The following is a 63,275-nucleotide window of genomic DNA, read 5'->3' as shown; positions in this document are numbered from 1 at the left end:
CCCCTCACCGCCCCCCTTTCCCGCAGGTGGGGATTTCTCCCGGCGCTGAGGACCCCCCCCCGTCACCATCACCATCACCTCCATCGCCCCCCCCCCGGGGTGGGCGGTCCTGCGTGTGTCGTCGTGTGTGTCCCGTCCCCCCCCCCCCCAACGGCGGCTGCACCCCCGGGGTGCGCTGTGCTGCCCCCCCCCCCCCCCCCCCCGTCTGCAATAAACATGCGGGAGAGGCCCCCCCCCCCCCCTCCGCCTCTGGTATCGGGGGGGTGGGAGGGGATGGGGGGCACTGGGAGGGACTGGGAGGGATCGGGGGGGACACACAGGGAGGGACAGTGAAGGGCTCGGGGGGGGGGCGGGAGGGGATGGGGGGGACACCGGGGGGGACAGCGGGAGATACCGGGAGGTGGGATCGGGAGGGACCGGGGGGGGACACCGGGAGGGACCGTGAAAGGCTCAGGGGGGGCGGGAGGGACCGGGGAGGGACGGGGGGAGGGGGGACTGGGGGGATGGGGGGGACACCGGGAAGGGACGGGGGGAGAACCGAGGGGGACCGGGAGGGAGCGGGGGGACGGAGTGGGGCACTGGGACGGACTGGGACGGGGGTCCCCGCCAAAGCCGGGGGGGGCAGCGCGGGGGGGCAGCGCCGGGACCCCGCACCCGCCCCGGCACCTCCGGGGTGCACCGCTGCCTGCACCGCTGCCTGCGCCTCCCGCTGCCTGCGCCTCCTGCTGCCGGTGCCTCCTGCTTGCACCTCCTGCTGCCCGCCCCTGCCCGCCCCCTGCCCGTCCCTGCCCGCCCCCTGCCCGCCCCCTGCCCGCCCCCTGCCCGCCCCCTTCCTGCCCGTCCCTGCCCGCCCCCTGCCTGCCCCCTGCCCGCTCTCTGCCCGCCCCCTGCCCGCTCTCTGCCCGCCCCTGCCCGCCCCCTGCCCGCCCCCTGCCCGCCCCTGCCCGCCCCCTTCCTGCCCCCCTGCCCGTCCCTGCCCGCCCCCTGCCCGCCCCTGCCCGCCCCCTGCCCGCCCTCTGCCCGTCCCTGCCCGCCCCCTTCCTGCCCCTGCCCGCCCCCTGCCCGCTCTCTGCCCGCCCCCTGCCCGCCCCCTTCCTGCCCCTGCCCGCCCCCTGCCCGTCCCTGCCCGCCCCTGCCCGCCCCCTGCCCGCCCCTGCCCGCCCCCTGCCCGTCCCTGCCCGTCCCTGCCCGCCCCTGCCCGTCCCTGCCCGCCCCTGCCCGCCCCTGCCCGCCCCCTGCCCGTCCCTGCCCGTCCCTGCCCGCCCCTGCCCGTCCCTGCCCGCCCCTGCCCGCCCCCTTCCTGCCCCTCTGCCCGCCCCTGCCCGCCCCCTGCCCCCCCCGCCCGTCCCTGCCCGCCCCTGCCCGCCCCTGCCCGCCCCCTGCCCGCCCCTGCCCGCCCCCTTCCTGCCCCTGCCCGCCCCCTGCCCGCCCCCTGCCCGCCCCCTGCCCGCCCCTGCCCGCCCCCTGCCCGTCCCTGCCCGCCCCCTGCCCGCCCCTGCCCGCCCCTGCCCGTCCCCTGCCCGCCCCTGCCCGCCCCCTGCCCGCTCTCTGCCCGCCCCTGCCCGCCCCTGCCCGCCCCTGCCCGCCCCTGCCCGTCCCTGCCCGCCCCCTGCCCGCCCCTGCCCGTCCCTGCCCGCCCCCTGCCCGCCCCTGCCCGCCCCTGCCCGCCCCCTTCCTGCCCCCCTGCCCGCCCCTGCCCGCCCCCTGCCCCCCCCTGCCCGTCCCTGCCCACCCCCTGCCCGCCCCCTGCCCGCCCCCTGCCCGCCCCCGCCCCTCCCCCCCCGCGGCATTTTCCTCGTCAACACCTTTAAAAGCGAAGCGAGAAAATTTGAGACCGGTCCCGACGGGAGTCTGTGTGAGCGGAGTCCCTCCGGCCCCGCCCGGAAGGCACAAAATGGTGTGAAAATAGCAGCGGAGAGGAGGGATGTCCGGGCGGGTACCGCCGTGGGTGGGGAACCCCGAGGGGTTCTGGTGGGGGTCGGAAGGGCCCTCCCCCAGTGCCACCCCCCGCCAGAGCAGGGGCACCTCCAGCAGTGGCACAGGACACCTCCAGGTGGGTTTGGAGTGGCTCCAGAGGGGGAGACTCCCCCCCCTCTCTGGGCAGCTGTGCCAGTGCTCTGCCGCCCCCACAGGAGAGAAGTCCCTCCTCGGGTTGAGATGGAACTGCCCACGGTCACGTTTGTGCCCATTCCCTCTTGTCCTGTCACGGGGCACCACTGGAAAAAGACTGTTCCCATCCCCCCGGCACCCTCCCTTTGAGGAGTTATGAGCGTTGATAAGATCCCCCCTCAGCCTTCTCTTCTCCAGACTGAACAGCCCCACGTCCCTCAGCCTCTCCTCAGCAGAGAGATGCTCCAGTCCCCTCATCATCTCCGTAGCCCTTTGCTGGACCCTCTCCAGCAGTTCCCTGTCCTTCTTGAACTGGGGAGCCCAGAACTGGACACAGTGCTCCAGATGTGGCCTCCCCAGGGCAGAGCAGAGGGGGAGGATGACCTCCCTCCACCTGCTGGCCACACTCTGCTGGATGCCCCCCAGGATGCCATTGGCCTTCTTGGCCACCAGGGCACATTGCTGGCTCGTGGCCATCCTGTTGGCCATTACCGTGGCTGCCCACCCCCGACGGCGCGGCCGGCATCCGTCGCTGGGCTGAGCCGCTCTCCCCCCACAGGGACGGCTGCGGGTGCGATTCGGACACTCAGGTATTGTCGTCGTTGGGACGGACACGACACTGGACACCAAGTTGCAGCGATCCAATTCCTTTATTTAACAAGGTGGGGGGGTTATATTCTTTTACCCGGTGCTTATCTATGCGTATATTCCACCATTCTACTTCTGCCCGATACGCGCTCCATCACGCGCTCTTCATGCTCTGGTCAGAGCCAGGATGTTTGCCAACCATTATCCTTTTACTCAGCTCTTCCCAGGACTCCCCACTCTCTCCAAGGGTACGCGGATATCTGCTCAAGGTCAACGTCAAACTCGCGTTCTGATCCCTCGCACCAGCCGAGGTTCACACAAGGTATGGCGAGTGCTGCCCCGGGGGGCTTCGACATCCCTCCGGGGTGGTTAATGCCCCAACGCGCCCACAGCCGCCCGTGCGACCCACCCCCATCCTCAGTTATTTGCACGCGCCCGGTCGCCCCCAGCCCCACCAGTGCCTGAGGACAGGCTGAGTGCCGGGGGGGGTATTGTCTTTTGAGAAGCTCAACAGGAGCCCTCACTGTGCGCTGGAGCCCAGCGACCCCCCGGCACCCCGGGCTGCATCCCCCGCAGCGTGGCCAGCAGGGCGAGGGGGGATTGTGCCCCTCTGCTGTGCTCTGGGGAGACCCCCCCGCAGTGCTGCCTCCAGCTCGGGGGCCTCAGCGCAGGAGAGACATGGAGCTGGTGGAGCGGGGCCAGAGGGGGCCCCGGAGATGCTGGGAGGGCTGGAGCCCCTCTGCTGGGAGGACAGGCTGGGAGAGGTGGGGGGGTCAGCCTGGAGAGGAGAAGGCTCCGGGGAGACCTGAGAGCCCCTTCCAGTGCCTAAAGGGGCTGCAGGAGAGCTGGGGGGGGACTCTGGGTCAGGGAGGGGAGCGATGGGACGAGGGGGAACGGTTTGACACTGAGAGAGGGGAGATTGAGTTGAGATATTGGGAAGAAATTGTTGCCTGTGCGGGCGGTGAGCCCCTGGCGCAGGGTGCCCCGAGAAGCTGTGGCTGCCCCATCCCTGGAGGTGTTCAAGGCCAGGTTGGACGGGGCTGGGAGCACCCTGGGCTGGGGGGAGGGGTCCCCATGGCGGGGGGTGGCACTGGGTGGTCTTTAAGGTCCCTTCCAACCCAAAGCGCTCTATGACACTGTGATTCCATGAACACCCAAACGGCGGTTAACGCGCAGCCGCTCACAGAGCGGAACCCGCAGCCCGTCCCGCTGCCGAGCTGCCGTTCCCCCCCGCAGCCCCCAGCCCTGTACCGGCACCGGTGCCCCGTGGTGTGGAACGGCCCCGGGCTGGTGCGGGTCAGCCAACCCGGCTGTGTCCCGTCCCGGACCCTCGGGACAATTACCTCCGTCCCCACCGGCGCCGGCGCAGCGCAGAGCTGAGGCGCCGCTGTGTCGTGTGCGACGGGGCTGGTGGGTGACGCGGCGACGCGTGGGCGGGGGTCCGCGGGCCTCACCGGGGCGCTCGTCGCATTACGAGTATGGTCTTGAGGTTTCTGCGACGGGAGCCCCGCAGAGGGCTTTCACCGCCGCGGCTGAAGGTTCACTCTGTGCCAAAGCCCTTTACCTGCTCCTTCCTGCAATTTTTAGCCAAAAAGAAAGGACCGTCCCGCGGCCACGAGACCCCCTCCCCCGGCTGCTTCCGGAGCCCTCCTTGAGGGTCTCCACCCACGAGGTTCGCCCAAGCGCACCGCCGGGTTCAACCTCTTACCGTTCCCGTGAAAGCCCTCCGGAGGTGTGGCAGTGACCGCGGGGGGAGCGGGGGGATGTGGCCCCTCCGCAGAGGGGAGCGGGAGACCGCCGGGGCCCCGGGGAGGGCTGAGCTGCTCAGGGACCCCTTCGCTCGACCTGGGCTGGCAGGGCTCCGACCGCACCGCCGGGGCCGCCCGAGGCAGGGGGGAGCGGGAGGAAGAGGAGCCCCCGCGGTAGCAGCAGAGCGCCTGCGGGACCGCCTGAGGAACCTGAAGGCGCACGAGTCCGCGGGGGAGCGGACGAGGGTCCCCCACAGCCCCGGGGGGAGCTGGCGCACCGGGCTGCCCAGCCATCTCCGCCGCATCCGCCCAGCCACGGCAGTCGGGTCGTCCCGGTCTGAGGCGAAACGGGACCACCGATTTTCTCCTCGGGAATTCCACGTCGCGGCTCAGCCTCTTCTAACTGACAGCGCTTTCGGGAATCAATCGCGCGTTTTCAGGCGGTTTCTGCTCCGGCACTGACCAGACGGCGGCCGTAGCTGCTGCCCAGGCACGGTGCGCGCGGGCTCCTGCGCACGCTCCCGGCTCCGACACCGGCCCGGCTCACGCTGCTCCGTGCCGCGGCGGAGGGAGAGCGCAGAGGGGTCCCGCCCGTGGAATGATGACTACAAAGGATCAATAGTTCAGCGTTGGTCACACATTCGGGAAAGGTCTAAAATCAGAAGGTTTCTCGGGTGGAACACAGCCGCAGCGGTATGTGAAGAATCCATCTGCGATTCCCCGAACAGCACCGCTTCTGCAGAGCAACGCGGGGGTGGAGTGGGGCAGAGACTCCGCGGCCAAACCCTGCGACGGTCCAACAAACACGGGAACGGGACGGCACCACGGGAGGGAAACCGTGCGGAGGACGGAGCGGAGTGGAGACACCGCGGCCAAACTGTGACAAACTGGGAACGTGGGGACTGTGACAAACTGGGAACGTGGGGACTGTGACAAACTGGGAACGTGGGGACTGAATGGAGCCCTCGAAGGTCTCACGGAACTGATAAACCGCCCACTGGTTACCCTGAGCCAACCATCTGTCATTTTTTTTGCTGAAACGCTGTCCTTTAGTGAACTTTGCTCGTTATAATGGCATTATAATACCAAAGCCCCCCCCCCCCCCCCGTCCCAAAGGCTCCCCCCCTCCGAGGCGCAACCGCTCCTCCTTCAGTCCGCGCCCTCAGTTGTCCGTCAACTACACCTTTAAATGTGCGGCGAGAAAATTTTACACCGATTGTGCTGAAAGTATCTACGGCTGGAGTCACTCAAACTCCCCCTCGGAGATAAAAAATAGTATAGAAATAGCCCAAGAAAGGGGGATGTGAGGGAAGACGCCATCGTGGACTGCTGGGATGTGTCGACGGGCTGAGCCTCTCCTCGCCCCCCACAAGGACGCTCGTGGGGAAGATTCGAACGCTCGGCTATGCCAAGTGCTTCCCCGGGAAACTTAGAAATCTCTATAGAGTTGTTTTAGAACTTAGCGCATTTGTAGCCAGGCTGTATCACTAACATCTTTAGTATTCGCACGGGCTTTGCAGACGGTCACTGTCACCGGCACTCCAAAAGAACTGTGTAGGCGTTGTTTGAGCAAACTGGGCTGTGCGGGCAGCCCCTCGGTTGGGTTTCCCACGGGACGCCACCGCAGCGCGGCCGCGCCAGTCCGTGAGCAGGAGGGGCTGACGGCGCAGAGCGCTGTCACTGTGCCCAGAGCCGTAGCGGTTTAACACACTAAAGGCGCCCGGGCCCAGCGTGGGGAACCGGGCACCGCTCGGCCTTCAGCCCCCGCCGCCCCCCCGGGGGGAGCGAGACAACGCACCGGAGGGGTATTTTCTGCCAAAGCTGCTTTGCCCCTTAACGCGACAGGTCCCACCGGCGGGAGGAGCGCGCAGGACGGGGCACCCAAACCCGACCGGGGGCCGTTCCGTCCCCTCTGCCTCTCGCTCGGTGCAAAGCTGAGGGATCGAAGGGTCAGTGCTCTCCCGTCAGTGGCCGACGGCCGAGGAGGACTCTGTCTGTCCGTCTGCCTCGGGTCCCCATCTGGGCGTTCCCGAGTGCAGGTCCCAATTCCCGTCTGTCGCTGAGTCCAGTCTGCGGCTTCCCGCTGCCACCAGTGAGCGATCAGTGATTGTCATCCTGCGAGCGCCGCACCGGTACCTGTGTATTGTATCGATTCCCTTATCTTCTTCTTTTGATGTTATTACCTTTTCTTTTTATTACTAATGTTTCATTGGTTTCACTTTCCTTCTCCAGCCCGTAGTTCTCTCTCCCTCGTTTGCTCTCCCGTCTGTTCCTGGAAAAGAGAGAGAGAGATGAAAAGAGCGCCTCTGTTGAGCCCAAACCGCCCCACAGATGCGAACGGCCGCTCCCCCCACCCGACCGCTGCCCGTCCCCTCCCGAGCAGCCGCCTCCCCCCGACCTCCCCCCGTTTTATTGCTGAGCGCGACGCCCCGTGCTCTGGGGTACCCCTTGGCCGGAGGGCGCCTCTCCCGGCCGCGTCCCCCCCAACTCCTCGTGCGCCCCCGGGAGGGCAGTGGGGTGGCCCTGGGAGGGGACCCCGACAGCCCCTCCCCTCCCCCCACCCGCCACCCGCAAACCCCGTGGGGCGCCGGACCCCCGGAGCCTGCAAACCCCGTGGGATTTGGGGTTTGGGGGATTTGGGGTTTGCCCGGTGCCCACAAACCCCGCGGGGCGCCGGACCCCCGGCTGGAGGTGGGCTGCACGTAGGACCCCTCCCGACCCCCTCACCTTCCCGGTTGCCATTGCGTAATGGTATGGGGCTGCGGGAATGGAGGGCCGGTGGGGGGGATGGGGAGGGTGGTCCACCCGGTGTGTCACCCAGGGCCGGTCACCCCCCACCTTAGCACCTCCTCACCAAGAGAGGGAGAGGGAGAGGGAGAGGGAGAGGGAGAGGGAGAGGGAGAGGGAGAGGGAGAGGGAGAGGGAGAGGGAGAGGGAGAGGGAGAGGGAGAGGGAGAGGGAGAGGGAGAGGGAGAGAGAGAGGGAGAGGGAGAGGGAGAGGGAGAGGGAGAGGGAGAGGGAGAGGGAGAGGGAGAGGGAGAGGGAGAGGGAGAGGGAGAGGGAGAGGGAGAGGGAGAGGGAGAGGGAGAGGGAGAGGGAAAGGGAGAGGGAGAGGGAGAGGGAGAGGGAGAGGGAGAGGGAGAGGGAGAGGGAGAGGGAGAGGGAGAGGGAGAGGGAGAGGGAGAGGGAGAGGGAGAGGGAGAGGGGGGGAGAGGGAGAGGGAGAGGGAGAGGGAAAGGGAGAGGGAGAGGGAGAGGGAGAGGGGGGGAGAGGGAGAGGGAGAGGGAGAGGGAGAGGGAGAGGGAGAGGGAGAGGGAGAGGGAGAGGGAGAGGGAGAGGGAGAGGGAGAGGGAGAGGGGGAGGGGTGGCTGCGGTAGGTGACTCCCTCCGGAGGGGAACAGAGGGCCCCCTTTGTAGATGGCCCCATCCCACAGGGGCTCAGCTGCCCCCCCCCGGGGCATACGACGGAGGACGTAGGGAGGACATAGGGGGAAAAGTCCCCTCCTGGTGCAGCCATCAGATTACCACCGGTATAGCGGGAGGGGGAGATGCGGGAGGGGGAGATGCGGGAGGTACCACGAGTCTAAGGGCAGCGCAGAATGACTGCGGGGCCCCGGGACGGCCGGGGAAGGGGTCGGGAGCACAAAGAGCGTTCTCCTCTACCCCACCGTTTGCAGGGGTCGACGAGGGGATAATTAGGAGGAGCCAGCTAATTAACTCCTGGCTCCGAGACTGGTGCATCCGGCAGGACTCCGGCTTCTTCGGCCATGGGCGGATCTGCGGGGCAGCGGGCGCGCTGGCAGCGGCGGGGGAAGCCCGACCCGACCCGCAGGGGAAGACTGCTCCTGGGAGGAGAATTGGCAGGGCTCGTTCATGGGGCTTAAAGGAGGTTGGGAGGGGGAAGGGGCGACGCCAGGACTACAAAGGTGGTGCCTGGGAGCAGCGAGGCAGTGCCTCTGGGCAAAAGAGTTAGCGGGGCTCGCAGGCTGTCCCAGTGACGGGGGGGGGGGGTGAACCGTGTGGCAGCGAAGACACGAGGGGTACTGGTAGTTTGGTAAGTACAGAAGTGTCCGAGCCTGATGAGGTGGGAATGAGGGCCGTCCCCCCAAGAAAGCGGCAGGACAATTAGCCAGCTGAAGGGCATCCACACTGATGCGCGCAGCACGGGGAGTGACCAGGAGGAGCTGGAGGCCATGGTACAGCAAGGGAACCGCGATGTAGGTGCCATCACAGAAACGTGGTGGGAGGACACGCGCAAGTGGAGTGCTGCGACCGATGGCTACCGACTTTTCAGAAGGGCTAGGCAAGGAAGGAGAGGTGGGGGGGTGGCCCTCTATGTTCGGGGCGGCTTTGAATGTCTGGAAGTTACCAGTGCGGATGACAGTGCTGAGTGTGTATGGATAAGAATCAAGGGGAAGGCCAACACGGCAGACATCAGGGTGGGAGTGGGTTATAGACCCCCCCTCAGGATGTAGAAGCCGATGGAGTACTCTATAAGCAGCCGGCAGAGGTCTCACGCTCATCTGCCCTTGTTCTTGGGGGGGACTTCACCTTCCCAGACGTCCGCTGGAAATACTACGCAGCGGAGAGGGAACAGTCCCGGAGGTTCCTGGAGCGTGTGGAAGACACCTTCCTAACACAGCTGGTGAAGGCACCAACCAGGGGAAGTGCCCTACTGGCCCTACTGTTTGCTAACAGAGAAGGTCTCGTGGGGGATGTCAAGGTTGGAGGTCGCCTTGGGCAGAGTGATCACGAAATGATAGAACTTTCAATTCTTGATGAAGCAAGGCGGGGAGCCAGCAGAACTGCCGCCTTGGACGTCCGCGGGGCAGACTTTGGCCTGTTTAGGAGCACGGTCGAGAGTGCCCCGTGGGAGGCAGTTGTGAAGAGCAAAGGTGCCCAGGAAGGCTGGGCACACTGCAAGCAGGCGCTCTTAGAAGCGCAGGAGAAGGCCACCCCCGTGTCCCGAAAAACGAGCAGACGGGGGAGAAGACCGGCCTGGCTAAATAGAGAGCTTTGGCTGGACCTCAGGAGAAAAAGGAAAGCTTTCCTGCTCTGGAAAAGGGGGGTGGCAACTTATGAGGACTATCGAGATAAAACAAAGCTGTGTAGGGGGAAATGAGAAGGGCCAAAGCTCAATCAGAACTCAGCGTGGCCACTGCAGTTAAGGACAATAAGAAGAGATTCTTTGAGTATATCCATAGAAAAAGGAAGACCGGGGCAACTGTAGGCCCAGTGGTGAAGGAGACGGGTGCCCGAGTGGTGGAAGACCCAGAGAAGGCAGAGTTACTGAATGCCTTCTTTTCTTTGGTCTTCACTGCTAAAGCTGTCCCTCACCAATCCCATACTCTGGAGGCAAAGGGGAAGGTCTGGAGAGAGGAAGATTTTCCCTCAGTTGAGGAGGACCGTGTCAGAGACCACTTGGCCAAGCTGGACATTCACAAGTCCATGGGCCCTGACGGGATGCACCCGCGAGTGCTGGGAGAGCTGGCGGATGGTATTGCTGGGCCACTCTCCATCGTCTTTGAACGGTCGTGGAGAACAGGAGAGGTGCCTGAGGACTGGAGCAAGGCTGACATCACTCCGATCTTCAAAAAAGGCAAGAAGGAGGACCCAGGGAACTACAGACCAGTTAGTCTCACCTCTGTCCCTGGGAAGGTAATGGAGCGACTCGTTCTGGATGTCATCTCCAAACACGTTGAGGAACAGCAAGTTATTGGAAGTGGTCAACATGGATTTACCAAGGGTAAATCACGCTTGACCAACCTGATAGCTTTCTGTGATGTTTTAAGTGGTTGGCTGGATGAGGGGAGAGTCGTAGATGTCATCTACCTTGGCTTTAGCAAGGCTTTTGGCACTGTCTCCCATGACATCACCAGTATAGGTTAGGGGCGGACCTGCTGGGAAGTAGCTTGGAGGAGAAGGATCTGGGGGTTGTGGTAGACAGTAAATTATCCATGAGTCAGCAATGTGCCCTTGTTGCCAAAAAGGCCAATGGAATCCTGGGCTGCATAGGGAAGAGTGTGGCCAGTAGGTCAAGGGAGGTCATTCTCCCCCTCTACTCTGCACTGGTGAGGCCACAACTGGAATACTGTGTCCAGTTTTGGGCTCCCCAGTTCAAGAGGGACAGGGAACTGCTGGAGAGGGTCCAGCAAAGGACCTTATTATGGCGTACAAGTATCTAAAGGGTGGGTTGGAGGAGGATGGAGCCAGGCTCTTCTCAGTGGTTCCCAGTGACAGGACGAGGGGCAATGGGCACAAGTTGGAACACAGGAAGTTCCATTCAAATACACGGAAACACTTCTTTACGGTTCGGGTGACAGAGCACCGGCACAGGCTGCCCAGGGAGGGGGGGAGTCCCCTTCTCTGGAGATGTTCAAGACCCGCCTGGATGCAGTCCTGAGGGATGTCCTAAACAGGGAAGGTCTTGTGGGGGATGTGATGGTCGGAGGCCGTCTTGGCAACAGTGACCATGAAATGATAGAGTTCTCAATTCTGGGAGAAGCAAGGAAGGGGGTCAGCAGAACTGCCACCTTGGACTTCCGGAAAGCGGACTTTGGGCTCTTCAGGAGCCTGGTCGACAAAGTCCCCTGGGAGGCAGTCCTCCAGGGCAAGGGAGCCCAGGAAGCCTGGATGTCTTTCAAGACGGAAGTCCTAAAGGCGCAGGAGCAGGCTGTCCCCGTGTGCCGTAAGACAAGCCGTCGGGGAAAAAGACCGGCCTGGCTAAGCAGGGAGCTAGTGTTGCAGCTTAGGGGAAAAAAGAGGATATACGGCCTTTGGAAGGAAGGGCAGGCCACCCAGGAGGATTACAAAGAGGTAGTAAAGCGATGTAGGGAAAAAATCAGAAGGGCCAAAGCTCAGCTAGAGCTAAACCTGGCTTCTGTTGTCAAGAACAACAAAAAAAGTTTCTATAAATATATTAGCAATAAAAAGAGGACCAAGGGTAATATCTGTCCTCTAGTAGATGGGGCCGGTAACGTAGTAACCAAGGATGAGGAAAAGGCTGAGGTACTTAATGCCGTCTTTGCCTCAGTCTTCAGCAGTAGGACCAGTTGTTCCTTGAATTCTCCGACCCCTGAGCTAGAATACAGGGATGGGGAGCAGAGTGAAGCCCCTGTAGTCCAAAGGGAAATGGTGAGGGACCTGCTTCAGCACCTGGAGGTGCACAAATCTATGGGGCCGGATGGGATCCATCCAAGGGTGCTGAGGGAGCTGGCGGAAGTGCTCACCGGCCCACTGTGCATCATTTATGAACAGTCCTGGATAACCGGGGAGGTCCCAGCTGACTGGAGGTTGGCAAATGTGACGCCCATCCATAAGAAGGGCCGGAAGGAGGATCCAGGGAACTACAGGCCAGTCAGTCTGACATCGGTGCCTGGGAAGGTCATGGAGCAGATCATCCTCAGTGCCATCACACGGCACATGCAAGAGAACAGGGTGATCAGGCCCAGTCAGCATGGCTTTGTGAAAGGCAGGTCATGCCTGTCAAACCTGATCTCCTTCTATGACAAGGTGACCCACTTGCTGGACAAGGGAAAAGCTGTGGATGTTATCTACCCGGATTTTTGCAAGGCTTTTGACACCGTTTCCCATAGCATTCTCCTGGAGAAACTGGCTGCTCATGGCCTGGACGGGTGTAGTCTTGGCTGGGTAAAAAACTGGCTGGATGGCCGTGTCCAGAGAGTGGTGGTAAATGGAGTTAAATCCAGTTGGTGTCCGGTCACAAGTGGTGTCCCCCAGGGATCGGTGCTGGGGCCCGTTCTCTTTAATATCTTTATCAACGATCTGGATGAGGGGATCGAATGCACCCTCAGTAAGTTCGCAGACGACACTAAACTGGGGGGGCGTGTTGATCTGCTTGAGGGTAGATTGGCTCTGCAGAGGGATCTGGACAGGCTGGACAGATGGGCTGAGGCCAATGGTGTGAGGTTCAACAAGGCCAAGTGTCGGGTCCTGCACTTGGGTCACAACAACCCCATGCAGCGCTACAGACTGGGGGCGGAGTGGCTCGAAAGCTGCCTGGCAGAAAAGGACCTGGGGGTGTTGGTGGACAACCGGCTGAGCATGAGCCAGCAGTGTGCCCAGGCAGCCAAGAAGGCCAACACCATCCTGGCCTGCATCGGGAATAGTGTGGTGAGCCGGACTAGGGAAGTAATCATCCCCCTGTACTCGGCACTGCTGAGGCCTCACCTCGAGTACTGTGTTCAGTTTTGGGCCCCTCACTACAAGAAGGACATTGAGGTGTTGGAGCGTGTCCAGAGAAGGGCTACAAAGCTGGTGAAGGGTCTGGAGGACAAACCTTATGAGGAATGACTGAGGGATCTGGGGTTGTTTAGCCTGGAGAAGAGGAGGCTGAGGGGAGACCTTATCACCCTCTACAACTCCCTGAAAGGAGGTTTTAGAGAGATGGGAGCTGACCTCTTCTCCCTGGTGACAGGTGATAGGACAAGAGGAAACGGGTTCAAGTTATGTCAGGGCAGGTTTAGATTGGATATTAGGAAGCATTTTTTCACTGAAAGGGTTATTAAACATTGGAATAGGCTGCCCAGAGAGGTGGTGGATTCACCATCCCTGGAGGTGTTTAAGAAAAGGGTAGATGAGGTGCTTAGGGACATGGTTTAGAAGTGGTGGTGTTTTTATCAGGGTACGTTAACGGTTGGACTTGATGATCTTAAAGGTCCCTTCCAACCTCACTGATTCTATGATTCTATGATGTGCTCTGGGCAATCCTGCTTTGGCAGGGGAGTGGGGCTGGATGGTCTCTGGAGGTCCCTTCCAACTCTGAAACTCCGTGATTCCATGTCCTGGAGGCAGCATCCACAGCAGCAGTACCGGACCCAAACTGGAGAGGGCGGTGGGCTTTGGCCCGTGGCGTGTGCTCGGCCGCCAACCTGAGCTTTACCTGCCATAGCCCTCCCCGAGCGATGACCACCCGTGGTGGGCACAATGGGCACATCTCGTCCTGGTGGCGGCATCCGGCTCACAAGTGGGTTTTGGAGAGACAGACAAAACCACAACAGCCAAGTGCTGCCTGGAGCAATGCGCGCACCGAACCGCACCGCCGGCACTGTGCTCGAGGCCAACCGCCCCCCGGCTGCATCCCCCGCAGCGTGGCCAGCAGGGCCAGGGGGGGATTGTGCCCCTTTGCTGCGCTCTGCTCTGCTCTGGGGAGACCCCCCCGCAGTGCTGCCTCCAGCTCGGGGGCCTCAGCGCAGGAGAGACATGGAGCTGGTGGAGCGGGGCCAGAGGGGGCCCTGGAGCTGCTGGGAGGGCTGGAGCCCCTCTGCTGGGAGGACAGGCTGGGAGAGGTGGGGGGGTCAGCCTGGAGAAGAGAAGGCTCCGGGGAGACCTGAGAGCCCCTTCCAGTGCCTAAAGGGGCTCCGGGAGAGCTGGGGGGGGACTCTGGGTCAGGGAGGGGAGCCGTGGGACGAGGGGGAACGGTTTTAAACTGGAGAGGAGATTTAGACTAGATAGAAGGAAGAAATTTGGTTGACGAGGAGCAAGTTAGAGATCAGTTAGATAAACTGGATGCCCACAAATCCATGGGGCCTGATGGGATGCACCCTCGAGTGCTGAGGGAGCTGGGGGAAGTCACTGCTGGGCCACTCTCCATCATCTTTGAAAGGTCCTGGAGAACAGGTGAGGTGCCTGAGGACTGGAGGAAAGCCAATGTCACTCCAGTCTTCAAAAAGGGCAAGAAGGATGACCCGGGAAACTACAGGCTGGTCAGCCTCACCTCCATCTGGAAAGATGATGGAACAGCTTGTTCTGGGTGTCATCTCAAAGCACCTGGAAGAAAAGAAGGTTATCAGAAGTAGTCAACATGGATTCACTAAGGGGAAGTTGTGTCTGACTAATCCGATAGCCTTCTATGATGGGGTGCCTGGAGGGGTGGATGAGGGGAGGGCAGTGGATGTTGTCTACCTTGACTTCAGCAAAGCTTTCAACACTGTCTCCCACATCATCCTCCCAGGCAAGCTTAGGAACTATGGGTAGATGAATGGGCAGTGGGGTGGGTTGAGACCTGGCTGACAGATAGAGCTCAGGAGGTTGGGGTTGGTGGTGCAGAGTCTGGTTGGAGGCCAGTAAGGAGTGGTGTCCCTCAGGGGTCAGTACTGGGCCCAGTCCTGTTCAATATATTCATCAATGACCTGGATGAAGGGATGGAGTGTACCCTCAGCAAGTTTGCTGATGACACAAAACTGGGAGGAGTGGCTGACACGCCGGAAGGCTGTGCCGCCATACAGTGTGACCTGGACAGGCTGGAGCGTTGGGTGGAGAGGAACCTTATGAAATTCAACAAGGGCAAGTGTAGGGTACTGCAACCTGGGGAGGAATAACCCCCTGCACCAGTACAGGTTGGGGGCTGACCTCATGGAGAGCAGCTCTGTGGAAAGGGACCTGGGAGTCCTGGGGGACAACAGGATGGCCACGAGCCAGCAATGTGCCCTGGTGGCCAAGAAGGGCAATGGCATCCTGGGGGGCATCCAGAAGAGTGTGGCCAGCAGGGCGAGGGAGGTCATCCTCCCCCTCTGCTCTGCCCTGGGGAGGCCACATCTGGAGCACTGTGTCCAGTTCGGGACTCCCCAGTTCAAGAAGGACAGGGATCTGCTGGAGAGGGTCCAGCAAAGGGCTATGGAGATGATGAGGGGACTGGAGCATCTCTCTGATGAGGAAAGGCTGAGGGACGTGGGGCTGTTCAGTCTGGAGAAGAGAAGGCTGAGGGGGGATCTTATCAACGCTCATAACTCCTTCAAGGGAGGGTGCCGGGGGGATGGGAACAGTCTTTTTCCAGTGGTGCCCAGTGACAGGACAAGAGGGAATGGGCACAAACGTGACCATGGGCAGTTCCATCCCAACCTGAGGAGGGACTTCTCTCCTGTGCGGGCGGCAGAGCACTGGCACAGCTGCCCAGAGACGGGGGGAGTCTCCCCCTCTGGAGCCATTCCAAACCCGCCTGGAGGTGTCCTGTGCCACTGCCGGAGGTGCCCCTGCTCTGGCGGGGGGTGGCACTGGGGGAGCTCCAGAGGGCCCTTCCAGCCCCCACCAGTCCGGGATGCTGAGTGGATCCAGCCGCACGCTGACCCCTGAGAAGGCGTTTGGAAAGATGGGGGGTCCTCTCTGAACCTCATGACTCGAGGGGAGCGTCTCCCCGGCAGCTCTGGCTGACCCCGTCCTCCCGGCAGTAAATAGCCAAGTGCGCCTCTCCGCCCAATCCCCTTACGAGGCCGTCACACTGACTATCAAACTTTGGTAAATCTCTGGTTTATATCAATAAACGTATCACTGCTCCTCCCTACGAGTGAAGTGCATCGCTCCCTCCGTGACAGCGGCGGATCTGCGGCGACTGCGACGGCAGCGCCGTCCCCCGCGTGAATCCCCCACCCCCGGCTGTCTGCGCCACCCACGGGCCCCATCCGGCGGCACAACGGCGCCTTTGCTCCCCCACACCAACACGCCAGCCCACGCCGCGTCCACGCTCCTTCCCAAACGCTTTTATGGAGGGGTGAACACTGCCTACAACAAGGACCGAAAGACGCGATGCTTTTGGCTTCAGCAGCGGCCGATGGCGTTGGCTCCCAGCCCCGGCTGCCGCGCGGCCTCAAGCGCGCGTGATGCTCCGCACCGGTCTCTGCTCCCGGGCGGCGCTCTCCTCCTGGGGACGAACGCGGCCCGAAGCCGTTCCTTCCCGCGCGCCCTCCGGCAAACGGCAGCCGCTGCCCCCGGGGGGAGGTGGGGGCGATGCCATCGGCCCCCCAGCGCTCCCCCCCGTCCGCACCGCCTCCCGAGAAGGCCCATGGCCGCGGGCAGCCGGGCCGGCGGGCGGTGGGTGCCGGAGCGAGGCAGCGGCGGCAGAACCCCCCCGGCAAGGAGGGAGGAGGGGTCCTTGCACCCGCAGCTCCCGCGGTGCGGGAGAGCGAGCCAGGGTGAACCTCGGACCACTCCGCGGCAGCTTTGGTGACGCCGCGCCGGGGAGGCGGCCGCCGGCTGGGGGTGCCCTGGGTGCGCTGGTGAGCCAGCGCCATGCCCCGCTCCCAAAAGAGATTCTCTCAGCTGCAGCGCTGGAAGGGCTCGGCCTCCGTCTGCACCCCGGCCGGGGACAGACCCCTCTGCTCCCACTGGCGGCCCTCCGGAAGCGCTGACCGGTGCCTGTGAACACACTGATGTCTCTTCAGGTGCTGCTTCTGGCTGTAGGTCTTGCCGCACTCATCACACTTGAAGGGTTTCTGCCCGGTGTGCACCCACTGGTGGATGTTGAGGGCCTTCCTCTCCCCGAAGGCTTTGGGGCAGAGGGCGCAGGCGAAGGGGCGCTCCCCGGTGTGGATCCGCTGGTGGACGGTGAGGGCCTGAGGCTGCTTGAAGGTTTTGGGGCAGTAGGTGCAGGCGAAGGGGCGCTCCGCACTGTGGACCCGCTGGTGGATGGTGAGGGTGTGCTTCTCCCTGAAGGCTTTGGGGCAGAGGGCGCAGGCGAAGGGGCGCTCCCCGGTGTGGACCCGCTGGTGGATGCTGTGGGTGGTCTTGTCCCTGAAGGTCTTGGGGCAGTGGGCGCAGGCGTAGGGGCGCTTCCCGGTGTGGACCTGTTGGTGGCGGATCAGGCTGTTCTTGTGGCTAAAATGGCTGTTGCAGTGGCCGCAGGTAAAGGGCTTCTCGCCCGTGTGCACGCGCTGGTGGCTCAGGAGGTGATTCTGCTGAGCAAAGCGCTTTCCGCAGTCAGTGCAGCAGAGGGGCTTCTCCTCACCGTACTCCTTCTGGTGAGGCACCTCCATCTTCCCCAGCCGAACGCCGCGGCCGCGCTGCCGACGGGAGAAGGGCCACATCACCGCGTGCGTCTGCAGGTGCTTCTTCAGGTCCCGGATCTTACCAAAGCCCTTCCCACACTCATCGCAGGTGTGGGGCCCATTGGGCACCGGGGGGGTCGCAGGGGGCTGGGCCGGCAGTACCTTGGCCGGGAGGCGCTGCCGCCGCCTCCTGCCCCACTCGAGCATCCCCAGGACCAGGGCGGTGGGGTCTGGCAGCCCCTGGGTGACACCCCCATCCTCCCGCTGCCTCCGGACGTCACTGCCTGCTGGGGAGGAGAGGTCGGGGTCACTGCTGGGGACCCCTCCCCACGCGGAGCGACATAGGCACCCCACGGGCCCCCCACCCTCCCTGGGGCACGGAGCACGCGGGGCCAAGGGGACGGTGCTGCTGCAACCCCCCGACCCCCGCAGCCCGCGGGTACCCGCCTGGCTCAGGGCTGCGGTGCCTCTGCTGCGCCCCGGGGGGGGCTGGCACGCACGGCGTCTCTCCTCCCTCCAGCTGGCAGATGATCTCGGGCTTGATGGTGCACCAGCCTGGTCAGGGAAGAGAGAGAGGAACCTTCTCCTGCAGTACCAGTATGGTGGCACTGGTTCCCCCCTGCCCATGGCCCAGCATCTCCCCCAGCTCCACTCCTCTCTCATGTCCCCATCCCATCCCCATCCCATCCCCATCCCATCCCCATCCCCTCCCCATCCCCATCCCCATCCCCATCCCCATCCCCATCCCCATCCCCATCCCATCCCCATCCCCATCCCATCCCATCCCCATCCCATCCCCATCCCATCCCCATCCCCATCCCCATCCCCATCCCATCCCATCCCCATCCCCATCCCCACCCCATCCCCATCCCCATCCCATCCCCATCCCATCCCCATCCCATCCCCATCCCCATCCCATCCCCATCCCATCCCCATCCCATCCCCATCCCATCCCCATCCCCATCCCCGTCCCCATCCCCATCCCATCCCCATCCCCGTCCCCATCCCCATCCCATCCCCATCCCCGTCCCCATCCCATTCCCATCCCCACCCCGTCCCCACCCCATTCCCATCCCCATCCCGTCCCCACCCCGTCCCCACCCCCGTCCCCACCCCGTCCCCACCCCCGTCCCCATCCCGTCCCCATCCCCGTCCCCATCCCGTCCCCATCCCCGTCCCCACCCCGTCCCCACCCCGTCCCCACCCCATCCCCATCCCCACCCCATCCCCATCCCCATCCCCACCCCATTCCCATCCCCATCCCGTCCCCACCCCATCCCCATCCCATCCCCATCCCCATCCCCATTCCCATCCCCATCCCATCCCCACCCCGTCCCCACCCCATCCCCACCCCGTCCCCACCCCATCCCCATCCCATCCCCATCCCCATCCCCATCCCCATCCCATCCCATCCCCACCCCGTCCCCACCCCGTCCCCATCCTCATCCCCATCCCCATCCCCATCCCCTCCCCATCCCATCCCCATCCCCATCCCCATCCCATCCCATCCCCACCCCATCCCCATCCCCATCCCACCCCCACCCCCCCACCCCCCCGTCCCGGCGGCGGCGCAGAGCCCTCACCCAGCGAGGCGACCGCCTGGTAGTTCTCCCGCATCACCTCCCGGTAGAGCCGCCGCTGCCAGCCCGCCAGCTCTGCCCACTCCTCGGGGGAGAAGTAGACGGCCACGTCCTCGAAGGTCACCGCCATCTGCGGCGAGAAGCGCGCCCGGCTCAGGCCGGCCCGCCGCGCCGCGGCCGAGCGCCTCCGAGGACGGCCCCCCGCTGCCGGGCCGGGCGCCGCCGGGACAGCCGCCTCGGGGGCTCCGGCGGGGGCACGCGCGCCCCTCCGCCCCGCCCCCCCCGCCGCGCCCCCCCCCGGCGCGGCGCGAGGGCCCGCAGCGGCCGCCGAGCGGGAGGGGGGGGGCTCCCCACGGCCCCGCGCGCGCCCCGAGCGGCGGGAGGCGGACGCGCAGCGCCGCCCCGGGGGGGGGCCGAGCCCTCCCCAGCGCCGGTGGCGGCGGGGCCCCGGCCGGGGGTGGGACGCGCGGCGGGTGTGCGCGGGGGGGGGCGGGGGGAACCCGCGCCCCGGGAGGCGCCGCGCACCGCCCTCCGTCGGTGCTGCTGCCGTCGGGGGGTCCCGGCGGAGGGGGGGGAGGGGAGGGGAGGAGCAGCCCGGGCCGAGGTCCCCTCCCGGGGCCGCCCCGCCGGGGGATGCCCGCGGTGCCGCCCCCCCCCCGGTACCTGCTCGGCCGGGCCGCGGGCGCGGACAAAGGCGGCCCCGGCGGTGGCGTCAGAGCGGGGGGGGGGGGGGGGGGAGGGGAGGGCCGCCCTCCGCCGGTGCAGCACGGGAGGTGTAGTCCCGCCCGGGGCGCTGAGCGCTGCCCCGTCGTTGACTCACGGGACGGTCTGGGTGGGGGGGACATGAAAGCTCATCCAGTCCCCCCCTGCCCCGGGTGCTCCCAGCCCCGTCCAACCGGGCCTTGGCCACCTCCAGGGACGGGGCAGCCACAGCTCCTCGGGGCACTCTGCCCAACACCTTTCCCTGATAACGGTGAAGAACATCCCCAGCGTGAGCGGTGACGCGCACATCAAGTACACCACCGGCAGATGTAACTGAGGCTCCTTTGCGGACTCCAGACCCGGCTGTTCCTAGACGGCTCGTCTTTCTACCGGCGCTGCGTGGCAGCGGCGGGCTGGCCGAGCTGTGGTCGGCAGCGGCGGGCGAGAGACGCTGAACCCCCCCCAGCAGCGGTGGGCACACAAGGAGCAGAGCTGGCAGCTTTAATGCGCGCAGCACATCTGGGAAACGGTGCATGAATTAATATTTATACAGACTCTCGATACGCCTTCGGGGTATGTCATGCAACTGGAGCGTTATGGAAAGGACGAGGATTTATCCCATCATCAGAAAAAAAAGACACCTAACGCAGAAGAGAGATGTGGCGTGCTGGCATCAGTCCCGCCGCCTGGAGAGACTCCTCTCCTACGCCGCCCACCCCCCACCAGGGGCACCGGGGGCATTAGCAAAGGGGACGATGCAGCTGCGAAGGCTGCAGCCCGACAGCCCCCGGGAGAACGCACAGTTGTGACCCCGGCCATGGATCAAGGCAAACGGCCGAATGTAACAGACCCCAAAACCACGTATGGGACAGACCGTTCAGCAGAAGCAAAGGAACAACAGAGAAAAAAGGAAGCAAGCCAAGATGACGCCGGAATAGGGACAACTGGAGGAAAACCAGTGCTAGCGATGAGATATGTCAGTACCGCGGCGAGAAGGCTGCGCGAGAGCCATGGGGGAGCTATCGGGTACAGAAAGTACGGGCAGCACCGGGAACTTATACCGCTGCCGAAAGGATGGAGAGCAGCTGCCCAACGTGTGAAACGTTCTCCCGTCCCAGGCTGAGCTCCGAGTTCGGGGGGCGACCGTGGGCCCACTCCCCGTCCCCCCCAGCGCGGGCAGATGGTGCAGATGTGCCCACTGCGTGCCGACACAAACACCTCCTCCTAACAGCAGATCAACGGCCAGGCTGGGCGGAAGCCTTCCCGACAAGAAAAGCCGACACAGAGGGAGGAGTAAAAGCTTTATTGAAGGAAATTGCACCAAGATATGGGGCGCCGGAGTCAACTGCGCCAGACAGGAGCGCTCATTTTACAGCAAATATAATTGACCGACTGTACAAATCACAGGAACAGAACGAAACCTGTGTACCCCCCGTCACCCACAGTCTTCGGGAGAAGTAGAAAGGAGGAATACAACATTAAAAGAAAAGACGGCGAAAGTATGAGCGCGCACTGGTTTAAAACGGCCCAAAGCGTTAAACTTCGTCCCGTGGGATGTTCGAAACGCGCTGCGAGAACCCGTAGCACTAACAGCGGCAGAGGCTCTCTGTGGGAGGCACCTACCTACACCGGGGACTGGCGCCCCAGCTACGGGCAGCCCACTGGATGGAGACGACCGGCTGACTCAGCACATTTTATATATGCAAAAAGGGTGCAAAGATAAAAGGAAATACGCCCAATGGGGCCAATCTGCACCGCCTGATCTACAGGCACACGATACGCAGCCGGGATACCAACTTAACTAAAGTATCTTCCCGAAAATCAAAATTGGAGCCCAAAAGGGAGGGGCCAAACACTGCTTTCTTGTGTTCTTCTTTTGCTGTTAAAGTTTTAGGAAAAGAAAATTGGGCACGCCACTCTCAGAGCGAGCAAGTGGTGGACAGCCAAACCTGCTGGCGGATGACAGATTCCTGAAAATCAACAAAGAACAACATTTTGCCCCTCCTGGGACCGTTGGCCCTGGTAACTACTACAGCATGGCGAAGTATGAAATTAAAAAGAATGGATGATCCAGAGTGGTGGAAAGGCGACGAATTCAAAAAGAAAAGAATCTACTTAGAGTACATGGGATGCGAGTTCCCAAATCTTGAAGAAGTTGAAGAAGGGACTCACTTTTTTTGTTGTGAATGGATAAGGTGAATGATCTGACAGTGACAGAGGTAGTCAAAAAATTAGATCTCATTGTCCCAATGACGCCAATTCCTGCTTAGCGTTTGATTTCAGCTGTTGCAGCGCAGTTAATGGTGAAGTTGCCAAAGTAGAAACGGCTGTATCTTGCGAAAGAATCGACTCGATACCAACCCCAGTCCCGCTACCCACCACCACGCATCCAACTTCAACTCCACTAACAAAAGAGGAGTTGATCCCACAAATATTTGAAATTGGTCCAAATGCTATCAAACACGTGGGGCAGCAACAAGTGACATTTAACCCCTCATGAAACAGGCAGAACTGACGATACAAGTCAATGTTTCTACAACTAAACGGACCTACTCACCATTCCTGCGCACCTCCCAGGCGGGCTGGTTGGCGCGGTTACGTGGGCGAACCTTTACCACTTCACGGTGAACAAAACTAGATGCGAATGGCATCAGAGGGACAGGAATGGGAGTCTCGACTACCACCAACGCTGAAGCGCGCGTTAACAAACTGAGCGCGACCCTAAATAAGATTTCAAGAACTTTGTTCAGCATACCAGCACAAATGCTTAATAAAAACAAAGGGAGGGCTGTTGAGAGACACGAGCTGTTCAGCTTAACTAAGTTTTAGTTAAATTACTTAGGGTTATGACAGGGCGTGATTTATGCTGTTCGCCTCGCCTTGCTTGGCCTGAGTAGCGCGGTTTGCTGAAGCCTTTAGGCCTCAATTGAGTTAATTTTCTTAGTAATTTCATAGACTCACAGAATGGTTTAGGTTGGAAAGGACCTTGAAGATCATCGAGTTCCAACCCCCCTGCCCTGGGCAGGGACACCTCCCACCAGACCAGGTTGCCCAAGGCCACGTCCAGCCTGGCCTTGAACACCTCCAGGGATGGGGCCTCAACAGCCTCTCTGGGCAACCTGGGCCAGTGCCTCACCACCCTCACAGGGAAAAACTTCTTCCTACTCTTCAATCTGAACCTGCCCTCTTCCAATTTAAGGCCATTTCCCCTCATCCTATTGCTACATGCCCCAGTAAAAAGTCCCTCCCCAGCTCTCCTGTAGGCCCCTTTAGGCACTGGAAGGCCGCAAGAAGATCTCCCTGGAGCCTTCTCTTCTCCAGGCTGAACAGCCCCAGCTCTTCAGCCTCTCCTCATAGGAGAGGTGCTCCAGCCCTCGGATCATCCTCGTGGCTCTCCTGTGGACACACTCCAACAGGTCCATGTCCTTCTTCTGTTGGGGACTCCAGAGCTGGAGGCAGTACTCCAGGTGGGGTCTCACCAGAGCAGAGTAGAGGGGCACAATCCCCTCCCTCGCCCTGCTGGCCACGCTTCTGATGCAGCCCAGGATACGGTTGGCCTTCTGGGCTGCCATCGCCCACTGCCGGCTCATGCTGAGCTTCTCGTCAATCAGCACCCCCAGGGCCTTCTCCTCAGGGCTGCTCTCCAGCCATTCCCCGCCCAGCCTGGAGTTGTGCTTGGGATTGCCCCAACCCAGAAGTAGGACCTTGCACTTGGCCTTGAACTGCATGAGGTTGGCTTGGGCCCACCTCTGCAGCCTGTCCAGGTCCCTCTGGGATGGCATCCCTCCCCTCCAGCGTGTCTGCCTCGCCACACAGCTTGGTGTCATCGGCAAACTTGCTGAGGGTGCACTCGACCCCACTGTCCGTGTCGCCGACAAAGATGTTGAACAGTACAGGCCCCAGTACCGACTCCTGAGGAACACCACTTGTCACTGCTCTCCACGGGGACACCCCCCTGGTGAGGGGTCTGGAGGACAAATCTTATGAGGGACGACTGAGGGCCCTGGGGGTGCTCAGCCTGGGGAGGAGGAGGCCGAGGGGAGACCTTCTCGCCCTCTACAGCTCCCTGACAGGAGGGGGTAGCAAGGGGGGGGCTGACCTCTTCTCCCTGGTGGCAAGTGATGGGACGAGAGGAAATGGGTTCAAGCTATGCCAGGGGAGGGTGAGATTGGAGATTAGGAAACCCTTTTTCACTGCAAGGGTTATCAAACATTGGAAGGGGCTGCCCGGGGAGGGGGCGATTCGCCACCCCTGGAGGTGTTTAAAAAAAGGTGGACGTGGTACTCGGGGACGTGGTGTAGAAGTGGTTTTGTCCGGTTGGGTGGATGGTTGGACGTGATGATCTTAAAGGTCCCTTCCAGCCTCAGCGATTCTGTGATTCTATCGAGCTGTTGACTGCAACTCTTTGAGTGCGACCGACCAGCCAAGCAGCTGGTACAGTGCTGCGTGTAGTCTTTTAGCATAACAAAAAATCACGGAATCAGAGTTTCAGAGTTGGAAGGGACCCCTAGAGATCACCCAGCCCCACTCCCCTGCCAAAGCAGGATTGCCCAGAGCACATCCCTCAGGACTGCATCCAGGCGGGTCTTGAAAATCTCCGGAGAAGGGGACTCCCCCCCTCCCTGGGCAGCCTGTTCCAGTGCTCTGTCACCCGAACCGTAAAGAAGTGTTTCCGTGTGTTTGAACGGAACTTCCTATGTTCCAACTTGTGCCCATTGCCCCTCGTCCTGTCCCTGGGAACCACTGAGAAGAGCCTGGCTCCATCCTCCTTCAGCCCACCCTTTAGATAATTGTATGCCATAATAAGGTCTCCCCTCAGCCTTCTCTTCTCCAGGCTAAAGAGTCCCAGTGCCCTCAGCCTTTCCTCATACGGGAGATGCTCCAATCCCTTAATCATCTTAGTTGCCCTTCGCTGGACTCGCTCCAGCAGTTCCCTGTCCCTCTTGAACTGGGGAGCCCCAAACTGGACACAGTATTCCAGTTGTGGCCTCACCAGTGCCGAGTAGAGGGGGAGAATGACCTCCCTCGACCTACTGGCCACACTCTTCCCTATGCAGCCCAGGATTCCATTGGCCTTTTGGGCAACAAGGGCACATTGCTGGGCCATGGATAATTTACTGTCTACCACAACCCCCAGATCCTTCTCCTCTGAGCTACTTCCCAGCAGGTCCGCCCCTAACCTGTACTGGTGCCTAGCATTCTTCCTCCCCAGGTGCAGGACCTTGCACTTGCTTTTGTTGAACCTCATCAGGTTCTTCTCTGCCCAGCTCTCCAGCCTGTCCAGGGCACGCTGGATGGCAGCACGACCCTCTGGGCTGTCAGCCACCCCTCCCAGTTTGGTATCATCAGCAAACTTGCTGAGGATACACTCTGTCCCCTCATCCAGGTCATTAATGAATATATTAAACAAAATTGGACCGAGTATTGACCCCTGGGGGACACCACTGGTTACAGGCCTCCAACTAGACTCTGCGCCTCTGATCACAACCCTCTGAGTTCTGTCCCGCAGCCAACTCTCAGTCCACCTCGCTGTCACCTCATCTAGCCCATACTTCCTCAGCTTCCTAATGAGGATGTCATGGGAGACAGTGCCAAAAGCCTTGCTAAAGCCAAGGTAGATGACATCTACGACTCTCCCCTCATCCAGCCAACCACTTAAAACATCACAGAAAGCTATCAGGTTGGTCAAGCGTGATTTACCCTTGGTAAATCCATGTTGACCACTTCCAATAACTTCCTGTTCCTCAATGTGTTTGGAGATGACATCCAGAACGAGTCGCTCCATTACCTTCCCAGGGACAGAGGTGAGACTAACTGGTCTGTAGTTCCCTGGGTCCTCCTTCTTGCCTTTTTTGAAGATCGGAGCGATGTCAGCCTTCCTCCAGCCCTCAGGCACCTCTCCTGTTCTCCATGACCATTCAAAGACGATGGAGAGTGGCCCAGCAATACCATCCGCCAGCTCTCCCAGCACTCGCGGGTGAATCCCGTCAGGGCCCATGGACTTGTGAATGTCCAGCTTGGCCAAGTGGTCTCTGACACAGTCCTCCTCAACTGAGGGAAAATCTTCCTCTCTCCAGACCTTCCCCTTTGCCTCCAGAGTATGGGATTGGTGAGGGACAGCTTTAGCAGTGAAGACCGAAGAAAAGAGGACATTCAGGAACTCTGCCTTCTCTGGGTCTTCCACCACTCGGGCACCCGTCTCCTTCACCACTGGGCCTACAGTTGCCCCGGTCTTCCTTTTTCTATGGATATACTCAAAGAATCTCTTCTTATTGTCCTTAACTGCAGTGGCCACGCTGAGTTCTGATTGAGCTTTGGCCCTTCTCATTTCCCCCTACACAGCTTTGTTATATCTCGATAGTCCTCATAAGTTGCCACCCCCCTTTTCCAGAGAAGGAAAGCTTTCCTTTTTCTCCTGAGGTCCAGCCAAAGCTCTCTATTTAGCCAGGCCGGTCTTCTCCCCCATCTGCTCGTTTTTCGAGACACGGGGGTGGCCTTCTCCTGCGCTTCTAAGAGCGCCTGCTTGCAGTGTGCCCAGCCTTCCTGGGCACCTTTGCTCTTCACAACTGCCTCCCACGGGGCACTCTCGACCGTGCTCCTAAACAGGCCAAAGTCTGCCCTGCGGACGTCCAAGGCGGCAGTTCTGCTGGCTCCCCGCCTTGCTTCATCAAGAATTGAAAGTTCTATCATTTCGTGATCACTCTGCCCAAGGCGACCTCCAACCTTGACATCCCCCACGAGACCTTCTCTGTTAGCAAACAGTAGGGCCAGTAGGGCACTTCCCCTGGTTGGTGCCTTCACCAGCTGTGTTAGAAAGGTGTCTTCCACACGCTCCAGGAACCTCCGGGACTGTTCCCTCTCCGCTGCGTAGTATTTCCAGCGGACGTCTGGGAAGGTGAAGTCCCCCCCAAGAACAAGGGCAGATGAGCGTGAGACCTCTGCCGGCTGCTTATAGAGTACTCCGTCGGCTTCTACATCCTGAGGGGGGGTCTATAACCAACTCCCACCCCGATGTCTGCCGTGTTGGCCTTCCCCTTGATTCTTATCCATACACACTCAGCACTGTCATCCGCACTGGTAACTTCCAGACATTCAAAGCCGCCCCAAACATAGAGGGCCACCCCCCACCTCTCCTTCCTTGCCTAGCCCTTCTGAAAAGTCGGTAGCCATCGGTCGCAGCACTCCACTTGCGCGTGTCCTCCCACCACGTTTCTGTGATGGCACCTACATCGCAGTTCCCTTGCTGTACCATGGCCTCCAGCTCCTCCTGGTCACTCCCCGTGCTGCGCGCATCAGTGTGGATGCCCTTCAGCTGGCTAATTGTCCTGCCGCTTTCTTGGGGGGACGGCCCTCATTCCCACCTGATCGGGCTCGGACACTTCTGTACTTACCAAACTACCAGTACCCCTCGTGTCTTCGCTGCCACACGGTTCACCATCCCCATGTTGCTAATACACTCGTGTTTTGGTAGCATCGTCCCTAAGTCTGGGACTTTTCAGTTCCTGACCATCTGCCAGGGAGGGCAGGCACACAGATGCGTAACCCAGAAGATACGGAGGTGACAACCCTCAGCAGGGACTGCAAATCGATGAGACAGGCGCAGTCAACGGCCGGTCTGACTGCACCCAGAAAAAGAATCCAATAAGGTGTTAGAAAACCCCAGACCAAAAATCACCATTGGACGAAAAGATGCGTGAAGACCGCGTGGGGAGCGCGTGAGGGCCGGGTGCATACGTCGCAGGGGTATACTCGCCCCGGGAGTTCTTTGTCGGACGTCCCCGCTGGAGGCGGCCAGCCCGGGCTCTCCTTGCTGCTGTACCTTTCAATGACATCATTCGTTTTTATAACACCCAACGCCTGAGACTCTGCTGAGGGAAACCTCAGGTCGAGCCTGAAGGAGGGGGAAGCGCGGCCGAGAGTAAGTGTGCGTGTGTGCGGCGTCGCACGGGGCACTCATTGGCTCCGGGGAGTCGCCCGCCGCAAAGGGACCCCCGTCCTGGCGCAGGAAGACTGGGCCAGAGCGTGTGCGACTCCGGGAGTGGTGTGTGACTGCTCCGGCAGCAGATTCTCCTTTAACACACGCGACACCGCAGCACCTTTGCTCCCCGCAGGAACACATCACCCCCACCATGAGTGCTCCACACCGCCCGGGGCCGCAGGCAGCCGGGCCGGCAGGCGGATGGGTTGTGGGGCAAGGTGGAGGCGGCAGAAACCCCCCGGCAAGGAGGGATGAGGGGTCCTGAAGAGTTCTCCTTGGACCTGCAGCTTCCAAGTTGAGGGGTGGCAAGACAGGACGAGCCGTGGGCCCCTCGGTGTAATTTTCAGGGGCGCCGGGCTGCAGAGGCGGCCGCGGGCTGGGGGTGCCATGGGCGCACCGGTGAGCCAGCGCGATCCCCTCGTCCCGAAACTGCTTCTCATGGCTGCTGGACTGGAAGGGCTTGGCCTTCGCCCGCCCCCATCGCCGGGGACGGACCCCCCTCCTGCCGAGGTCCACCCTCAGGCGCTGCCAGCGCGCGCTGGTGCAACCGCTTGTGGCAATTCAGGCCTTCCTTACGGCTGTAGGACTTGCCACACTCGCCGCACTTGTAGGGCTTCTCCCCGGTGTGGACCCGCTGGTGGATGGTGAGGGTCTGCTTGTCCCTGAAGGCCATGGGGCAGTGGGCGCAGGGAAAGGGGCGCTCCCCGGTGTGGACGCGCTGGTGGATGGTGAGGGCCTTCTTGTGCTTGAAGGCCTTGGGGCAGTGGGCGCAGGTGAAGGGGCGCTCCCCGGTGTGGACCCGCTGGTGCTCACCGAGCGCCATCTTGCTCCTGAAGGTCTTGGTGCAGCGGGTGCAGGCGAAGGGGCGCTCCACTGAGTGGACCCGCTGGTGGTCAGTGAGGGCCTTCTTGTTGCTGAAAGCCTTGGGGCAGTGGAGGCAGGTGAAGGGGCGCTGCCCACTGTGGGTCTGCTGGTGGTCGCTGAGGGCCTTCCTGTTGCTGAAGGCCCTGGGGCAGTGGGCGCAGACAAAGGGGCGCTCCCCGGTGTGGACCCGCTGGTGGTCATTGAGGGTCTTCTTGTCCTTGAAGGCTTTGGGGCAGAGGGTGCAGGCGAAGGGGCGCTCCCCGGTGTGGACCCGCTGGTGGTCGCTGAGGTTCTTCTTGTCCTTAAAGGCTTTGGGGCAGTGGGCGCAGGGGAAGGGGCGCTCCCCGGTGTGGTCCCACTGGTGCATGGTGAGGGCCGTCCTGTCCCTGAAGGTCTTGGGGCAGCGGTCGCAGGCGAAGGGGCGCTCCCCGGAGTGGAGCCGTAGGTGGCCGGTGAGGGTCTGCTTGTTCCTGAAGGCCTTGGGACAGCGGTCGCAGGCGAAGGGGCGCTCCCCAGTGTGGATCCGCTGGTGGCCAGCGAGGGACGTCTTGTCCCTGAAGGCCATGGGGCAGAAGGCACAGGCGAAGGGGCGCTCCCCGGTGTGGATGAGCTGGTGGCGGATCATGTGGTACTTCTGCCTGAACCGGTGGCCGCAGTGGCTGCAGGCGAAGGGCTTCTCGCCCGTGTGCACGCCCCGGTGGATCAGCAGGTAAGGCTTCTGAGCAAAGCGCTTTCCGCAGTCGGGGCAGCCGAAGGGCTTCTCCTCACCGTGCTCCTTCTGGTGTGACACCAGCTTCGGCTTCGGCTTCGGCTTTGGCTTCGGCTGAAACTGGCGGCTGCACTGCCGGCAGGACAAGGGCCGCGCGGCCAAGTGCATCTGCTGGAACTTCTTCTGGCCCCAGCTCTTGCTGAACCTCTTCCCACACTCGGCGCAGGTGTAGGGCCCCTTGGGCCCTGGGGGGACAAAGGGGAGGTGGGCCGGCAGCATCTTGGCCGGGATGCGTCCCCTCCTCCTCCTGCCCGGCTCGGGCATCCCCAGGCCCAGGGCGGTGGGGTCTGGCAGCCCTTCGGGAACACTCCCGTCCTCCGTCTGCATCGAGAAATCACTGCCTGCTGGGGAGGAGAGGTCGGGGTCACTGCTGGGGGCAGAACAGGCACGTGGGACCCCTCCCCATGGGGAGCGACATGGGCACCCCGACAGCCCCTCACCCTCCCTGGGGCACTGAGGATCTGGTGCCAAGGGGACGGTGCTGCTTCAAACCCCCAAATGCCCCTTCTAGTACCCACCAGGCTCAGGGCTGCGGTGCCTCTGCTGCGCCCCGGGGGGGGCTGGCACGCACGGTGTCTCTCCTCCCTCCATCTTCCTGATGATCTCGGGCTTGATGGTGCACCAGCCTGGTCAGGGAAGAGAGAGAAAAACCTTCTCCCGTACTGCCAGGGCCGACAGCAGCACCGCTTCCCCCCTGCCCACGGCCCAGCATCCCCCCCAGCTCCGCTCCTCTCTCCTGACCCTGCCCGGCCACGGCTTCGCTCCCACTTCCAATCCCCATCCCCGTCCCGTCCCCGTCCCATCCCCGTCCCGTCCCCGTCCCCGTCCCCGTCCCCGTCCCCGTCCCCGTCCCCGTCCCTGTCCCATCCTCGTCCCGTCCCGGCGGCGGCGCAGAGCCCTCACCCAGCGAGGCGACCGCCTGGTAGTTCTCCCGCATCACCTCCCGGTAGAGCCGCCGCTGCCAGCCCGCCAGCTCTGCCCACTCCTCGGGGGAGAAGTAGACGGCCACGTCCTCGAAGGTCACCGCCATCTGCGGCGAGAAGCGCGCCCGGCTCAGGCCGGCCCCGGCAGCGGGCAGCACCGGCAGCGGGCAGCACCGCGTCGGCTCTCCCGGCCCTTCCCTCCCGCACCGCCCCACGGCCACCGGAGCCCTGGCGGGGCCGCTCCCGCGGGCCTTTTGCCGCCGCCGCCCCACGGCACCGAGCGCGGCCATGCTGCCCCCGGCGGCCCCTCGGCCGGGGCGGACGGGGAGCGCGGGGCCGACGGGGCGGGCGCTGGCCGGGCCCGACCCCCACCTTGCGGCCGCAGCCTGCAGCCCGCCGCGGCGCCGGCTCTCGCCGGGGAGACGGCGGCCCTCGCGGCGATTCCTGCGGGGAGGCGGGGGCGGGGCGGGGCGGGATGCGCCGGAGCGCGCGGGAGACCCCCGTCCCGGCTCGGCCGCGGCCGCGCACAAAGGGCCACGCGGTGGGTCGCTCCCTCCCCCCAGCGGTGGGGTGAAGAGGAGAAGCGGAAATCCAAGGGCAAAGCCGTCGGGCGGAGACAAAGGCAGCGGAAGAGAACAGCGGGGGGAGGGGGAAACCGCAGCAGTACCCCCAGAGGCACCGCACAGCGCGCGGGACGCGCCGCAACCCGAAATCTGCGGTTTACGGTTCGCCGTTCGCCGCCCGCTCACCTCCGCAGGCCCGGCGGGCATCACCCCCCGCCCCCTCCCCCCACCCCCGCTTATATACACCCAGAGTGACGTCACAGGGCACGCAATATCCCCTCCCCCAGCTCTGTCCCCTCCCACCCCCTTCCCGGCATTAACCCTGTCCCCGCCGAGACCGGGACACCCCCCCCCCTCCTGTCCCGCTCCCTCATCCCCAGAGCCAAAACTGCCCAGTTCACGGCCACCCCCTAACCCTAACCCTAACCCTAACCCTGCCCTCGGCACCCCCCGCTGCCGCCTGGATGCGCCTTCCCGGCCCCCGACTGACCGTGAGCCCTCTCCGTCTGGTGACCCCGAAGAAGGATTCCCCGGGGGGCCCTGAGCAAGGACAATCCTTTGACCAAATTAAACATGAACCGATTCACGCAGCAGCTGTGGGACCCGTCCGGGCGGGACAAGATGTTGAAATGTGCTCTCCACCGCAGCCGGGGGGAATGGCCCTACCCGGAGCCTCTGGCAGAAAGCACCAGCGGAGACTCGAGGTCGACCCGTGGGGTTTTGGGGTTGGGGATACCGAGGCTCTGAGGCACCATACACTCCAACTGGAAACGGGGCGTTGGCAGCACGTGATGGGTTCGAGCTGCTTCGGAAGCGGCTGGTACGGAAGCACAGCCCCTCTGGGCACCCCGACGGCCGGTGCGGGGCTGGACGTCCAACGGGAGGGGCCCTTCTGCACATCATGTGTCGGTGCTGCGTGGGGCCAGCGGGCACAGTGATCACACGGTGGGCTCCAATGGGAAACCCCATTTGCCCGGGAATTCTGGAAGTGGCCATGGACCGGCCAGAAGGCAGGTTTCGGAATATGGCCAGAGCAGGAGGTGATGCGTGCGGAAGAGGCCCCATCATATAATAAACTGCCAGAAAACGAGAAGCGACGTGTCCTGTTCAGTGATCGTGGAATTGTCGGATCATCGAATCGCTGAGGCTGGAAGGGACCTTTAAGATCGTCGCGTCCAACCATCCGTCCAACCATCCACCCAACCGGACAAAACCACTTCTACACCACGTCCCCGAGTACCACGTCCACCTTTTTTTAAACACCTCCAGGGGTGGCGAATCGCCCCCTCCCCGGGCAGCCCCTTCCAATGTTTGATAACCCTTGCAGTGAAAAAGGGTTTCCTAATCTCCAATCTCACCCTCCCCTGGCATAGCTTGAACCCATTTCCTCTCGTCCCATCACTTGCCACCAGGGAGAAGAGGTCAGCCCCCCCCTCGCTACCCCCTCCTGTCAGGGAGCTGTAGAGGGCGAGAAGGTCTCCCCTCGGCCTCCTCCTCCCCAGGCTGAGCACCCCCAGGGCCCTCGGCCGCCCCTCACAGGACGTTTGCTCCGGACCCCCCACAGCTCCTGTCGCGTTGTGGGGAAGCATCGGGGGTGGGAGGCTGTGGAGTTCTATCTGTTTGTGTACGTATAGCTCTGTATCTCAGAGACGGGGGAGGTGGTGGGGACTGACTGCATTCTTTTATCAGTCTTATTGTTTTCCTCTTTCCTTTGCTGTGCTCTTATACTGTCTTTATCCCACCCCACACGTTTTGCCTTTTTCTTCCAATCCTCCTCCCCATCCCGCCGGGGGGGAACTGGGCCGGCAGCCGCCTGGTCCTTTGTTGCCGGCTGGGGCCAAACCACCACACCTTGCTCTGGTAACGGGCAAAAAATCACAAAACAGATTTAGTTAGCCGTCTTAGTCATCTAGCTGGCCACGTCATGAGAGAGCCGGAGCGCGCGGTGCCCCGGGCATTTCGACGCCTCTCGGCTGAGCCGGGAGCCAAACGCTGCTGTGAGGTACCGAGCCGCCCCCTGGGCCTGGGAAACCGCTTCTTCCCTGGTGGGAAGTGTGGGGCTCTCCTGCGGCCCCAGCACCGCCCGCACAGCGCAGCGCAGCAGAATCATGGAATCGTCCGGGTTGGAGGGACCTTTCAGATCCTCAAGTCCAACCGTCACCCCAGCACTGCCAAGCCCACCACTAACCCATGTCCCTCAGCACCACGGCTACGTGGCTTTTAAATACCCCCAGGGATGGTGACTCCACCACTGCCCTGGGCAGCCTCTGCCAGTGCTTCGCAACCCCTTCTGGGAAGGAATTCTTCCCAATATCCAACCTAAACCTCTCCTGGCGCAACTTGAGGTGTTTCCTCTTGTCCTCAACTGCAGAAAGGCACTCCAGGAGCACTCAGAGTTGTTTTCCCTCCCATTATTGGAGTGACTCATGTGCATGTGGAGCGGTGTTACAGTGCAGCTCAAGTTTTCAGGGTGAAGACTGATAAGAATTTGGCAGTCGGGCTGGTTTTGACTTGCTCAGAAGAAGAAGGTGGACCAGGCGCTCTACTGTTGAAGAGGTTTGTGCCAGGGACGGCAATGCCAGCTGGAGCTCTTGGAAGAGTTCACTTCCTAATTCTCGGCCTCTGGGCTGCGTGTTCCTGACCTTCGTGCCTTGGCCCCCCCCTGGCAGCAGCCGTCACCCCGTGATCCCCGCAGGCGGGCGGCAGCGACGGTGTGCGTGGAACTGCTTGGACACCCTCCCTGCTCGTTTTCCCCAGACTAAGGTTGCAGCCGTAGAGCCGCGGGCTCCGAGAGCACCTTCCCCGTTCTGCGCTCCCCGCGTCCACCGCTCTCCGCATCCATCGGTGGCTGCATCCGCCGCTCCCCACGTCCATCGGTGCCTGCGTCCGGCACTCCCTGTGCCCATCGGTGCCTGCGTCCGGTGCTGCCTTCTGCCCTCACAGGCAAGCGCGGGTTCTGTGTTGGCCGAATTCCCAAAGCGGCTCAGGCGTCAGGCTCTTATCCCGAAATGAGGGTTGTTCTTCACCGGCCGTGCGAGGGCCAATGGACCCCCTGAGCCCAGAGATTGGGTTTGATTTGGGTTCTGCAGAACCGGGTGCCGGGCATTTAACAGCAGCCAGCACGCCGCGCGTCTCAAACCCGCCCACGTTTATAGCGATAAAGTACAGCTGATCGGTGAACAACAGCTCATTCGTCACTCCTACCCATACTTACCCCGTCAGCAAGCTCGTTATTCGTGTGTGTGGGGGGGGGGTGTGTGTGTTTTACATTGTAATTACCCACCGGTAGTTTGGGATACACTCTTGGCTCGACTTTGGTCCAGAAGTTACATTTTTTGCTATTTTATGACAAAGTCAGCAGCTGCGAAAGAACACCCGAGACGCGCTGTTTCCTTTCACGCCCTATGGGAGGTCAGGAGCCTCCTGTGGCGTCTCAACCACCGCCCGACCCACACCTCCTGGTGAACCTTCAACTCGGTTCTTTGGGCACCGCACCCGCCGCGTTTCCCTTGGATTGCGCCCCAATTTTCCCAATTGCGTTCTCCCGATTGCGTTTTCCCAATTGCGTCATAGCCGGAGCGCTCAGTCCCTCCGGGCTCCGACCCCGGAGCGCGAGACCTGGTCCCTGCTGCCTGGTGCTGCCTCCGCCGCGGCCCCGGCTCGGGCATTCCTCGGGCGACGGCGCTCTCTGCCACGGCGCGGGCTGCGCAGCGCGGCGCCGGTATTTGCTCTGGCAAAGGCACAGCCTCGGTGGTTTCCTTACGGCCTTTCCATCCGCCGCTTCTTTTCCCGCCGTGGTCAGGATCCCTCTCTCCTTCCGCAGCATCCCCGCGGCGTGACTCACTCCGAAAGCAGATCCGGAGTCGGTACAAAGGTGTACTCCCTTGTTCTTACCCTGTCCTGCTGTCTGCGCTCGGGCTGTCGGTTCTGCCCCGCGGGCACTCACCGTCGCCGGCAGATTCCCACACTCCATCATCACCCGCTGCCGCAGACCCAGTCACGTGCCGCCCACCCTGCTCATGCGAGGATCCACCCAGAGAGAGAGAGCAGTGTTTAACACGGCTTCAGCTCTTAAATCCTCTCGTGCCTCATTAGCAGCCGACGTGACTTTCTCACCCACGGCGCGGGGCGCGATGTGGAGCATCAAAGCTCTCTCTGCAGTCTCCAACGCCGCCGCCTGTCTGGGCCCCGCACCAGAGGTTCTCATTCTTCCCGGCTCCCGACTTCAGCTAAGGGATTAATTAACCCTCCCAGACGCGGAATCCACGGGTCTGCAAACCCCCACTAATCTAAACGTTGCACTGACTGAAGTTCGGCCACCTCCGGGCAGAACAGTCCCTTTCTGCAATCCCAAAGACTACAGTTCGTTTTCCTTTGGGCACAGCGCTCTCTCGAACGCGCTTCGCTGGGCACACAGTCGGCATTAATATCGCCCAGAGAATTTCACCATGTTGGTGCCGTGGTTCAGGCAGGACCAATGAACGAACGACAGATGCTCTCTTTAACCCCTCTCCCTTCAGAGACGGAGAGAGAGAAAATGAGAGAGAGTGAGTGATTTATGAGTTTAAAAGAAACTAAACTACTTTAATAAAATTTAATAATAAAATAATGAAAATAATAAGAAAATAACGAAAAATGTACAATATATACGTATAGACAATGTATACATCCCAGGATGATGATCACGGCACCGTCAGGCACCGGGAAGCCGCAGACTGGACTCAGCGACAGACGGGAATTGGGACCTGCACTCGGGAACGCCCAGATGGGGACCCGAGGCAGACGGACAGACAGAGTCCTCCTCGGCCGTCGGCCACTGACGGGAGAGCACTGACCCTTCGATCCCTCAGCTTTGCACCGAGCGAGAGGCAGAGGGGACGGAACGGCCCCCGGTCGGGTTTGGGTCCCCCGTCCTGCGCGCTCCTCCCGCCGGTGGGACCCCTCTGCGCTCTCCCGCTGCCGCCCCTCCGCCGGGGCACGGAGCAGCGTGAGCCGGGCCGGTGTCGGAGCCGGGAGCGTGCGCAGGAGCCCGCGCGCACCGTGCCTGGGCAGCAGCTACGGCCGCCGTCTGGTCAGTGCCGGAGCAGAAACCGCCTGAAAATGTGCGATTGATCCCCGAAAGCGCTGTCAGTTAGAAGAGGCTGAGCTGAGATGTGAAATTCCCGAGGAGAAAATTGGTAAATTGGTACATTTCCTGGAAGGAAACTGCCGTTCCCGGGCATGAGCCGCAAACTCAGCTCTGCTCGCTGCGGGAGCAGACACTGCGTGCACAACACGCCGTTCATTCTGGAGAGTTAGACGAGGCTCAAGTGAAAATTAAAATTACCGAACAGAAAAATGGTTCTGGTTTACCTCAAACCGGGACAGTCAGGGAAGTCACAACGTGCCAACGTCACGCAAAGCCACCACCTGTTCTTCGTGCACCGAGAAAGCGTTCAGCCCGAGCTGAGTGCGCAGCTGAAGGCTGCACAAATGAGCTGCCGACGCTGAGCAGGTGCCAATCACAGCACCCGCTCCCCATAATTAGGATAACTTCAGTCCCCAGGACCCACCCCAGCCCCACAGCTGCTCCCAGCCCCACAGCGCAGCCCCACAGCCCCTCTGTGGTGGTTCAGCCCCGACGGGTGACAAAGCAGGAGGGGCCCCGTCGCTCGCTGCAGGCGGTGCCGCGGCGGGACGGGGGATTGGGAGAGAAATGCCAAACTCGTGGGGTGCGGTAAAGGCAGTTTCACAGAACAGCGAAGGAAAGAGGAAAACAGCACAACTGATGCAGACGGAGGGATGTACCGATCGGGAGTAAAGTACCACCGCTCGACCCCGAGCCCAGCCCAGCCCGATCCCGGGGGGGGGATTTCTGCCCCCCACTTGCCCCCCCCCCGAGGAATGTCCCCTTGGCAACTATGGGTCAGCTGAAGTCTCCACCACCTCCTCCCCCGTGTCCCACCTCAACTGCTTGTGAAAATTAACCCTTTCCCCACCCAAACCAGGACATTATCCACCCCTTGTTCTCGAACATCTGTGTCATGCCCAGATCTCACACTTCCCAATTAGTCACCACCACTTCTCCCTGTCTCTGAGATACAGAGCTATACATACAGAAACAGATAGAACTCCCTCAGTCTCTGGGTCATCCCTCGCAGATGTCCGTTGGGTCCCTTCAGCCCATGACTTTGGGCTCCATCGCTCAGAGCGGCGTCTCGGGGTGGGAGAGGCGGTGTGTGGTGCTGCACCGGTGCGTGATGCATTCAGAGCTGGCGGCTGGCGTACCTCCTGCGGCCCGGGCCCACGCTCTGCGGGCTGACGACGTCGGTGTCGAGGACGTCGGTGGGCGCCCGTTGCTGAAGCCGGTCCTGGTCCCATCGCCGCTGCAGGTTTGCTCGGTTTCATCCAAGTTGCAAAACTTTTCTTCTTCGGGGTCACCAGACGGAGAGGGCTCACGGTCAGACGGGGGCCGGGAAGGCGCATCCAGGCGGCAGCGGGGGGTGCCGAGGACAGGGAAGGCGGTGGCCGTGAACTGGGCAGTTTTGGCTCTGGGGATGAGGGAGCGGGACAGGAGGGGGGGGTGTCCCGGTCTCGGCGGGGACAGGGTTAATGCCGGGAAGGGGGTGGGAGGGGACAGAGCTGGGGGAGGGATGGCCCGAGCTGGGGAGGGGGTGTTTCGTACCCTGTGACGTCCCTCCCGGTGTAAGGGGGGCGGGGGGGGGCGGCCGATGGGCATCGGGGGGTGGGCGGGTTGCGGCGCGTCCCGCGCGCTGTGCGGTGCCTCCGGGGGTACTGCTGCGGTTTCCCTCTTCCCTTCGCTGTTCTCTTCCGCTGCCTTCGTCTCAACCCGCGAGTTTTGCCTTTTTGTTTCCCACCCCGTTCTCCTCTCTCTTCCACCGGGGGGTGGGGGCGTCCCGGGGCGAGCGGTCGCCCGGAGCTCTGTTGCCGTCGGGGGCGGAACCGCCACAGCGCCGCGTCGCGGGGACCTCCCGGTACCTCGGAACCCGCCTTTGCCTCTGCCGGGGACGTTTGGCCGCGTTTCCCCTCCGGCGAAGGGCCGAGGAGCGACGCACCGCGTGGCCCTTTGTGCGCGGCCGCGGCTGAGCCGGGGGGGGGCGCGGCGGGGGGGGCGGGGCGGAGGGGCGCGCGTGCCCCCGCCGGAGCCCCCGAGGCGGCTGTCCCGGCGGCGCCCGGCCCGGCAGCGGGGGGCCGTCCTCGGAGGCGCTCGGCCGCGGCGCGGCGGGCCGGCCTGAGCCGGGCGCGCTTCTCGCCGCAGATGGCGGTGACCTTCGAGGACGTGGCCGTCTACTTCTCCCCCGAGGAGTGGGCAGAGCTGGCGGGCTGGCAGCGGCGGCTCTACCGGGAGGTGATGCGGGAGAACTACCAGGCGGTCGCCTCGCTGGGTGAGGGCTCTGCGCCGGGGACGGGGGGGGTGGGGGGTGGGTGGGGGTGGGATGGGGATGGGATGGGGATGGGGATGGGGATGGGGATGGGGATGGGGATGGGGATGGGGATGGGATGGGGACGGGGAGGGGATGGGGAGGGGATGGGGATGGGGATGGGGATGGGGATGGGGATGGGATGGGTATGGGACGGGGTGGGGATGGGGAGGGGATGGGATGGGGATGGGGATGGGGATGGGATGGGGATGGGGATGGGGATGGGGATGGGGATGGGGATGGGATGGGGTGGGGATGGGGTGGGGATGGGGTGGGGATGGGGTGGGGATGGGATGGGGATGGGATGGGATGGGGATGGGGATGGGGATGGGATGGGGATGGGATGGGGATGGGGATGGGGATGGGGATGGGATGGGGATGGTATGGGGATGGGGATGGGATGGGATGGGGATGGGATGGGATGGGGATGGGATGGGGATGGGGTGGGGACGGGGTGGGGATGGGTGTGGGATGGGGATGGGGATGGGGATGGGATGGGGATGGGGATGGGATGGGGATGGGGATGGGATGGGGATGGGGATGGGAAGGGGATGGGGATGGGATGGGATGGGGATGGGGATGGGATGGGGATGGGATGGGATGGGATGGGATGGGGATGGGGATGGGGATGGGATGGGGATGGGGATGGGGATGGGACGGGATGGGGATGGGGATGAGGATGGGGATGGGGATGGGATGGGGTGGGGATGGGGATCGGGATGGGATGGGGATGGGATGGGGATGGGGATGAGGATGGGGATGGGGATGGGGATGGGATGGGGTGGGGATGGGGATGGGGATGAGGATGGGGATGGGGATGGGATGGGGATGGGATGAGGATGGGGATGGGATGGGGATGGGATGGGGATGGGAATGGGGTGGGGATAGAATGGGAGGGGGAGGGGGATGGGATGGGATGGGATGGGATGGGGAGGGGTAGGGGGAGCGGAGGGGGAGGGGGAGGGGGATAGGATGGGGATGGGGATGGGGATGGGGTGGGGATGGGATGGGATGGGATGGGATGGGATGGGATGGGATGGGATGGGGATGGGATGGGATGGGATGGGAAGGGGATGGGGATGTGGATGGAGATGGGGATGGGGAGAGGAGGAGGAGGGGGAGGGGGAGGGGATGGGGATGGAATGCGATGGGGATGGGATGGGGAGGGGGAGGGGGAGAGGAGGGGGGGGATGGGGATGGAATGGGATGGGGATGGGATGGGGAGGGGGAGAAGAGGAGGAGGGGGAGGGGGAGGGGATGGGGATGGAGAGGGGGAGGGGATGGGGAGGGTATGGGGATGGGGATGGGGATGGGATGGGATGGGATGGGATGGGATGGGATGGGATGGGATGGGGAGGGGGAGGGGGAGCGGAGGGGGAGGGGGAGGGGTGGGGGAGGGGGATGGGGATAGGATGGGGATGGGGATGGGGATGGGGATGGGAGGGGGAGGGGATGAGATGAGATCCAACGGGATTGGGATGGGAATGAGAGGGGGATGGGGATGGGATGGGGATGAGACGGGATGTGATGAGATGAGATCTGGTGGGATGGGAATGGGGACAGGAATGGGGATGGGATAGGAAGGGGGGTCTAAGCCATGGCTGGGCAGGGGCAGGAGGGAGGAGCGGAGCTGGGGGGGATGCTGGGCTGTGGGCAGGGAGGAACCAGTGCCGCTATCGGTCCCAGCAGTGCGGAAGGAGGTTTTTCTCTCTCTTCCCTGACCAGGGTGGTGCACCATCAAGCCCGAGATCATCAGGAAGATGGAGGGAGGAGAGATGCCGTGCATGCCGGACCATCCCAGAGCACGTTGGAAACCCCGGAGCCCTGAGCCAGGCACGTACAGGGGCAGCAGGGGAAGGTTGAGGAGTTCAGCAGCACCGTCCCCTTGGCACCAGGTCCTCAGTGCCCCAGGGAGGGTGAGGGGCTGTCGGGGTGCCCATGTCGCTCCCCACGGGGAGGGGTCCCACGTGCCTGTTCTGCCCCCAGCAGTGACCCCGACCTCTCCTCCCCAGCAGGCAGTGATGTCCGGAGGCAGCGGGAGGGCAGAGGTGTCCCAGAGGCGCTGCCAGCTCTCACAGCTCCGCTCACGGGGGAGACTGAGCGGGGCAGGAGGCAGCGTGGGGTCCCCCCAGCCAACCTGCTGCCTGCCGAGCCCCCCAGCAAGCCCACGGACCCCAAAAGACCCCACACCTGCGCCAAGTGCGGGAAGAGCTTCGGTAAGATAGATTACCTGAAGAAGCACCAGCAGACGCACACGGCCGCGCGGCCCTTTCCCTGCCGGCACTGCGGCCGCCGCTTTCGGATGAAGAAGTTCCTGGTGCCGCACCAGAGGCTGCACAGTGGGGAGAAGCCCTTCGGCTGCCCCGACTGCGGCAAACACTTCGCTCAGAAGCACAACCTGCTGAGCCACCAGCGCGTGCACACGGGCGAGAAGCCCTTTGCCTGCGGCCACTGCGGCCACCGTTTTAGCTACAAGAACAACCTGCTGCGCCACCAGCGGGTCCACAGTGGGGAGCGCCCCTTCGCCTGCGCCCGCTGCCCCAAGGCCTTCTGGCACAAAAAGACCCTCGTTATCCATCAGCGGGTCCACACCGGGGAGAACCCCTTCACCTGTCCCTGCTGCCACAAGGGCTTCCGGGACCAGCATGCCGTCACCGTCCACCAGCTGGTCCACACCGGGGAGCGCCCCTTCGCCTGCGACCGCTGCCCCAAGACCTTCAGGGAGAAGCATGCCCTCACCATCCACCAGCGGGTCCACACCGGGGAGCGCCCCTTCGCCTGCACCCTCTGCCCCAAGACCTTCAGGTGCAGGAAGACTCTCATTGAACACCAGCGGGTCCACACCGGGGAGCGACCGTTCGCCTGCGACCACTGCCCCAAAGCCTTTAGGGAGAAGAAGGCCCTCATCATCCACCAGCGGGTCCACACCGGGGAGCGCCCCTTCGCCTGCGACCGCTGCCCCAAGACCTTCAGGGACAAGAAGGGCCTCACCATCCACCAGTGGGTGCACACCGGGGAGCGCCCCTTCACCTGCGACCGCTGCCCCAAGACCTTCCGGGACAAGCACGCCCTCACCGACCACCAGTGGGTCCACACCGGGGAGAAACCCTACAAGTGCAGCGTTTGCGGCAAGTCCTACAGCCAGAAGCAGCACCTGAAGAGACATCAGCAGGTCCATTAGGGCCCACCAGCGGTTCTGAAGTGGTTTTGGGACCCCCTCACCCCTGCTTAATGGGGGTTCTGCCGCCGCTGCCTCGCTCCGGCACCCACCACCCGCCGGCCCGGCTGCCCGCAGCCATGGGCCTTCTCGGGAGGCGGTGTGGACGGGGGGGAGCGCTGGGGGGCCGATGGCATCGCCCCCACCTCCCCCCGGGGGCAGCGGCTGCCGTTTGCCGGAGGGCGCGCGGGAAGGAACGGCTTCGGGCCGCGTTCGTCCCCAGGAGGAAAGCGCCGCCCGGGAGCAGAGACCGGTGCGGAGCATCACGCGCGCTTGAGGCCGCGCGGCAGCCGGGGCTGGGAGCCAACGCCGTCGGCCGCTGCTGAAGCCAAAAGCATCGCGTCTTTCGGTCCTTGTTGTAGGCAGTGTTCACCCCTCCATAAAAGCGTTTGGGAAGGAGCGTGGACGCGGCGTGGGCTGGCGTGTTGGTGTGGGGGAGCAAAGGCGCCGTTGTGCCGCCGGATGGGGCCCGTGGGTGGCGCAGACAGCCGGGGGTGGGTGGGCTGCCACCGCTGTCATGGGGGAGCTGCCCCTGCAGTTACGGGATGGTGCCATCGCAGTCACCAGGGAGCTGCCACCGTGGTCACTGCGGAGATACCGCACCATTCTGTGACCCTCTCCGGGGCGTTCGATGCCACGTTTAGTGCCCGGGGGTGTGGGAGCTGCCCGGGGTTGGCACGGGGGCACAGGCAGGTGCCCTGCATCCCCCCGGAGAGGGACCCGGGGCCAGGTGGGTCCGTGGCACGGCCGCCCTTTCCCTCTCCCGGCAGCGCAGGCGGCGAGCGGGGCTCTGCCAGGGCGGCAGGGACTCTGTCCTGGTTTGAGGTAAAACAGGACCAATTTTGTTCAGTAACTTTGCTTCTTAGCGGGGCCTCCTCTGACTACTGAAAGTAACAGCACATTGTGCAGACACTCTTCGCTCTGAGTGATCAGACCTGTCTGTAGTAATGCCCGGGCACGGAACGGCCCTCGGTCGGGTTTGGGTGCCCCGTCCTGCGCGCTCCTCCCGCCGGTGGGACCCCTCTGCGCTCTCCCGCTGCCGCCCCTCCGCCGGGGCACGGAGCAGCGTGAGCCGGGCCGGTGTCGGAGCCGCGAGCGTGCGCAGGAGCCCGCGCGCACCGTGCCTGGGCAGCAGCTACAGCCGCCGTCTGGTCACTCTGGCAGCGAACAGTTTCCCCGCGGTGCGCTGGTCTCCCATTCCATTCCGGAGAGAGCCCAAGTTTTCCCCGGTCCTCCTTTGGTCACTGCCATACCTATAGAGGGCTTTCTTGTTCCCCCCGACGCCCCCGGCCAGGTTCCCCTCTCTCTGGGCTTTAGCCTTCCACCCTGATCCCCCCCGGGCTGCCTGCCCTTGCTTCCACCCTCGGGGGCTCCTTTTCACCTTTGAGCGCGTCCAGGAGCTCCTTGGTCATCCGTGTAGGCCTCCTGCTGGTTTTGCCCGACTTCCTCTTCCCTGGGATGCACCGTTCCTGAGCTTGGAGGAGGTGGTCCTTGGCTACCAACCAGCTTTCTCGGGCCCCTCTTCCCGCCGGGGCTTTATCCCCCGTCCTCTGCCAAGCACAGCCCTGAAGAGGCCAAAGTCTGCTCTCCTGCAGCCCAGGGCAGCGAGCTTACTGCGCGCCCTCCTCGCCACCATAAGGGTCTTGGACTCTGGCACCGGTTCTCTTTGATATCTTTACCAACAACCTGCACGAGGGGAGGGAGTGCACCCTCAGTCAGTTTGCAGGGGACACCACGTTGGGCGGGAGTGTTGACCTGCTGGAGGGTCGGAAGGCTCTGCAGAGGGATCTGGACAGGCTGGATCGATGGGCCGAGGCCAACCGTGTGAGGTTCAACCAGGCCAAGTGCCGGCTCCTGCCCTTGGGTCACACCAACCCCATGGACGCTACAGGCGTGGGGCAGAGTGGCTGAAAACGGCTGGCGGAGAAGGCCCTGGGGGTGTTGGTCGACAGCGGCTGAACAGGAGCCGGCAGTGTGCCCAGGTGGCCAAGAAGGCCAACGGCATCCTGGCCTGTGTCAGCAATAGTGTGGCCAGCAGGACTGGGGCAAGTGACCGTCCCCCTGTCCTCGGCACTGGTGAGGCCCCACCGCGAGTGCTGTGCTCAGGTTTGGGCCCCTCACGACATGACAGACATTGAGGTGCTGGAGCGTGTCCAGAGAAGGGCAGCGGAGCTGTGGTGGGTCTGGAGCACACGTCCTGTGAGGGGCGGCCGAGGGACTGAGGCTCCAGCTTGAATTGTTGTACTGGGGAATCCAGCGGCAGAGGAGCCCGCCAGTTAAGGTCACTGTGTAAAGATGACAAAACGCGTGAAAGAGACAACAAATAATTTCTTAATGCTCCCTCCCCTTTAACATGCATTTGGTCGGTTCCAGTTCCCAGACTTAACTGGATATGGTTTTCCATACAATGCTTCAGACGGACTCGCTCCTTCCCTGGCTCAGGGAGTGACTCTGATTCTCGTCAAGGCAACGGGCAAAACGCCCGTCCGGCCACGCTGAGTTTCCAGACACAACTTTGAAAGCTGCTTCTTGAGGGTCTGCTCCTCCTTCTATTCTCCCGCCACATTGTGGCCTCCAGGGAGTTTGTAGGTCCCACTTAAATCACGAAGTTTTGACACTTCCTGGAGCACCGCTGACATGCAACGAGTGCCGTTATCAGAGGATAACCCCTCAGCAATTCCAAATCCAGGAATTATTTCTTTTAACAGAGCTTTAACAACTTCTCTAGCCCCACTGGCGTGGCAAGGGAAAGCTTCCGGCCACCCCGGAAAGGCGTCTACCAAAGCGAGCAGCTCTTTGTACTGTCCACGTTTTGGCAATTCGGGCAAACCTATTTGCCGGCGCTCCCCGGGAGCTCTCCTCACTGCACCCGCAGGTGCCACCTTCTGTGTCTTGGGACTGTTTGCACAAGTCTGGCAGCTTTTCACTATTATATCTGCACTTGTTTGCAGCTCCGGTCCCAGAGCGTACCTTTTCGCACTACTTCTCACAGCATCAGCTCCCATACGGGTTTCGTCACGTAATTTCTTAAGGAGGACTTCCACCGTTTTAGCTGTAGCGGGAACCTGCTGGTTCAGAGTTATCCACCACCCTCCTGGGTTCAAAAACACTTCAGCATTTCTGCCCATGGATCCCCCTTTTCAGAATATTGAGGAGATTTCAATGTCGGTTTTTCTGCCAGGTATGGGGCTGGGGCTTCCGTCAGCTGCTTCTTTATTTCATCGAAGCTTCTCCAACTCTCCAGGGTCCATTCTAATAATTCTCCAGGTCCTTTGACGGTGTCGTACAGTGATCGGGGCATGTGGGAAACCTCGGCTGGTGCGAGGGATCAGAACGCGAGTTTGACGTTGACCTTGAGCAGATATCCGCGTACCCTTGAAGAGAGTGGGGAGTCCTGGGAAGAGCTGAGTAAAAGGATAATGGTTGGCAAACACGCTGGCTCTGACCAGAGCATGAAGAGCGCGTGATGGAGCGCGTATCGGGCAGAAGTAGAATGGTGGAATATACGCATAGATAAGCACCGGGTAAAAGAATATAAAACCCCCCACCTTGTTAAATAAAGGAATTGGATCGCTGCAACTTGGTGTCCAGTGTCGTGTCTGTCCCAACGACGACAGGGGCAAAATTTGGGATCTGAATATGGCAAAATCCGACCACCCCCCGAAACCCCCTCAGTTGTTTCTTAGCTTTTGGTACTGCTATCCTGCGTACAGCTGCTTTTCTCTCCTCTCCAAGCACTTGTTGCCCCTTTGATACGTTGAAACGCCGACAGCAAACTCCCCCGTTCACCCTTTGGGCCTTCTCCTGAGAGACTGCATCCCGCTAAACCTAAATAATGTAGTAAACTGCTCGTCGCGTCAGCACAGGTCTTTTCTGCGCCAGCCCCGGTTAGTGTATGGTCTACGTACTGCAGAAGTGCTGCGGTTGTCGCTTTGCCGAGTTCCTTTGCCCACAGGTTACCCAACTGGGTAGGGCGGGTTTGCGACCCGCCGCCCAGCCCGGCTGCACCTCTCTTCCCGTTCGGGGACTTTCCCGTTGAAAGGCGAAGATTGTCTGGCTCTGCTCACCCACTGGAATACAGAAGGAAGTGTATTTCAAGGCCCGAGCAATAAGGTGAGCATTCGTTTCCGATGCCGAGGGCAGCAGAGTGTGACGGTGCGGTACGGTAGGGCGTATATCCACAGCTGTTTGATTTATTGCTCTCCAGTCCTGCACTCGCCCACACTCCTGAGCCGGAGCTTTCTTCACTGGTGAGACGGGAGCATTACATTCAGATTGGCATTCTCTAAGAAGCCCATACTGTAGAAAAGTATTTATCGGGGGCTCCAGCCCTTTGCGGGCTTCCTGGGCACTGACTGACCCTCGGCGGGTTTACCCCGGTCTAAGTTCTATTTTAATTGGGGTTACATCTTTTGCTTTACCCGGTTGCTCTGAAGCCCGCACCGAAGGGATTACTGCGTTCAATACCGCATCTGGGATGTTATTCTCAGGCTCCTCCGAAGTCTTCTGCATCAGGAAGCAGATTTGAGCCTCCCAAGTTGTCTCATGTGGGAGGTGCAGCTGCACAGAGTTCTCGGAAAAGGTTATTTGAGTGCTCAATTTACATAACAAATCCCGTCCCAGGAAGGGAAGGGGCATTCTGGCACCTATGGAAACTCAGGAGTCAGCTTAGTGCCTCCAATTGTACTCCCCAGTTGCAAGAATGGCCGCTCCACCGCCTATCAGGAGATCTATTGTTTCGCTCCCGGGCTCTACCGAACCAGGGGATCCCCTGGGGATGCTTTAATGTCCCCCGCCCCCAGCCCGTCACCTTCATTCCTTAGCCGGATCCTCTGGCGTGATAAGATCAGTGTCCCCGGATTGATTCTTTCTCTCTTTCTCTTCCCCACAGGGCGTTCCTTCTCCCAGTGCTCAGAAGAACCCGTAAGAGGGGTTTCACTTCACACCCTTCACCCTTCACCCTTTCACACTTCACACTTTCACTTCACACCCTTCGCCCTTCACCCTTCACACTTCACACACGGAAACTTCTTGATAAACTTTAACTCGGTTCTTCCGACATCAAGGCCATCTCTCCACCTGTGCTCATGACCGAGGGGCAGCTCCAGGCTCGGCCACATCACACTTTTGCTGCTTCGTGAGCTTTGGGATGCTCCGAACGTTAGAAAGTCGGCAATTACAAATGTTTACAGCTGCTTAGCTCGAAACTTGTTTTTAAAATTTGGCAGCCTTTATAAACTCATCTGAGAGGCTGATGTTTGGGCGAGACAATGCTCGTTCAAACTGATTCTGAGAAGAGGGTTGTAAACAGACTGCAAAAATAATGTTTGCTGCGACACGCGCTCTGCTTTGCCAAGACAGAAACCGAACAACCAACATGACACCTTGAGATGGTCACACGGAATGAGTTGTTATAAGAGAGAAGAGTTGACAAGTAGTCCCGGGGCTTCCTCCATGGTAGAAAGGGTTCCAGAGGAAGCTGTTAAAATAGCTGTAAATCTGTTTACAGCGGGAGTATCCATAGAACCATAGAACCATAGAACCATAGAATTGTCTAGGTTGGAAGAGACCCTTGGGATCATCGAATCCAACCATCTACCCTACTCTACAAAGTTCTCCCCTACACCATATCATAGAATCATAGAATCATAGAATCAGTGAGGTTGGAAGGGACCTTTAAGATCATCAAGTCCAACCATTAACCTACCCTGATAAAAACACCACCACTTCTAAACCATGTCCCTAAGCACCTCATCTACCCTTTTCTTAAACACCTCCAGGGATGGTGAATCCACCACCTCTCTGGGCAGCCTATTCCAATGTTTAATAACCCTTTCAGTGAAAAAATGCTTCCTAATATCCAATCTAAACCTGCCCTGACATAACTTGAACCCGTTTCCTCTTGTCCTATCACTTGTCGCCAGGGAGAAGAGGTCAGCTCCCATCTCTCTAAAACCTCCTTTCAGGTAGTTGTAGAGGGTGATAAGGTCTCCCCTCAGCCTCCTCTTCTCCAGGCTAAACAACCCCAGATCCCTCAGTCGTTCCTCATAAGGTTTGTCCTCCAGACCCTTCATCAGCTTTGTAGCCCTTCTCTGGACACGCTCCAACACCTCAATGTCCTTCTTGTAGTGAGGGGCCCAAAACTGAATGCAGTACTCGAGGTGAGGCCTCAGCAGTGCCGAGTACAGGGGGATGATTACTTCCCTAGTCCGGCTCACCACACTATTCCCGATGCAGGCCAGGATGGTGTTGGCCTTCTTGGCCACCTGGGCACACTGCTGGCTCATGCTCAGCCGGCTGTCCACCAACACCCCCAGGTCCTTTTCTGCCAGGCAGCTTATCCTTAGTTGTCTGCATTATGCGGTCAGGAATCTTGGATAAATACTCCTGGGAATGAACAGAAAGAAGAGAACGTCTAACTTCATGGTGGATACCAGTGGGGTTTTTTAATGACTTCCAGAGAGTCCAGTCAGTTCCCTGTCCCTGAACTTTCAAGACATTCAGCTATTTTATTTGTTAAGCGTTTTGCTTCAGCTCTCTTGTTACGGAGTAGACTCTGTGCTTCCTTTGGGAGGGTAAGCGGGAACAGTAAGTGAAAAGTGAATTAAGTTCAGTCCTAAAGCACGGACAAACAGTTTGGGCTTTGGGTGGGGTTTCTTGTTGTTGTTGATTATGGGGTTTTTTTGGTGTTTTTTTTTGGTTGGTTGGTTTTTGGTCGGTTGGGTGGGTTTTTTTACTGTCACCTATTTCAGGCAGATTTGGAATCTGGGAGAGTACCTTTAAGCCTCCACCCCCTCCTGGGGAAATAACAAACTGAAGATGCCTTTGTTTCCTGCCGCCCCTTTCAGATACAGAAAAGAGGTTTTACGCGTTTTGGTGAGACAACAGAGCACACGGCAGAGATTTAGATTACTCAGATCGCCCGACACCAAACCTGCCCTAAATGTCTTCTTCAGAGACACTTCTCTGCACAAGAAGCAGTTCCTGCAGCCGCCACTCCTCTGCTCGACTTTTTATTTGTAGAGGTTGAAGGAGTCCGTGATCCCGTGATCCCGGGACAGGCAGGAGCTCTGGCGCTTGGGAGCGGAACAGCGCCTGAGGTACCAGTGCCGAAAAACGCAACAGCCTCATATGCTTTTTCTGCACTTAATGTAGCTGTTGCTGTGCTGTTCTCCCTTCCCGCTGTAGTTCCTGCCTGCGCTGCGTTTAATTAGATCTTTCGCAATTCAATATATCCGAACGCTTATTACTTTCTTGCTTCTCCCTGGTCATAACAGCTGAGCCATCCCGCTTCAGCTGCCCGCGCTTTGGTCTTGTTTGAGTTTTTCGGTCTTTTTTTGTTGTTATTTGGTTTGGGGGGTTGCTGTTTATTTTTTCTTTAGTGTCGGGGGCTTTTCTGTTGACCTGCTTTGTAGAAGAGTTTTGATGGGTCAGGGCATCCCGGCAATACCTTAGGAGTGGAGGCGTGATGGGTTGGTCGCACCTTTTTCGCTTTACAGTCTTTTCGTAGGAGACTCGAGCGTGCGAGTTGAGGCAAACTCCTTCCCTGTTCCCAGAGCTCCCTGAATATCACTTAGATTTTCTTTTTTTATTCCTACAGTGCACTAATTCAATATTTTTGGTTTTTTACAAAGACAATCGGAAGCATTTTTGAGTGCCATCTGAGGTGTCTGGACTGGACTCTGGATCAGAGCTACGGTGCCTCCTAGAGATAAATTAAAGGTAGCATCCTTAATGTTCTCCTTAATCCTTGGTCATCTCTCTTGGATTTTTACAGTAGTCAGGGTTGAAAAGAAGGTTTATTACTTAAATATTTGTGGGGAATGTGGGGTAGGACGTTTTGTTCGCTTTTGCAGGACATTGGGTTCGGCTAGCAGTCAGTCGGTACCTTTTTTCCCCGTTTGCAATTTCTCGAGAGACTTCCATCTTTCCTCACCTGCCTTTTTCGTGCCTGTTTGGACAGGGCAGGGAATCTGTGGGACGATTCTGACCTCAGGGAGCAGCGAGTTGGCTGGTTAGTTCTCGCTTCACCACTCCGGAAGCGTTTCTGTGGGCTCTCCTGTACGACCGCACTCACTATCCACAGAGTGCTTCCAGTGCCCACAAAGGATAATCTGCGCCAGAGGGGGTCGGGCGCGATACTGGTTCTCTTCTGGCTGTCGTAGCCACAGAAACATCCCAGCTCTTGCTCTTCTTCATCGCTGCTGTCCCCAGCAATGTGTTTCCCGGGAGGACTCTGCTCTCTGTGCCCACGTCGCTCCCTTTCCTTCGCTCCAGCCAGGCACGTCCCTTACCTGCTGGCGGGATTTAATTAATTGCTGGAGGGGGGGGGTCAAATCAGTGACTGATGTGCCCTCAAGGAGTAAAATTTTAGTCCTAAGTGAAGCTTATTGAATGGTTCGAGCCCTCCTGGTCTCGGTTTGCTGCGTTCCCACCTCTGCTGTGGGCGGCTGCGGGGCAGCGTCTGTGCCACAGCCTCAGATACGGAGCGGCGGAGGTACGCGCCTCCCCCGGAGGGCAGAGAATTAGTGTCCCGCTGTTAAGAGTCTGGGCGAGGGGCCTCCCAAGGAATGGGTTTGGTGTCACAGCTTTTGCTGGGCTGGAGGAGAGGTCTGGCAGCAGCAATGCTTCTGCAGCAGCAGACACGTAGTGTTTCCAACTGCCGTGGTTTCACCCCGGCCGGCAGCCGGGACCACGCCGCCGCCGCTCCCGCCGTGGGATGGGGAGAGAGTCGGGAGAGTGAAAGTGAGGAACAACCCGTGGGCTGAGATAAAGACAGTCTCGTAGGTCGAGCGGAGGCCGCGCGCGCCGCACAGCAAACCGCGGGATTCACTCACCGCTTCCCACGGGCAGGCGGGTGTTCCGCCGACCCCGGGAGAGCTCCATCGCGCGTAGCGGGGACTTGGGGAGGCAAACCCCCCGCTCCAAACGCCCCCGCTTCCCTTCTCCTTCCCCGCCTTTATCTGCTGAGCGTGACGTCACTTGGCGAGGAACAGCCCTCTGGTCGGTCGGGGTCGGCTGTGTCCCCTCCCCGGTCCCCGGGCACCCCCAGCCCGTTGCTGGTGGGACGGGGTGAGGAGCAGAAGAGGCTTTGACTGCTCAGCAATAACCAAAACCAGCAGTGCGCTGTCAACACTAAGTCGCATCCCAAATCCAAAACACAGCACCAGGCCAGCTGCTAGTAAGAAAGTCAACTCTCTCCCAGCTGAAACCGTGACGCTTTTACATCCTCATTTCTTTGCGTCCCCGTTGCAGGGTCCCAGCCCGCTCCCCTGCGCCTCCCCGGGCGCCACAGCCGCGCTGGGACGGGACACAGCCGGGTTGGCTGACCCGCACCAGCCCGGGGCCGTTCCACACCACGGGGCACCGGTGCCGGTACAGGGCTGGGGGCTGCGGGGGGGAACGGCAGCTCGGCAGCGGGACGGGCTGCGGGTTCCGCTCTGTGAGCGGCTGCGCGTTAACCACCGTTTGGGTGGTCCTCTATCGCTATTGCTGTTATTGTTTTCCTCTTTCCTTCCCTGTTCCGTTAACCATCCTCTCGGTGGTTTAAACGAGCTGTTTTGGTGTGGTTCAGAATTCAGATGTATAATATGATTACTTGGATAACGGTCCTACCTGCACGGCTCAGGGCATCACATGATGGATTCTATTACTAATTACACTTTCGGTTTTACCTGGGGAAGGGTTATTTCGCCTTCTGACGCTTATGCCAGAGTGACACCACCAGAGCTAGGGGATGGAAACCTTTCGGTCTGTTTCGAAAAGGAATGTAACTTCCTTAAAATCATAATTTTGTTGTCGGTGTTCCTGAATGTGTTGCAGAGGTGTTTTTTTATGAAACAACTGCCTTTATCTCAACCCAGGAGTTTTGCCTTTTTCTTCCAGTCCTCCCCCCATCCTGTGGCTGGGGTGTGTGGAGTGAGCGAAACATCGCCTGGTGCCTTGTTGCCGGCTGGGGCTAAACCACGGCAGTCCTTCTTGGTGCCCAACGTTGCACCCAAAGTGCTGAGATAATGACAGATCTGATGAGAGCGCATTAAAAGCAATTTGTTATATGCATTTATTATATTAGTTAAATAATTGCCAGTCACAATGTTCCGGTGTTTGTTGGCACAGCTGTGTTCTGTACGTTCTCTATGTACTCGTGCTCTGTGTACTCCCTGAGATGCTGTTTATTGCTTCTGGGAGAGGGATCAGGATTATCATAGAATCATAGAATGGTTTAGGTTGGAAAGGACCTTGAAGATCATCGAGTTCCAACCCCCCTGCCATAGGCAGGGACACCTCCCACCAGCCCAGGTTGCCCGAGGCCAAGTCCAGCCTGGCCTTGACCACCTCCAGGGATGGGGCCTCAACAGCCTCTCTGGGCAACATATCATTTTGCTGTCCTGTGGAATACGATGTGATAACAGCACTGTTCAGGTGGTTATGTCGGGGTGTTTATGAAGCATTGCTGTCCTGCCTGTATCTCGGGCGCCACCACTTGGAATTTATTAATAATCGCACCCAATCTAGGGGGGAAACAGAGGGGGATGGTTTCCCCAGATCTTTCACCTCTCTTTTCTCCTTCGGACCAGGAACTACAGGTTTCAAGAATTTTGAATATCCTTGGGATGTTCAAGCCAGCATGGCCCTATCGCTGTGTCTCCTGAATGGGCTTCGGGTCTTTTGGAGGGTTACAGCAATATTTGTTGAGACTACCACCCAGAGATCTGCCCCGAGGCTGGGGAGCCATAGGTGGCACGGCATGGGGCAGAATATGGGCAGGTACTCAGAGAACTTCTCACCTCCAATGGTTTGGAACCTAATTTGGTGGCACGTGGTCTCTGGGGGTGGTCACAGCCATGGAAGCAGAGCAACTGGCAGCACAGAGGCAAACCCACCTGGGCTGCGGAACTGTGGCAAGATATTGCTGCCCAGATAGAGAAGCTGGTTGTAAAAGCATGTCACGTAGATGCCCACGTACCCAAGAGTTGTGCCACTGAGGAACATCAAAGCAACCAGCAGGTGGATCAGGCTGCTGAGACTGGAGCGGCTCAGGTGGATCCGGACTGGCAACAGAAGGGTGAATTCTTCACAGCTCAGTGGGCGCATGATGCTTCAGGCCGTCAAGGAAGAGATGCACCATAGAGATGGACTTGTGACCAAGGGGTGGACTTGACCATGGACACTATCGCACAGGTTATCCATGAATGTGAAACACACGCCGAAATCCCGCCAGCCGAGCGGTTAAAGCCTTCTGGTACTGAGGACGATGGCTGAAATACCACCGTGGGGAGGCCTGGCAGACAGGTGGTGTCACGATCTCACAGACCCACCGGGGCATCACCACAGAATCATAGAATGGTTTAGGTTGGAAGGGACCTTGAAGACCATCCAGTGCCACCCCCTACCCTGGGCAGGGACACCTCCCACCTCCTGTCCAACCCGGCCTTGAGCACCTCCAGGGATGGGGCAGCCACAGCTTCTCGGGGCACCCTGCGCCAGGGGCTCACCGCCCTCAGAGTGAAAAATTTCTTCCTCAGATCTCATCTCAATCTCCCCTCTTCCAGTTTGAAGCTGTTACCCCCCATCCTATCACTACAGGCCCTTGTAAAAAGGCACTCTCCAGCCTTCTTGTAGGCACTCTTCAGATACTGGAAAGCTGCTATAAGGTCTCCCTGGAGCCTTCTCTTCTCCAGGCTGAATAATCCCAACTGTCTCAGTCTGTCCTCATAGGAGAGGTGGTCCAGCACTTGGAGCATCTTCATGGCCTCCTCTGGCCCCGCTCCAACAGGTCCATGGGCTTTCTTATTGCTCTTGATGACCCTGGCCAGATTAACCTCTATCTGGGCTTTAGCTTTCCTAACCTGACCCCTGGCTGCTCGGACAAGTTCTCTGTATTCCTCCCGGGCTGCCTGTCCTTGCTTCCACCCTCCGGGGGCTCCTTTTCACCTTTGAGCGCGTCCAGGAGCTCCTTGGTCATCCGTGTAGGCCTCCTGCTGGTTTTGCCCGACTTCCTCTTCCCTGGGATGCACCGTTCCTGAGCTTGGAGGAGGTGGTCCTTGGCTACCAACCAGCTTTCTCGGGCCCCTCTTCCCGCCGGGGCTTTATCCCCCGTCCTCTGCCAAGCACAGCCCTGAAGAGGCCAAAGTCTGCTCTCCTGCAGCCCAGGGCAGCGAGCTTACTGCGCGCCCTCCTCGCCACCATAAGGACCTCGAACTCCATCTCGTGGTCACTGCAGGCAAGGCTGCCCTTGAGCTTCACATTGCCCACCAGCCCCTCCTTGGTGGTGAGAACAAGGGGCAGCATGGCCCTCTATCTCTTGGAGAAGGAAGTTACCATCGACACATTCCAGGATCCTCCTGGATTGCTTATGCCCAACAGATATCGGGGTGGTTGAAGTCTCCCATGGGGACCAGGGCTTGGGAATGTGAGGCTGCTCCTGTCTGTCTATAGAGGGCCTCATCCACTCAGTCTTCCTGGTCAGGTGGCCTATACAGACCCCCACCATAACATCGCCTCCCCCTGCCCTCCCTTTAATCCTGGCCCACAGGCTCTCGGTAGGCACCATCCATCCCCAGGCAGAGCTCCGTGCACTCCAGCTCATGGAGGGTGACACCCCCTCCTCATCTCCCTCCTGTCCTTCCTGAAGAGCCCATATCCGTCCATTCCAGTGCTCCAGACACAGGAGCCATCCCACCACGTCTCCGTGAGGCCAATTAGATCACAGCCCTGCAGGCGTGTGCACGTCTCCAACTCCTCTTGTTGGTTCCCCATGCTATGTGCCTTTGCGCAGAGGCATTTAAGTTGGGCGCACGATGAAGTTGATTCACCGGCTGGAGGGGCTCTTTTTCCTTTAAGCTGCACTGCAGGTGCTTTCCTCCTGACCTGCCACCCATCTCCAGGTTGTGGGTCTCTACTACTGGTATCAGCATCGCGTTGGTAGGAGTGGGATGGATTCTCCTTCCCCTCCCCCGGCAACTCTAGTTTAAAGCCCTCTTCCCAAGACTGGCGAGCCTCTGACCAAAGAGGTTCTTCCCCTTTTCTGACAGGTGGGCCCCATCCGGCCCCAGCAGACCCGGCTTCTCAAAGGGAGTCCCACGATGTAAGAAGCCAAACCCCTGGCTGTGGCACCCCTCCTGTAGCCAGCTATTGATCTGCCAGATCTGCCTGGCCCTGTCGACCCCCTCCCAATGACGAGGAGGACTGATGAAAAAACTCCCTGTGCTCCCGAGTCCCCGACCGCTGCTCCCAGGGCTTTGCAATCCTCCTTGACAGTCCTCAGGCAGCCCCCAGCTGCACCACTGGTGCCCACATGGAACAGCAGCAGTGGATAATAGTCCCAGGACTGCATGAGGTTTGGTAGTCTCTCGGTGACATCCCTCATACGAGCCCCCGGCAAGCAGCACACCTCTCCGGAGAGCGCCTCGGGCCGGCAAATGGTGTCTCTGTACCTCTTGGAAGAGAGTCACCTACATCTATCACCCATCGCCTTCTCTTAGTTGCACTGGTTGCTACACGTGGGGCAGATCGAGTAGTCCTACTCAGCTCCTGCACCTCTCCTGATGCAGTGGGTTTTGCCTCTTCACCCAGCAGAGCAGTGAAGCGGCTCAGCGAGGGCTCCTCAGCTTTTGGGGCAGGTCTCTTCCTCTTGCTGCTCTTTCCAGCTACAAGCTTCCATTCCGTGTTCCCGGCCTCCCTTCCTTCTGCGTGTGCCGGCGCGGGGGTTCTTGACCGTATGGCTGTGGGTTGTGGGTCCACTGCAGGCTGCCCTTGGAACCAGCTCTCCATCTCCTTCTCAGCCTCCCTGATGCTACGTGGCCTCCTCGCCGCCTCCTGCCACTCGGCCCCCTGCTGCTGGAGGTCCTCCATCGGGGTGCACCTCCTGCAGGCAGGTCTTCCACCTATCCCTGCCCCGGGAGAAAGGTCCCGGCACCTCCTGCAGCCTGAGGTCCGCACCACCACCTCTCCATTCAGCAGCTCCATCTGGGTGGAGGCATCAGCCGCCGCTGGAGTGGATGGTGCAGAGCCCCGCGCCTGAGCTGCCCCCTTTGCTCTCAGGCGAGTGCCCACCATGCTGCCTTGAGTGCCTCTGACCCATCCGGACGGTCACAGAACGCTGCGTGGCCAGTAGAACACTCTTCCTTTGAAGAGGCGCCCTTCTCGCGCGCCCTTCCGCACGACCTGCCACGCCACACTCGGGCTGACGCACCACACCGTGTTTGCCCCTCCTGGTCGCCATGCTCCTGGTCACTCACGCTCCTCCAGGTACTTATTCGCAGGCCAGGGGTGGTCACCGCTGCTCTAGCAAGGCCCCGGCCTCCTCAGCGCCCCCCGCCATAGCTGCCGGCTCCTGGCGTGTCCTTCCCTCAGGAAAACCACCTCTGCGCCGAGCTCTGACGCTCCGCTGCGGGTGGGCCCGGCTCCGGAGCAGCTCCCCTCGGCCACTGACTCGCCATGTGCGTGCAATGGTGGAAGCCACCACCGCGTGGCTGCAAACACCCCCTGTGCCCCGTGCCACCGCCCGGAGCACTGCCCTGGGCCTCGGCAGGCGAGTCTTGTGGCGACACGGCACCAGAGAGCCGAGCCGGACGTCGGGGCTCATTTCCGAACCAGCCCCATGGACTCCCGGGCCCAGCACCGCAGCACAGCCCCCGTCACGCACCAGCCCCCGGGGAGGGCCCACCGTACAACGGGCTGTTAAAGACTACGCTGGGAGCCGGGGGGACCTTCGAACGCTGGGATGCCCCATCAGCGGAGGCCAGCGGGTTGGTTATCGCCGGGGGCTGTGCCCGTGGAGCCGGGCCTGCCCGCCCAGAGCTGCCACCCACAATTGCCATATGCCATATCACGGTACTACAGTAAGAATCCCCCAAACTAACGACGGCTGCACTTGGGTGAAACCGAGCAAACCTGCAGCGGCGATGGGACCAGGACCGGCTTCAGCAACGGGCGCCCACCGACGTCCTCGACACCGACGTCGTCAGCCCGCAGAGCGTGGGCCCGGGCCGCAGGAGGTACGCCAGCCGCCAGCTCTGAATGCATCACGCACCGGTGCAGCACCACACTCCGCCTCTCCCACCCCGAGACGCCGCTCTGAGCGATGGAGCCCAAAGTCATGGGCTGAAGGGACCCAACGGACATCTGCGAGGGATGACCCAGAGACTGAGGGAGTTCTATCTGTTTCTGTATGTATAGCTCTGTATCTCAGAGACAGGGAGAAGTGGTGGTGACTAATTGGGAAGTGTGAGATCTGGGCATGACACAGATGTTCGAGAACAAGGGGTGGATAATGTCCTGATTCAGCGGGGATCGGGTTAATTTTCACAAGGAGCTGGGCCGGGACACAGGCGGGTTGCCTGACCCAAACTAACCAAATGGGTCTTTGATACCAGAGCGGGTGGGCAGGAATCGCCACGGGGGAGCGGGCTGGGCTTCAGGTTCTGGTTGGTGAGCAGCAAAGCCGTTCCTTCCCCTGCACACCCTCCACCAAACGGCAGTCACTGACCCCGGGGTGGGGACGATGTCCTTCAGACCCCCAGCGCTCACCCTCTGTCCACACCGCCTCCCGAGAAGGCCCATGGCCACCGGCAGCCGGCCGGCAGGCAGATGGGTGCCGTGGCAAGGCAGAGGTGGGAGAAACCCCCCAGCAAGGAGGGACGAGGGGTCCTGAAGCCTTCTCCTTGGACCTGCAGCTTCCACGTCGAGCGACGGCAAGACAGGGTGAGCCGTGAGCCCCAGAGTGGAATTTTTTACGGGCGCCAGGCTGCAGAGGCGGCCAAAGGCTGGAGGTGCCATGGGTACGCTGGTGGGCCAGTGTGATCCCCTCATCCCAAAACTGCTTCTCACAGCTGCTGGACTGGAAGGGCTTGACCTTTGCCCACCCTCACACCGGGGATGGACCCTCCTCCTCCCGCAGGCCACCCTCGGGCACCACCAGCGGAACCTGGTGCATACGCTGGTGGCGATTCAGGCCATTCTTCCAGCTGTAGGTCTTGCCGCATTCGCCGCACTTGTAGGGCTTCTCCCCAGTGTGGACCCGCTGGTGGACAGTGAGGGCGTTCTTGTGCTTGAAGGTCTTGGGGCAGAGGGCGCAGGCGAAGGGGCGCTCCGCAGTGTGGACCCGCTGGTGGATGGTGAGGGCCTGCTTGTCCCTGAAGGCTTTATTACAATGGGCGCAGGCGAAGGGGCGCTCCCCAATGTGGATGCGCTGGTGGACGGTGAGGACCTGCTTCTGCTTGAAGGTCTTGGGGCAGTAGGCGCAGAGGAAGGGGCGCTCCCCATTGTGCACACGCTGGTGGATGGTGAGGGCCTGCTTCTGCTTGAAGGTCTTGGGGCAGTGTGAGCAGGCGAAGGGGCGCTCCCCAGTGTGGACCCGCTGGTGGATTTTGAGGGCCGTCTTGTTCCTGAAGACCTTGGGGCAGCAGTCACAGGCAAAGGGGCGCTCTCCAGTGTGGACCTGCTGGTGGACGGTGAGGGTCTTCTTGTTCTTGAAGGCCCTGGGGCAGTGGGCACAGGCAAAGGGTCGCTCCCCGGTGTGGATGCTCTGGTGGATGGTGAGGGCTGTCCTGTCCCTGAAGGCCTTGGGACAGTGAGCACAGGCAAAGGGACGTTCCCCAGTGTGGACCCGTTGGTGGGCACTGAGGCCCTTCTTGTCCTTGAAGGCCTTGGGGCAGTGGGCACAGGCAAAGGAGCACTCCACGGTGTGAACACGCTGGTGGATGGTGAGGGTCTTCTTGTCCTTGAAGGCCTTGGGGCAGTGGGCGCAGGCAAAGGGGCGCTCCTCAGTGTGGACCCGCTGGTGGATGGTGAGGGTCTGCCTGCGCCTGAAGGCCATGGGGCAGTGGGCACAGGCGAAGGGGCGCTCCCCAGTGTGAACCCACTGGTGTTGCTTAAGAGCCGCCTGTTTCCTGAAGGCCTTGGGGCAGCGGGTGCAGGCGAAGGGGCGCTCCCCGGTGTGGATACTCTGGTGGACGGTGAGGGTGTGCTTGTCCTTGAAGGCCTTGGGGCAGCGGGCACAGGCAAAGGGGCGCTCCCCGGTGTGGACCCGCTGGTGGTTGGTGAGGGTCTGCCTGCGCCTGAAGGCCATGGGGCAGCGGGTGCAGGTGAAGGGACGTTCCCCCGTGTGGATCCGCTGGTGGATGGTGAGGGACTGCTTGTCCCTGAAGGCCATGGGGCAGTGGGCGCAGGCGAAGGGGCGCTCCCCGGTGTGGATGCGCTGGTGGCTGACCAGGTGGTACTTCTGCCTGAACCGGTGGCCGCAGTGGCCGCAGACAAAGGGCTTCTCGCCAGTGTGCATCTGCCGGTGGATCAGCAGGTTGTGCTTCTGAGCAAAGCGCTTTCCACACTCGGTGCAGCCGAAGGGCTTCTCCCCACTGTGCACCTTCTGGTGCGTCATCAGGATCTGCTTCAGCCGAAAGCAGCGGCCGCAGTGCCGGCAGGGAAAGGGCCGCGCGGCCGTGTGCGTCTGCTGGTGCTTCTTCAGGTCCTGTACCTTACTGAAGCTCTTCCCACACTCGGTGCAGGCGTGGGGTCTCTTGGGAGCAAGGGGGCTGCAGGGAGGCCGGGATGGCAGCACCTTGGCCGGGATGCCTCCCCACCGCCTCCTGCCCCGCTCGAGCATCCCCAGGACCAGGGCGGTGGGGTCTGGCAGCCCCTGGGTGACACCCCCATCCTCCCGCTGCCTCCGGACGTCACTGCCTGCTGGGGAGGAGAGGTCGGGGTCACTGCTGGGGACCCCTCCCCACGCAGAGCGACATGGGCACCCCACGGGCCCCCCACCCTCCCTGGGGCACGGAGCACGCGGGGCCAAGGGGACGGTGCTGCTGCAACCCCCCGACCCCCGCAGCCCGCGGGTACCCGCCTGGCTCAGGGCTGCGGTGCCTCTGCTGCGCCCCGGGGGGGGCTGGCACGCACGGCGTCTCTCCTCCCTCCAGCTGGCAGATGATCTCGGGCTTGATGGTGCACCAGCCTGGTCAGGGAAGAGAGAGAGGAACCTTCTCCCGCACTGCCGGGACCGACAGCGGCACCTGGAGAGGTGGTGGGCGCCCCACGCCTGGCACTGTTGGAGAGGCCTTTGACAACATCCTTAACACCAGGCTGGGACTTGGTCAGCCCTGAAGAGCTCAGGCAGTTGGGCGAGATGGCCCTTGTAGGTCCCTTCCAACTGAAATAGTCTATCCCATCCCATCCCATCTCACCCTACCCCATCCCATCCCCATCCCCATCCCATCCTTAAAGATGCAGAGTGCCTCGAAAGCTGCCCAGCGGAGAAGGCCCGGGGGGTGTTGGTCGACAGCAGCTGAACAGGAGCCGGCAGTGTGCCCAGGTGGCCAAGAAGGCCAACAGCATCCTGTCCTGTGTCAGCAACAGCGTGGCCAGCAGGACTGGGGCAGTGACCGCCCTCCTGTCCTCGGCACTGGTGAGGCCCCACCTCGAGTGCTGTGTTCAGTTTTGGGCCCCTCACAACAAGAAGGACATTGAATCGTTGGAGTGTGTCCAGAGAAGGGCAGTGGAGCTGTGGGGGGTCTGGAGCAGACGTCCTGTGAGGGGCGGCCGAGGGCCCTGGGGGTGCTCAGCCTGGGGAGGAGGAGGCCGAGGGGAGACCTTCTCGCCCTCTACAGCTCCCTGACAGGAGGGGGTAGCGAGGGGGGGGCTGACCTCTTCTCCCTGGTGGCAAGTGATGGGACGAGAGGAAATGGGTTCAAGCTATGCCAGGGGAGGGTGAGATTGGAGATTAGGAAACCCTTTTTCACTGCAAGGGTTATCAAACATTGGAAGGGGCTGCCCGGGGAGGGGGCGATTCGCCACCCCTGGAGGTGTTTAAAAAAAGGTGGACGTGGTACTCGGGGACGTGGTGTAGAAGTGGTTTTGTCCGGTTGGGTGGATGGTTGGACTTGGTGATCTTAAAGGTCCCTTCCAGCCACAGCGATTTGATGAGCTCCGATGACTCCAGGTGCATCCCGCCTCGAGCCCCCCGTCCCGGCGGCGGCGCAGAGCCCTCACCCAGCGAGGCGACCGCCTGGTAGTTCTCCCGCATCACCTCCCGGTAGAGCCGCCGCTGCCAGCCCGCCAGCTCTGCCCACTCCTCGGGGGAGAAGTAGACGGCCACGTCCTCGAAGGTCACCGCCATCTGCGGCGAGAAGCGCGCCCGGCTCAGGCCGGCCCGCCGCGCCGCGGCCGAGCGCCTCCGAGGACGGCCCCCCGCTGCCGGGCCGGGCGCCGCCGGGACAGCCGCCTCGGGGGCTCCGGCGGGGGCACGCGCGCCCCTCCGCCCCGCCCCCCCCCGCCGCGCCCCCCCCCCGGCGCCCCCCCCCCGGCGCGGCGCGAGGGCCCGCAGCGGCCGCCGAGCGGGAGGGGGGGGGCTCCCCACGGCCCCGCGCGCGCCCCGAGCGGCGGGAGGCGGACGCGCAGCGCCGCCCCGGGGGGGGGCCGAGCCCTCCCCAGCGCCGGTGGCGGCGGGGCCCCGGCCGGGGGTGGGACGCGCGGCGGGTGTGAGCGGGGGGGGGGCGGGGGGAACCCGCGCCCCGGGAGGCGCCGCGCACCGCCCTCCGTCGGTGCTGCTGCCGTCGGGGGGTCCCGGCGGAGGGGGGGGGAGGGGAGGGGAGGAGCAGCCCGGGCCGAGGTCCCCTCCCGGGGCCGCCCCGCCGGGGGATGCCCGCGGTGCCGCCCCCCCCCTACCTGCTCGGCCGGGCCGCGGGCGCGGACAAAGGCGGCCCCGGCGGTGGCGTCAGAGCGGGGGGGGGGAGGGGGGAGGGGAGGGCCGCCCTCCGCCGGTGCAGCACGGGAGGTGTAGTCCCGCTCCTCCGCCCCCACCGGCTCCGTACGGCCCCGGGGGGGCGGGTGCTGCCGTCTCCCCCCCGCCGGGATGGGGGTGTAGCGCCAGAGGGGATGTGGGGGCCCTCCGTGTACACGATGTGGGTGCCCCCCCCGAGCCTCCCCCCCAGCCGGGACGTGGGTCTCTGTCCCAGAAACTCAGGAGGAATTAAACGAGGCAGTGGTAAACTCAAACTTTATTCTAAGCAAAATCACTTCAGACTGCAACGAACAACGAATGACAGGTTCGAGATGCTCAACGGAGTCATGAGACGTGTGCTCCTGACCCACCACAGCTCCGCTGCCCTTCTCTGGACACGCTCCAGCACCTCAATGTCTTTCTTGTCGTGAGGGGCCCAAAACTGAGCACAGCACTCGCGGTGGGGCCTCACCAGTGCCGAGGACAGGGGGACGGTCACTGCCCTGCTCCTGCTGGCCACACTATTGCTGACACAGGCCAGGATGCCGTTGGCCTTCTTGGCCACCTGGGCACACTGCCGGCTCCTGTTCAGCCGCTGTCGACCAACACCCCCAGGGCCTTCTCCGCCGGCAGTTTCCAGCCACTCTGCCCCACGCCTGTAGCGTCCATGGGGTTGGTGTGACCCAAGGGCAGGAGCCGGCACTTGGCCTGGTTGAACCTCACACGGTTGGCCTCGGCCCATCGATCCAGCCTGTCCAGATCCCTCTGCAGAGCCTTCCTACCCTCCAGCAGGTCAACACTCCCGCCCAACGTGGTGTCCCCTGCAAACTGACTGAGGGTGCACTCCCTCCCCTCGTGCAGGTTGTTGGTAAAGATATCAAAGAGAACCGGTGCCAGAGTCCAAGACCCTTATGGTGGCGAGGAGGGCGCGCAGTAAGCTCGCTGCCCTGGGCTGCAGGAGAGCAGACTTTGGCCTCTTCAGGGCTGTGCTTGGCAGAGGACGGGGGATAAAGCCCCGGCGGGAAGAGGGGCCCGAGAAAGCTGGTTGGTAGCCAAGGACCACCTCCTCCAAGCTCAGGAACGGTGCATCCCAGGGAAGAGGAAGTCGGGCAAAACCAGCAGGAGGCCTACACGGATGACCAAGGAGCTCCTGGACGCGCTCAAAAGTGAAAAGGAGCCCCAGAGGGTGGAAGCAAGGGCAGGCAGCCCGGGGGGGATCAGGGTGGAAGGCTAAAGCCCAGAGAGAGGGGAACCTGGCCGGGGGCGTCGGGGGGAACAAGAAAGCCCTCTATAGGTATGGCAGTGACCAAAGGAGGACCGGGGAAAACTTGGGCTCTCTCCGGAATGGAATGGGAGACCAGCGCACCGCGGGGAAACTGTTCGCTGCCAGAGTGACCAGACGGCGGCCGTAGCTGCTGCCCAGGCACGGTGCGCGCGGGCTCCTGCGCACGCTCGCGGCTCCGACACCGGCCCGGCTCACGCTGCTCCGTGCCCCGGCGGAGGGGCGGCAGCGGGAGAGCGCAGAGGGGTCCCACCGGCGGGAGGAGCGCGCAGGACGGGGGACCCAAACCCGACCGGGGGCCGTTCCGTCCCCTCTGCCTCTCGCTCGGTGCAAAGCTGAGGGATCGAAGGGTCAGTGCTCTCCCGTCAGTGGCCGACGGCCGAGGAGGACTCTGTCTGTCCGTCTGCCTCGGGCCCCCACGCTGAATGCAGATCTGGAACCCAGTTCCTGTCCATCACTGAGTCCAGTCTGGGGCTTCCCAGTGATGTGATCGTCATCCTGGGAGCTTGATACGGTTTTGTACATATTTCATTATTTTCTTTTTATTATTAATATGTCATTAAAGTAGTTCAGTTCCTCCTAAACTCATAAGTCTCTTTCTCTCTCTCCTCTCCTTGAAGAGAGAGGTGGGGGAGAGCATCTGTCCCTCACCTCAGCGGCCGGTCTGGACCAAACCATGACACCGGTGAAGCTCCCACGGGCTGGAAAAGTGGAAACGTAACCCTCAGTTTTAAAAAGGGAGGAAAGGAAGACTCGGGGAACTACGGGCCAGTCAGTCTCAGCCCTGTTCCTCAGCAAGGTCATGGAGAAGATCCTCCTGGAAACTCTGCTGAGGCACAAGGAAATAAGGAGATGATTGGTGACAGCCAACACGGCTTCACCAAGGGCGAGTCGTGCCTGGCAGATTTGGCGGCCGCCTACCCTGGCATTACAGCGTTGGTGGATAAGGGCAGATCAGCTGACACCATCTACTGGTTCTCGTGCTGTCCTGCACCACATCCCCATCTCTAAATGGGAGAGACATGGATCTGACGG

General features: G+C 61.5%; 1 protein-coding gene across 1 annotated transcript; it reads right to left on the bottom strand.

Moving 5' to 3' along the window:
- Positions 1-16,177: 16,177 nt before the first annotated feature.
- On the bottom strand, positions 16,178-26,928 carry LOC309668926 (uncharacterized protein). The gene is made up of 4 exons (XM_082479467.1): positions 26,898-26,928; positions 18,808-18,934; positions 17,668-17,779; positions 16,178-17,504 (listed from the first exon to the last, which is right to left on the bottom strand). The coding sequence occupies exons 2-4, from the start codon at positions 18,932-18,934 to the stop codon at positions 16,496-16,498; spliced, it is 1,248 nt and encodes a 415-aa protein (XP_082335593.1). The 5' UTR covers positions 26,898-26,928; the 3' UTR covers positions 16,178-16,495.
- Positions 26,929-63,275: the final 36,347 nt, after the last annotated feature.

The sequence above is a fragment of the Vanellus vanellus genome, assembly GCF_965231255.1.
Source record: "Vanellus vanellus genome assembly, chromosome: 2".
Lineage (NCBI taxonomy): Eukaryota > Metazoa > Chordata > Aves > Charadriiformes > Charadriidae > Vanellus > Vanellus vanellus.
The sequence above is the reverse complement of the archived record's forward strand: the minus strand, read 5'-3'. Positions and strand labels throughout refer to the sequence as shown.

Excerpts from the sequence above, each read along its gene's own strand:
- LOC309668926 (XM_082479467.1), bottom strand. The coding sequence starts at position 18,934 with ATGGCGGTGACCTTCGAGGACGTGGCCGTCTACTTCTCCCCCGAGGAG. Across the intron at positions 17,780-18,807 it reads CCAGGCGGTCGCCTCGCTGG|GCTGGTGCACCATCAAGCCC; the intron begins GTGAGGGCTCTG and ends TTCCCTGACCAG. Across the intron at positions 17,505-17,667 it reads CGCAGCCCTGAGCCAGGCGG|TGACGTCCGGAGGCAGCGGG; the intron begins GTACCCGCGGGC and ends CCCAGCAGGCAG.